This window comes from Rhinopithecus roxellana, chromosome 1 (assembly GCF_007565055.1).
Source record: "Rhinopithecus roxellana isolate Shanxi Qingling chromosome 1, ASM756505v1, whole genome shotgun sequence".
Lineage (NCBI taxonomy): Eukaryota > Metazoa > Chordata > Mammalia > Primates > Cercopithecidae > Rhinopithecus > Rhinopithecus roxellana.
The window spans coordinates 116,354,521-116,409,512 of record NC_044549.1 but is presented as its reverse complement, the minus strand read 5'-3'; the positions used below and the strand labels follow the sequence as shown (position 1 = coordinate 116,409,512).

General features: G+C 39.1%; 1 protein-coding gene across 1 annotated transcript; it reads left to right on the top strand.

Annotated features, from left to right (window-relative positions):
- The first annotated feature begins 2,474 nt into the window (after positions 1-2,474).
- On the top strand, positions 2,475-35,391 carry TMEM212 (transmembrane protein 212). The gene is given in 6 exon segments (XM_010356913.1): positions 2,475-2,535; positions 21,718-21,902; positions 30,622-30,681; positions 32,190-32,208; positions 32,211-32,512; positions 35,350-35,391. Coding segments are annotated over 6 exon segments (669 nt in total).
- The last annotated feature ends 19,601 nt before the right edge of the window (positions 35,392-54,992 follow it).

Sequence of the window (54,992 nt, the reverse complement as noted above, 5' to 3'; positions counted from 1 at the left end):
CTTCAAACACAGATGCTTGATATTCCAGGACACTAAAAATATTGTAGATGCATTTGCAGAACCCATGCTCGGTAATATCTGAGGAGCCATAGAGAAGATGAATCACCAGAAGACTGGAAATCACAATCTGGTTTTCAGGGTTTCAGAAAGAAAGCTTTAGATGTGGCTCTAGATAATATGTACTAATGAACTTTATTCAACCACAATTTATTGAACACCTAACATATGCCAAATGCTGAGCGTGATTTTGGTAACACAATGATAAGAAAATCTAGTCCCTAACCCACAAGTAGCTTGCATTCTAGTGGGGGACCCAGATTAAAACATGAAAAGTTACCTTGCTACATTAGGAGTTAATGCTGCGATGGAAACAGGAAATAGGTGTTGTGGAAGGCAGAAAGGGAGAGCCTATCTGTTCCTGGGGAAGTAGGCAGGGCTTAGGTGCAGATGAAAAGACCTTTACTAGCTGATGGAAATGCTAGGAATGAGAATGGGGAAAAGGCAGACAGAACAACCCTGAGAAGTAGCATGGCACATCAGGGAACTTCAATTGAATCAAAGCAACATTTATAAAGGACATGGAGCTTGCGGGTTGAGGTTGAGGAAAGCTGTAACCAAACGGCCTTGTATACATGCTACAGAATACGAGCTTGATCCTTTAAGAGAGCTGTCTTTAATCTGGGCCTATAAAGTCTCTGAAGTTGCGTGTGTGTATGTGAATGCATCTATCCTAATGTCCTGCAGCTTACTACCCTGGATTTACAAAACATGATCATACCTCATTCCCTAGTTTAAGCTGTCTATCTCTTGCCTTTACCCTTAATCCCCTAGACTTGAGGCTCTGCTGTTTCTCAGACTGCAGCCTCTGGCTTCCTTCACCAACAGTGATTGTCACTCCTTTCTTTTTGCCCTTTTGCAGTGCATCAAATTGCAATTGAACCAGCACAGCTGGCCGCAGAAAAACTTGAGTTATGAGAATGAATGTCTAGAATCAAGTGGGGCTTTAAGCTGGTTGGAGCTGAAGAAATCAAAGAACTATGAGGCTGGGGCATTTAATGGATCATCCACAAGGCCACTGAAGGCACTAAAGGTAATCGTGAGAATTGGCATTGTGAGTCAGACTGTAAACCATGCCCTAAAGCCCATACTCAAAGTGGAATATTAACCTGGATATCAAGAGTTGAAAATGAGAATTGGCAAGATTGTGGTGCAGTCAGGTGGCAAAATCTCAAAGACGCAGGGTTTTTTACATAGGAAAAGAAGGGTAGTCACTGGGAAATAGGAGTGTGAGTTTAGGAGTATTCTCACACTGCCTCCAGACCACATGGTATTGTTCCAGTATCCTCATGATGAAGCAGGAGCTCTCAGAGGGGTCCAGGGAACTCACCCATCCAAGGACTGGAGTAGCACTGCTCCAAGTACTGCAGAGCTGGAAAACCCAGTTTGATCTTTGAGATAGCATCAAAGGCAGAAGCAAAAGCAAAAGACAGGAGAACAATCAAAACAGGCAATTTCATGGGGCTACAGGGAGAGGCAAGATTAAAATATTGGGTCACAGTTTGAAATAACGAATAATGAGCCAGAACAGGCATATAGTGGGGAATAGAAGAGTGAGTGGTTGTGTTGGGTCTGAAATTTAACATTCTATGAAATGTGTATATTGGTTCCTCTTTCACAGCCAGACTCCCTCTCAAAGCGTCTTAGGAACTACAAGCAGAGACACAAGGCCCCACCACTATTTACGCCAAAAACAGAAAAAAGGAGATGGGGAAGTACAAGTAGTTCATTTTGTGTAGTGGCGTTAAGGAACCCTCAAAAAACAGAAAACAACTTGCCCAACTTTGCTAGGTTTACCAACAGATGAGCAGGCAGCAGGAAAACTCAAGGAGCTTCAAAGTGAAGCTTGGGAGGCTTAAGGTTGCTTGCTTAAGGTTTTTAATTCTTTAGTTGCACATAGTCTGACATAGAAAAGGACATATTCAAAGAGTAAGACATAAAAACCTCAGGCAAAAGTGCCTGCTCTCAGAGGCTTACTCATCCTGGAGGTGAAAGGTCTTTGGTCTTCATCCATCAGAGGAACCTCGCATCCCACCTTCTTCACACTCTGGGTCCTGCCTTGGCGCATAAATTACACTTGGTATCATACATCTGGGTCCCACCCCAGCCAACTTATTCTTAACATTTTTGGAGAATGCCCTTCACTGTCCTCATGGGCACTTTACCAGCGTAACTTTCTTTTATATATTGTGTGAATATCCGTAACTTACCCATAAAATAATGTTTCCTTAAATTTAACAAATATTTATTGTGCTGCTTTTTTTTCCTTTATAACTTTTGCATGTAAGCAAGCCCAACTCATAAACAGAAAGGTCGCAACATTTTTCAACTGAAGATGAAATCATCTCAAAGTGTTGTTGGCAAAAAGAGGGGTAAGCTTTGATGGGCTGAAGATGGAGGAACTGTGCTATCTCACGATGGCACGCTTCCGGCAGACTGCAGTGAGTGGAGCAGCATTGCAGGAGCACGAGCCACATAGTATTGTTCTGCAAGAGGTTCAGGATGAGAAGCTTGTTTAGAGGACAAAGAAACACAGGCTCCAGAAGTGTATTGGTCGGGGTTCTCCAGGGGGACAGAACTAAGATGATATACGTATGTATGACAGGGTATTTTTTAGGGAGAATTGGCTCACATGGTAACAAGGCAAAGTCCCACAGTTGACTGTCTGCAAGCTGAGGAAGAAAGAAGCCAGTAGTAGCTCAGTCCAAGTTCGAAAGCCTCAAACCAGGGAAGCCAACAGTGCAGACTTCAGTCTGTGGCTGAAGGCCTGAGAGCCCCTAGCAAATCACTGGTACAAGTCCCAGAGTCCAGAGGCCGAAGAACCTGGAGTTTGATAACCAAGGGCAGGAGGAGCAGAAGGAAGAATCCAGCATGGGAAAAAGAAGGAAGCCAGAAGACCCAGCAAGCAATGTCATCCCACTTTTTCCACCTGCTTTGTTCTAGCCTCGCTGGCAGCCGATGGGATGGTGCCCACCCACATTGAGGGTGGGTCTTCCTTTCCTAGTCCTCTGGCTCAAATGGCAATCTCCTCTGGCAACACCCTCACAGACACACCCAGAAACAGTACTTCACCAGCAACCTAGGCATCCTTCAATTCACTCAAGTTGACGCCTAATATTAACCACCGCGACAGGTAAGGCTCCCACCTAAGTTAGCAATGGGAGCTGATGAGTAAGAGGGGACAAAATACGCAGCACATGCGAGGATGAGTAACTGGTGCATCTGTATTGGGGAGTAAGCTGAGAGTGACCAGGATGTGGGGCAAGGTGGGAGTTAATTGGCAGGAATTGTTAATAGCTCTGAGGTGCTGTGTAGAGTTATTTCCATGCAGAAACAAACTGTGGTTTCTGGTGGTATCAAAGGCCTGTGGGTGCTGGCAGGTTGTAGTGCTCTCTGCTGAGAATGTTCCTCAACTTCCTTGCTTTTGTTTGCTTGTTGTTTTTAATCCAAATTCAGAAGAATGGGGAGGAAGGAACTGGGCAGGAGAGGCAAATATGAAGGTGGAAAGGATTTAGGCAGAGATGCTGAGCTAATCTACATGATAAAGATCTAGGAGAGTGAGGAAAGGAGAGGAAGAAAAATGTACATAAGAATAGGATAGAGGGAAAGTGCTAGAATGTGGGGGCCAAGAGGATCCAGAGTGGCTTCAGGAGAAGGCTTGAGCCCCTTGTTACTTGGAGTCTGAACTGGATCCCACTTTATGGTCATCATGTTATGTAAATATCAAAAATTATCTTTTCAAATGATGCTTGTGGTCATTGCACTGTGACTCTGACTATGATTGTGTAAACTAAGCCACATAGAGCCCCAGGATTTCTTGGATTTCACAATGTTTGTTGTTGGAGAAGTTACTACAGTGGGAATTCCATATGAAGTCCAGGGAAGGCATAAATTAGTCCTGTGTTGTTTCTTTCAGTGTCATGTGGGAATTAGTAAGGCTCTTCAGTGATTTCAGGAAATCTGGCCTCTAAAGAGATTATTTTTCAACTTGTTGAAAAAAAGGCTTGCTTGTAATTTGTAGACACATAAAAGAAAACAAACAAAAATGAGATGCACAAGCAGCCAATTTGCAAAATAAAAAATAAAATGACAAATGAACAAATCAATAAGTAAGTGCCTCACAGGAAGTTTAGAAACAAAAATAGAGCACAATAAAATAACATGTTTTAATGTGTTAAATCTAAACACATTTTTTTTGCTCTTAATGACCTTTTTTTTAATGACTTTTTTTTTAAGACCTTTGTTAGTGAGCGTGGAGTGAGGGAAAGCAGGCAGACGTGTTCGTTGTTGGGAAGAGTTAAATATTTTTCAGGATAATTTGGCAAATACATATCAATACGTTCAAACTTTTTTCTTACCCTTTAGCCTAGAAATCCCATTTGTAGGATTTTTATCCCAAGGTAACAATTATGGATTTATTTTAAAAATTAAGAATATTAATTATAATATAATCTGTAATCACAAAAAATAGATATCACATAAAAATCTTATAATCATGTTTACCTAAATTATTGTACAATGAAATAATAAAATACTATAAACTTATTAAAATATATTTTTGAATGATAGTTACTAATGTGAAAAAAGTAATCACAATTTAAACTTAAATTCTAAAATCAAGATGCAAAACTTATTGGCCTGGGCCTGAGAATTGCTGTGTAAAACTAAGCAAAGCCTTCCCTTTCACTCACCTTTATGGCCACGGAGTTAGATTGACATAAAAAGCCTTCCGAGGAAAAATATTTGCACCACATCCACATTTGGGTTCAGGTACAACAGATATGTCCAGCATACTCATAGGGGACAGGAGGGGGCTTGCAGAGAAGGACTCTGGGGCCCTTGGGTGTCACAGAGTAAATAGGAGACTGGTAAGTTGAGCTGAACTTAGCAACAGTTTTAGGCACAGCAGGAAAAGGATCTCAAAAGTTTCATCCCAAGTCCTTCAGAGGATCCAGGACAGTCAACGCATACCCCAAAGTGGTATTAGAGGTAGACGTGTGTTATTTAAGAATGCGGGGCAATCAAGTTGCTTTCAAGCTTTGTATTTAATCTCCATTTTAAATTCATGTTTTGCATTTTAATCCGCAGTGCTTCATTAATTATTTTAATATAAAACTAAAGTTCCTTCTCCTATCCTTACATTAAATGGATGCTCCAACAGATGCTCTGTGGGTGTCCTGGGGCATTGAGTCCCTCTGGCACATCACTGAGCACTGCCAGGATCACAGGCATCTGATTTAAGAAACACATTCTGGTGGATCTGGAAAAGTGTGTGTGCCTGAGGAATTAAAGCTGTATGGGTATCAAAAGAGCAATCTAACTAAATGCTGTCTGAGCAGGCATAGAGCTGCCTTGCACCAAGTGGGCTGAAGGCATCAAGACAAAGCATTGGGAGAGGTTGATCTTTGGGAGTGCAGCCTTGGCTGGGTGGGTAAGAAGGCATTCAGTAGTCTCCAACTTCTGGGGGTGGTGGCAGTACCTCCTTTTGGCAGAGATAAGGCAGCTAGTTTGGCAGAGCCTCAGATTGACAGAAACATAGAGACTCCCCAAAATACATATGTTGGAGGGGAGATCACAATGATTTTACTTGGGTCTTAAATTCATTTAATGTCGGTAAGGCTTTATAATAAAGTTGAGTTATCTCTTCCATGATATTATTTGGGGCTATTGAAGAAAGGGCTGTATCAAGTAGGGCAAAGCCTTGGCCACAGAAGGTTGTAATGCCAGACAGTTTACTGGCCACTACTGGCTGGTGGCTTCCACTGGACATCAGCAAGACTACCTGGGTACCTGCGTGGCTCCCTGGTGCAGATGACAACTTGCATTGGCTGAGGCTGTGTTCTCTTGATCTTGGTCTGCTCCTGGCTGTGATAACTCCTTGACTTCTTCTGATCTGGTTTCCTTGACTTCCTCTGATCTGGTTTCAAGAATAGTCACTCTTACAAACATGTATGCAAACATTTCTGTTTTAGACTTACTTTTTTTGACCTTAAAGTTCCGAGATTTCTCACCATTTTTTTCTGGTTTTGTTGTATTCGTGTCTTCTCAATGTTTGAGCTGGGGGAAGGGCAGGCATGGAGTGAACAGTTGAGGGGATTTCATAAGATGTGTGTAAGGCACGAGGGTAGGGATGGAGTAGGGAGGAGTGAACATAAAAAACAAGCTGAAAAGAAATGAACCAAAATGCCTACAGTCGTAGGAGGTGAGATTCTGTGTGGCTTTTCTTCTTTATGCATTTGTTTTCAAAACATTTCTACAAATAGACACTTATTACTTTTATAAACGGAAAACTATTCATGAATGTTATTATGTTTCTAAGATGAGAAAGAATCACAATGTTATTATTTTTCTAAGATGAGAAAGAATCACAATGAGCTAGCGAGAATTCTCTAGGAATGAGTTATCATAAACAAACCTGATATGATATTTGGATAGACCTACTGAGCTGGTAAATCAGAAGAATACATATACATGGGATTTCTGATTATTTTATTATGTGAAAGCTAAATTGGTTGAATAAGCATATCCAAAAACTGCTTGCTATAATGTGTGAATATTAACGTGGAGCTGTGTCTTCAGTAAATTGCCACAAGACTCTGTGTACCTTCATCTAATAATGTAGATGGAAATTTTAAAGTTGTGCTTATTAAATTTGCAGATGAAAACTAAGGGAAAATATCAAAATCAAGATTCACAATGATTTCACTTGAATTGGAGAGTGGGTTAAAATTACCAAGAATTTAAACAGTAATAGTGTAAAGTTTGACAAATCAACTTCACATATATGGGATTGGGGAGATGGCTGGTTTAACAAGACTTCATACAATAAAAGACCTGAGAGCTTCAGCTCACTGCAAGCTCAGTGGTATCTAAGAGCATGACAACAATGTTGCTGTGATGATAGGCAGTATTAATGAGACTGTCATACCTGGAACAGAGAAGTGGTATCTCCCCATTCTCTGACTAGATGACAAGTTTTATCACTTGTGTGTATGTGCCCTTATTGGCCCAATTGCATTGGGTGTGTAGGATGGGGAGGCAGGAAAAGAGTGGTGCCTCATCCCGGAGAATTTTGGAGACATTCCCCAGTGCCAGAGGGGCAATGCTATGGCTGATGGTGATTTTGGAGTTCAAACATAACTCTGGACCCACTTAGATCTACTAATGAGTAGATACCTTATGCAATTTCCCTACCTTGTAATTTCCTCCTCTGTGAGAGTATTTGTGAAAAAATATTGCATAAGGACTGTAAAAAAATTGTTAGAGCTAAGTTTTGTTCTGAAGTCTAGGCCAAAACTGGATTTGAGATCAATGGATAGAAGATGTTTTCTACTTTCTTTTTTTTTTTTTTTTTTTGAGACGGAGTCTGGCTCTGTCACCCAGGCTGGAGTGCAGTGGCCGGGTCTCAGCTCACTGCAAGCTCCGCCTCCTGGGTTCCCGCCATTCTCTTGCCTCAGCCTCCTGAGTAGCTGGGACTAAAGGCGCCCGCCATCTTGTCCGGCTAGTTTTTTGTATTTTTTTAGTACAGACGGGGTTTCACCATGTTAGCCAGGATGGTTTCGATCTCCTGACCTCGTGATCCACCAGTCTCGGCCTCCCAAAGTGCTGGGATTACAGGCTTGAGCCACTGCACCCGGCCTCTACTTTCATTTGCTAAAACCATGAACTTGGATTTGATCCTGGAAGGAGAAAATGTTTTTTGCAATGATGTCTATTAGGAGCTTACTGGTTGGACTGACTACTATTGATTGACTGCTTACCAAAAGTTTTTAAGATGACCTCTAGATATGCTCTCTGGTTTAGTCATCTGATTATAAAATTTGAAGAGTATTAGCTATGAGTGATTATAATCAAATAGACAATAAACTTCTTACAGTCAGGAAACATGTGCCTTTTAGGATTTTCATTTGTAGTCCCCCCCTCCCTCCCTCCCTCCCTCCCTCCCTCTGTCCCTTCCTTCCTTCCTTCCTTCCTTCCTTCCTTCCTTCCTTCCTTCCTTCCTTCCTTCCTTCCATCCATCCTTCCATCCTTCCTTCCCTCCTTCCTTATATCTTTCTACAATGTCAAATACTGCTAAGCACAATGTAGTAGATGACTGATTTACAGTGATAGTCCCAATCTTTACATAACTGAGGGCCCCCAGGTCACGCTAAACTATTGCAAATTTAGACAAGACTAAGGAGGTTCTACAGCCAGCTGTATTTGCATGAAGCTGAGAGTCCACTGGGTAAGAAAAATCCTCCCACAGAAGGAAAGTCAAGGCCAGTAGCTGGGTCCAAAGATAATGGGCTAGACCACACTGTGACCATCTGCCAAGGACAAGCAGCAGCAGGAATCACTGCAGCAGCTGCAGAAGGCATGGGGCCCAGGGCCACCTGGAGGCAGCTGGAGGAAATGAGTGTGGGAGCCTGTGCTGCCCAAAGAGCAGGCTCCTGAGGGAGACATCTCCTGGAACATCCGAGCTGGGACAGAGTCCTGCAGTCCTGCAGGCAGGGTGAAGTCAAAGAAAATAGTGTGGACTAGAGAACCAGGGTTCTCATGTGTTTTAAACTATTTTGAAAAACAGAAGAGAAAACTGGTGTACATCCTTCAAGGGCATACTCCTGTATCTTTCCTCATGAGGAAAAGCTGGTAAAGGTAACACCTCCTCTGTGCTTTCAGAATGTCTACTGTTGACAAACACCATGTTTAGATTAGAAAGAGTCTACTGATTTTTCATTCCAAAGTTACACTCATATGTTAAAAATAAAGGCTTTAATTCACTAAAAGTGCACCAAAAATGATGCAAATCTTTCTTCTAAGAAAATAGAGCATAAGGTTTTCCTAACTGAAATAATTATGTTTTTCAAAAACAAACTATAGAAATTGTTCCTCACCACATGTTCTCACTCATATGTGGAAGCTAAAAAAAGTTGATCTCATAGAAGTAGAAAGTAGAACAGAGGATACTAGAGGCTGGGAAGGATGGGGAACAGGGTAGGGGATAGGGAGAGGCTTATTAATGGATACAGTATTATAGCTAGAGAGGAGGAATAAGTTCCAGCGTTCTATACCACTATAGAATAATTCTGGTTAACAATAATAGATTGTATATTTTTAAATAGTTAGAAAGAAGATATTGAATGTTCCCAATATAAAGAAATGATAAGTATTTGAGATGATTATTATGCAAATTAACCTGATATAATCACAATAGATTATACATTTTGAAACACCACTATGTTCCCCATAAATATGTACAATAGTTACATGTCGATTTTTCAAAATGGAATTAAATCTATGTTGTAAATGCTTCTCAGATTTAACCAATGCGTATGTGCTCTTTGAAATGTCTTTAATAAAAAACAACAAAAAAGGGCCGGGCGTGGTGGCTCACACCTGTAATCCCAGCACTTTGGGAGGCCAAGGTGGGCAGATCACAAGGTCAGGAGATCAAGACCATCCTGGCCAACATGGTAAAACCCACCTCTCTACTAAAAATACAAAAAAAAAAAAAAAAAAAAAAAAATTAGCCTGGTGTGGTGGCGTGCGCCTGTAGTCCCAGCTATTCAGGGGGCTGAGGCAGGAGAATTGCTTGAACTCGGGAGGCAGAGGTTGCAGTGAGCCAAGATTGTGCCATGGCACTCCAGCCTGGGCAACAGAGTGAGACTCTGTCAAAAAAAAAAAAAAAAAAAAGGAAGGAAAGAAAGAGGGAAAAAGAAAAGATTGTCTTCTTTAGCCCAGAATTAACAAGAAAAACTTAAAACAGTTTTTTTGAGAATTTTTATTGTTATTAATACATAAAATATTCTTCATAGTGTTTGTGGGCTTCATTGGTCATAAGCAAACATTTATAGTACTTTAATAATGCTAGATTTTAATGTGCTTTTTAGTAGCACCTTGTAATCATATGGTCTACCCTTGTTACTGTATTTTTTTATTTGTGGATATCGCGTCTGTACGTCAGTGAGCAATCCTCAGTTTTCAGCTTAGGCCAGTTCTGACCCTGATGTAGATACTAAAACCCTTTGAGTTATCATTGGCCTTAAAGTGCATATAGTTGAGTTTTATGATTTTTTTCTAGTTGTTTTTTTCCTATATGGAGGAAAGAGGAACAAAGGTAAATTGTTGGTGGCCTGAAGTGGATGTCTTCTGAGGATCACAACTTAATATTAAATGTGCATAGCCTTACCTTTGTTACACAGAACGTGTTCCATTTCCATGTTTACAAAATGTGTTATTAGGAAACATAGTATAATAAAATATGAAATGAGGCAGAAGGGTAGGCATTTGGCTTTTATTTTGCTTCTGGTACGGAGCTTTTGTCTCAATCTTGGAACAAACTGAGAAATAGAAGTTGTTAAACTACGCTGAAAATAATGATTCAACAAGAGCAGGACCCAGATTGATTCCCCTCTTTGGAATTATGTGAATGAAATTCACTTAGAGGATAAAAGGGGATGGAAAAGATTAGTGGATGACACTAGAAAGGTTTTTTTTTTTTTAAATATAATTTTGGTTAATTGAGTATTAAGAAAAGCAAAGGGCAAATATTTGGTAATTTATGTATGCATGTCTGTGTGTGTGTGTCTCTCTGTGTGTGTGTAAATGGTAAGTCTGTGTGTGTGTAAATGGTAAAACATGTCTGTGTGTGTGTGTGTGTAAATGGTAAGTCCATTTTCACAGATCTTACTATTTCTTACCCCCTATGCACATGCCCACAGACTTACCTATAAATGATCTATGTGGGTTTGACCAAAGATGGCAGAAACATCTTTTTCAGTGTTCTTTCTACACTGTTTCTTACCTTCCTGCCTTTCTGTCATTTACTAAACATTTATTTCCAAACTGGGTTCTTTAAAAAATTATTTCCCTCCTCTACTTTGTAGGAAACAGATAATTCACTTGTCCTATAAGCGCCTGTTATACCAAGTTTACAAGAACATGGGTTAGAGTTTGGAGCACTTTTGAAAAGTTTCCCATTTTTGATAGAGAGTATAACAAAAGAAGGGAAAAAGCCGGGCATAGTGGCTCATGCCTGTAATCCCAGCACTTTGGGAGGCCAAGGTGGCCAGATCACCTGAGGCCAGGAATTAGAGACCAGCCTGGCCAACATGGTGAAACTCCATCTCTACTAAAAATACAAACATTAACTGGGTGTGGTGGCACATACCTGTAATCCCAGCTACTTGGGAGGCTGAGGCAGGAGAATCAGTTGAACCTAAGAGGTGGAAGGTTGCAGTGAGCCGAGATCACGTCACTGCACTCCAGCCTGGGAGACTGAGTGAGACTCTGTCTCAAAAAAAAAGAAAGGCCAAAATAGTGGTGGATACTACTTTATATTATCATCGAGCATTATCATTGAGGCTCTGAGTAGCAGGGAAGGGAGGAACTGTATGGAGAAAGAATTGGGAGAAAATGCACAGTTCACTCTGTTTTCAAATATCTTAAATATCCTAAGTGAATATGGTATAAAAACCACAAAGCATAGTTTTATCCTCAAAGGACATAAAGGAAATAAAATCTTCAGAAAAGAAGGGCTGTGTTTGTGCTGGGGAGAGAGCTGGGAAGAACATGTTGTTAAAAAAAAAAAAAAGTAATACTTCAGCCAAGTACTTCGTTCTTTTAGCCTGAGGCCAAAACAATAAAAATTAGAAGAAACCCTCACTTTGGGACTAGAATGAAGAGTTTATATTACAGATCCTGGTAGCTAACTCTGCAGGAACATTACTCTAAGCTCCATAAGGTGATGAAGATGCTGCAAGTCTGGTCTTCAGTCTTCCACTTTTCTTTCCAGTAAAAACTTAGGACTGTTATTAGCATCATTACCTGATCATTATTGTTACAAACAGTTACTGATAAGTAACCAAAACTAAAAAACATGTTTAGTAGCAATACACTAGACATTGTTTTGTTATATATATTTAGAAGATTTTAAACTCAGCACTAGATGATTCTAACAAAAGTGACTTATAGAATTTGAACATTTATGCTGAGCTTATGCCAAATTTATCCAAATTTAAAGAAGCAAGTAATGATATTGAGGACTCACATGTGATAGGAGAATTTTTTATCCTTTAAAACCTGAAGGTGAAATGAAAATTTGCCCTCTTCCTAAACTATTAATTTCTTGGGGCATCACTTATTTCTGCCTTTGGTATTACCACTCAAATTTTGAAAAACTGAACTAATCTAAATCATGACTCATCTGTCACTAGATGGGGTTAAAGCATTTTCATCCTCTGGTACCATAGGGAGAGGAAGGTTCTGGAGGACTATCCTTTCTCCCACTCGCAAGTGTGGGATTATTAAACCCCAAATAGAACAGTGCTAAATGTTTTTTCATATTTTGTTTTTCTATAAACAAACTTTATCTGTGGCCTTGTAGCAGTTAGTTAGTTCCAGGAAACACACAGCTAACATGTCATTCCCCCTGTATTGCGCATAATATAAAAACAGAGTTTAAGTAAATATTTGAATTAGGACAATTTGGAAAATTTAACTTTGGAGTTCCCTAGCATTTATTGACCACTTCTTTTCAGGATAGCTGTTTCAGCTGATTAAATATGTCATACCTGTGCCATTTAAATGAAGTTAGTTCAATGTAACATACTATATACTAGCAGAGTATGATTTTAGAAACTCAGCATTTGCTAAAGGGAACTCAAATTAGAAGGTTAAGCTCCTGTTGGGTACCAAAGAGAAGCTGCTCTATAAATAGCAGTATAGCAACATCTAGTGCTAAACACAGATATAGCAGAAAGATAATCAGTCACAACAGCCTTATTCAATATTAGGTTAATATTGCAACTGGATGACTTTTTTCTTGGTATTTTAACCGGTATTCTTCTGTGAAATGGCAGGCTTGGACTGGCTGGTCTCAAAGGTCCTTGCTGGCTCTGCCTGTGATTCTCCAGTTGGGTTATTACTGTGTGCCTTTCATTGTCATTGCCCTACATTCTTTTTAGTCTATTAGATAAAGGCGCCTTGCAGAGACCTAGCTTTTATCTTTTATGTCAATCTGCTTTGTGTGGATTGTGTGGAAGAAATGGAAGGGCTTACGTACTAGGAAAATGTGATGTGGAAGGTCCCACAAACATCCGTTTCTCGTATCGTGCCACTTTAAGAAAAAAAAAAAAAAAAAAACAAGGGCAGGATATCTGGGTTGTTGAAAAGAGAAAATAAATTGTGAGCCTTTGGATACCCTCAGTCTGCCGTCAGTAGGTGGTGTTTAGAGTGTGTAACCTGGCTTCTTATGTCATACAAATAATGCACTTAGTCGATCGATTTCCTATTTTAGGAAAGACCACGTTATCATCTGCATGAAACTATGATAGAAACGTGAGTTTGCATAGCCAAATTTTTCCAAGTTAAAAATGTTATTATCAGTATTTCACTTTTCTACAGAATTAGGGGAAAATATTATCTATGCAGAGAGGTCTGCTGAAAGAAATAAAAGTTTTTAATATGTAGAGATATTAATACATAAAACCACAGGCCAAGCGAAAGATCTATTAAATTAGACAGGTCATCATGAACAGCAACTACTTTAAAGGTCAGCAGTGGATTTAAAAGGTGTTTGTCAGAGCTTTCTCCCAGAGGCAGAAGTTCTTGCCGGACTTTCAGGCGGTTGGTCTGTGACGTTGCGTCTTCCTCTGTTTAACACAAAGTCATGTGGCAATGTGTCGTGTGCTTACATAGCAAGGCCAAAATAATCTCAGCCATGGGTCACTTCAGTGCACCTCTCCCATGTATCTACATACAATGCATATAAATTCACAATGCAGTTTCCAGGTGAGCTAACCTGGAAGGTCTTCTTTGTATTTCAATGTGGATTTTCATAAACAAGAGGGCTGGAGCAGTTTAAGACCAAAATATTAAATATCGCATGTTTCTGAGAAGGCCTGAGAAGCTAGCTTTCACAGCAAACTGGTCTGTATAAACTAGCAATTGTAGCCTTGGTGCGGTGGCTCATGCCTATAGCCCCAGCACTTTAGGAGGCTGAAACAGTAGGATCACTGGAAGCCAGGAGTTCAAGACCAGCCTGGGCACATGGCAAGATCCCATCTCTACAAAAAATAAAAATTAAAAATAAGTAAACTAACAACTGTGATGATAAGCAGTGGTTTCATTCATTCACTCACTCATCCATCCATTCATTCATTTATTAGTTCATTGACTCAACAATACTTTCTATGCATCTACTATAGACCACAGGCATTGTTCTTGGCTCTGGGATGCAGTGGTGAATAAAACAAAGTCCTTGCCTTCATGGAACTGTTACTTTAATTGGGAAGACACACAGTAAAGACATAAGCCAAGAGCTATGAAGAATAAAGTCAGGTGGTAACGAGGCCATGAAGATCCATAAAGCTAGATAAAGGGATGGAGAGGGGGAGATTGGTAAGGGAAAATCTTCGAGCAGAGATGTGGATGAAGTTGAGAAAGTGAACCAAATTGTACCAACCTTAGCTCACTTTGCTTTTCTATATGTGTTGAAATATACAGAAAATCGAGGCTCACAATATTTTTAACATTGCTTAGAAAACACAGAGCCAGGCACAGTGACTCACGCCTGTAATCTCAGCACTTTGGGAGGCCGAGGCAGGCGGATCACGAGGTCAGGAGTTTGAGACCAGCCTGACCATCATGGTGAAATCCCGTCTCTACTAAAAATATAAAAATTAGCCAGGTGTGGTGGTGCGCACCTGTAATCCCAACTACTCGGGAGGCTGAGGCAGCAGAATCACTTGAACTTGGGAGGTGGAGGTTGCAGTGAACCGAGATTGCAGCAGTGCACTCTAGCCTGAGTGACAGAGCAAGACTCCATCTCAAAAAAAAAAAAAAAAAAAAAAAAAGAAAAGAAAAGAAAAGAAAGAAAGAAAGAAAGAAAGAAAGAAAGAAAGAAAGAAAGAAAGAAAGAAAGAGAAAGAAAGAAAAAGAAAAAGAAAGAAAAGAAAACACAGAAAAAGAACTTTGTTTCCTGATCAATCAGAAACTGGTTTACAGAGATATCTTCTACCTAGTGTTGGCCAGTAGATGGGGATTTGCCTTTGAGCTCTCTGCCACACCAGATCCTTGTTGAATTCTCATTTCTCCATTCCATGTGCACCATAAATTCCATGCCTACAAATGTTACCAGTTTTTTCCCCAGCTTTTCAGCCCTTTCCAAGAAGATGGGAAACAAGAGTGATATGACTTTATGTTCCATTGTTCCTTGGCCATCTTGGCATCTGCTGTATTTTTTGGCCAGTTTTAATTGTTTTATGACATAGACAACAGGAGCTGGACTGAGGTCACCAATTTGTTACCCACAACCTGCTAATTACTTAGCTGGTAGATGCTGGCTCCCACTCATTGCCTTTTTGTGTTCTGCTGGGGCCAAAGTGAGGCCTCCTTAGAGGAATACTGGGTGAAATCTCTTGAGCAAGAATTCAGCTGGCCAAATTACAGTGTGTGCAGTGCTTATTATGTGCCCACGGCTTGTACCAGATAGAGGGGAACACAAGTTGGCATGTCTGCTCTAACAGATAAAGCCTTCTTTGGGACAGGCAATCTGGTCACATAGGTATTTTTGCTCCTTTGGGATTTATTTTCAGTTATGCAATCGTAGAGACAGAAGGAGTCTTGGAAATTATCCAATCCAACCTTCACATTTTGCTGAGAAGGACCGAGATTACGGGAGGGTTAAATTTACTCCAGGTCATACAGCCCTAGTTTCTTTCTATTGCAGCAGGCTGTTCCTTGTCCTACTCAGGAACCTTGCATATGACAACCATTCCAGTCCATCTCCACATCAAAGGCAACAGCCCACTCATACAGCACTGGAAAACCGAAAACTATGCACAGCAACACTCTAGATAGATATTCTGGGACTTTTATATCAATGCACAGAAACAAACCTTTGCCTTTGCTTTTAGCTCCCTCCTTTGGTCTAATTTTTTTTTTAAGAGAAAGTAAAGAATCTCTTTATTCCATTCTTTTTTTGTGTATAACTAGAAGCAGAATCAGCAGTTCTGATCAAGCCTCTTTGGTGTAAGTAAACACAGCATCATCCCATTCCTCTTATGTCCTCGGTTTGAGTACAGCCTTATGGGTTTTTGTATGTTTCATGGTTAATTTCTCAGATGTATGTATATTTTTAAAAAAGACATAGTACACCAAATATGGATCTAGTGGAGAAAAGCAAAAATTACAAAATTTAGAATCAAGCATTTATAGGTTCAAAACCAGGATTCGACACTTAATAATTGTGTCACCTTCATTTAGCTTTGCCTCTTACATGGATATAACTGGGTCAAAAACTGTGCTTAGTTTCTCATGGATCAATTTAGTTCTTTTCTTTTTCAAAAATGTCAAGAGAAGAAACGAAATGAATGTATATTCCTTGTTTAAGAAGACTTAAAAGTTCATCCCTAAAGCTTGTTTTTAAAACAAGCATCATCTAAGAATGTTTTAGAATACTCAGAGTTTCTCTTTTCTCATTCTACTTTTTTGTCTTTTTCCTCTATTTATTTCCCTGTTGTCCTCCCTACAAACAGCTTTTGTAAAATGTACATGAATGGCCCAAGGCTTCCATCGTTCCTCTGTCCCTGAATCAACTCTGTTCAGACCCGAGCTTTGAATCTGTGAGTGACGCAAGAAGCTGTTTTTGGCTTCAGGAATGTTTTCCTCTACATTCTGACTCCTCTCTTGTTGTTCTTCTTTCCTCTCCATCTTTTCTCCACCTCTCTTCCCCAGACACCCCCACTGTTTCTCTCTTCCTGTTTTCTTAGTTTCTTTTCCTCTCCTTGGTGGCCAAAGCACCAATCAATCACAGCTGTGGTCACAATTACAGTTCTATCTGTGACTCCTCTATCTCCATGATAAAACAAGATAGGAGTAGCCTCTCCAAAAGGCAGACAATATCCACAGTAGCCTGTGGGAGGCCGCCTGGCGTGGACAAGTCAGCCAATAAGAGGTTTTCCTTGCAGCTGCAAGGCTTGAGAGAGGGAAACAGCAGCTAGCTGGGCAAGTTTGCCAGTGACACAATTAAGTGTTTCGCTTCAAAAACCATGGGAAAATTCTGATACATTCCAGATAATTTTAAAAACATATTTGCAGGTCAGATATACCAAAGGCAAGCAAAAATCTGAGTTAGGTAAGTACAAGCTGATGTACAAATCTCTATTTAGATCCAAACATTTTGCAGATTGGATGACATTAAATTTGACAATTCCCAGTTAGGGATGATAAAAATTGAACTTTGTTCTCTTTAAACCCCAAGCCATTACAAGAAGAGCGGGTTCACTCAGAGTTGAAGTTGAATAGCTAGTAAAAAGCAAAGGGAAATGTGCATTATGGATGAACACTGAAAAGATTTTAAATCCAGTTAAGAAACTGGACTATTTGGAAAGACACAAAAGTAAATTTTAAAATACCTATATTGTGTCTGCATGGGTGGAGCACCTTCACAGTCTAACCTAACACATCTGTCCCATCTTTCTGATTCTAGGAAGACAGGTTCTGCTTGGTGCTGCACAGGGGCAAAGCAGCTTTTGCCTTGCATTTCCTGCACATACCAGATTCATCAATATCATTGGAGTATTGAGCCAGCATGGCCACATGCCTGAGCAAAACTCAGGCCTTTTATTTCATGCAGTTAATACAACTAAATCTTGTTTTTTCTTGTCTCAACTTTTATCTTGACCTTTCCAACCCTACAGAAAATGGCTAACACCTGTAAGCCCAGCACTTTGGGGGCCTGAGGCTGGAGGATCACTTGAGGCCACGAGTTCAAGGCTAGCCTAAGCAACATAGCAAGATCCTATCTCTACCTTAAAAAAAAAATTTTTTTTAAATATCAGCCAGTTGTGGCATGGCCCTAATGTCCCAGCTATTCAGAAGGATGAGGCAGGAGGATTGCTTGAGCCCAGGAGTTCAAGGTTATAGTGAGCTATGATTGTACCACTACACTCCAGCTTGAGTGACACAGCAAGGCACTGTATCTAAAAAATTTAAATTACAAATTAAAAAAATAAATTAAACCTACAAAAATCCTGAAAAAACTGTAAAGAGCACTGACATCACCCAGTTTCACCAATGAGACATTCTCTTATATAAATACAATGCTAATCATCCTCCCAAGGTACTTAACATTGATACACTAGTATTATCTAAAATAAACTCCATACTTAAACTTCCTCAGTTGTCCCTGTAGCTTTTTAAATGTCTTTTGTGACTTGAATAATTTTGAAGAGTCCAAGCCAGTGTTTTGCAAAATGTCCCTATAATCTGGATTTATCTAATTCTTCTTTATAATTAGATTCAGGTTAAAATATTTTTGCCAAAAATGCTACACAGATGATGGCGTGTGCTTGCATTATATTGTATCAGGAGGCAATGATGTCTGCTTGTCTTGTTTTGGGTGATGTAAAGTTTGATCACTTGGTTAAGGTGGCTGCCATATTTCTACTTTGTAGAGATATCCTTTTGCATTGTAATTTTTTTCTTCATTTATCCGAAGGTTTTTAACATCTATTGATGATCTTTGCTTTATTGCACTGGTATTAGCAGAGTGTTAATTTTTCTAATTTTTTCATTCCTTTGGTATGCATCAGATAGAATATTGAATATCTGGGTCTTTCTGACGCCTAAGCTCATACCCTTTCTAGTACACAAGCTACCTTTCTAATATATAAACAAATTAAGCTGGTCATCTGAAGCTGCTAGGAAAAGAAAACATTTCCATTTCATCTCTAGTTTGGAGCTCCATTGTCTTTTACCTTGGCAAAAATGAACTCCTTCCATAGCTTTGAAACCTACTTTAAAAATCCCAAGACTACAGCACCCACAGAGCTGTTATTTTTAGGGCTCGCATGTGAAGGAATGCATTTTAAAGAGGTAGAGAATGTTCATGTCAGGTTCCCTGTCTCTATATCACTGACATTCTTCCACTTCTTTGTGGGCCCAATTTTGCTTGATTGATTTATTGATTGATGATTTCTTGTGTTTGGTGTGGAGGGGGGAGCATTGGGATAAAAATGTTGATTTGGGCTTTCTGTTTGTTTTCAGTGGCAAAACTGGCTTGAAGAGTTTGGTGAAGCTACCACATTTTTCCCTGAGCCAAGATCCTGGGATCCCCTGGGTTGAGGAGAAGGTGGGGACTGCAAAGCAGCCTACAGAGACGTTGACGCCACCACCTCCAAGGAGAACTTGCAGGTCCAGCTTGTAGTCAGTTAGTGCCACATGGGATGACTAGAGGGAGCAGGGACCCTATAAGCCTTGCTGGCTGCGAGGACATGGGTACATAGACGTGGCTGAACAGAGAGGACGCCCAAGACAGAAGCAGTGATGCTTTCTTTTCTTTCCTAGTAGCTGCTCTCCCTGAAAATGTCCTTGTTTTAATGAAATTAGTGTGACTAGATTCCTGCGGAAAAACACACAGAGAGAAACCCTATTCTACCTGTCTTCCTTCTCTTTGTTATATTAAGTGGCAACAACTCCTCTAATCACTAATAAATTCAGGTTTATAAGTCACAATAGCAGTGTCAGAGTTAGGCTGTGAGTGTTGCAAGCACTTAAAAGGCCCTTCAAATTAAAACAAAAATATTCTCTTTGTTTGCCATCTTTGTACTGTTTAACATGAGTATTTCAACAGTCTTTGTTTTCCAAACATGCAAACAGGAGAGAGTGATCTGACCCGCAGCATATTGACATGCTATCTATCTATAACCTTGAGATTAAAAGTAAAGGAAAAAGTCAAAACAGCTCAAACCAAATACTAATACAAACAAGTCTTTCTTCACTCTCGACCCCTTCCTGCCATATCAATGGAACAAACTAGCATCAACACTCATTGACGGTGGTGGATTCACATGGATCTATACTTATGCAGCTTTAGGGGGACGGGGGAGCCCAAATACAAAGGGGAAAGTTTAATGTATTAATCAACTAATTCAACAAATACTTATTGCCATATGTATCTGCTGTGTTGCAGATAGGGTTGTAGATGTTGGGGATATCTCATATATTTAAGGGATGTAGAAGACTTGCAAGGTCTCTGCCTTTGTGAAATTTATCTAGTGGTGTTAGAAAAAAAAAATCAGAGAATATAGCCGACAGTGTTGAGAGGAGATAGGAAATAGCAGCTGTACCAGAAAGCATGAGCTGGTTTCCTGGATTCTGCATATCCAGGAATGCAACTGCTTCCAAATCTGGGTCAAACTGTGGAATGGCTATTAAAGATAGAAAGGCAGAAAGAAAAAAAGCAGAGAATCAGAGAGAAGCTTCTCTTTCCACCACATATGGGAGAGTCCTTTGGGAGCTTTTGCCAAATTGTTCAGAAAGAGTTCAACATAATGTTTATAAGATGATGAATTTTAAAAAACCAACAGTGACTGCACCTTTGTCCCCTGATGCAAGGACCCCAAAGGTGGAATATCCCAATGTAACAAGAGTCACCCTCTGAACACCTTTGTTGTGCTAAACTCCGGGCTAGGCATTTCTGATTTTGGCTCATTTAATCCTCTCAACCAAATCCCTGGTGAGATAAACACTAATTTTTATTCCCATTTCGCATATGAAGAAAAGTTAAGTAACTTGCCCTTGCTCAAGGACATAAACCTGGTAGAGAGTGGAACCAGAATCAGATCATGGCTCTATCTGACTCAAAATTGATGTCCTAAACCACCATATTTGCATTCAAAACATCATTTTTCATCATTTTATTTCAGTAAAAAGAAAAAATGTATTAATGTTAAATAAGAAAATTATTCACATAGGTTCAGAAACTGACCTGTGTTTTTAAGATATTGTCTTGAAACAGACATCTACATATATCCAATCAGTCAAAATTAAATAACTCCATTTTCTCAAATGCATGAAAAAGTAAGAGATGACTTGTAACTGCCTAAATGTACCTAAATTCAATATCTCCAATCAGAATTATGATTCAAGAAAGAATGGGGATCAGCATTTTATTCAACTGATAAATTACTCCTCAAAGTTTATTTTATTTTATAAATGCATACATTTCCATCAGCACACTTTATTTGAAAATTAGATTAATAATAAAATAAAGTGCAACTGTTTTAGTGAAAACAATGCAAAACTCCATAATAAAGTTCATGCCCATTTGGGAATGAATCCATATCAAAAATCTTTATCAAAAAGAATTGTAGTGGAATTAAACTTTGAAAGGAGGTGAAGATCTTGCTTTTGCTTGAAATCATTTAAATTAAATATAATGAAAAGTGATCAGGGTGCTTATTTTTACTTTGTTTTGTGGGCAATTGTGCTGGGAATGTGGATCTATTGTACACAAAGGATGTTGGCTTTATGCTGGAACCACTAGGCAGGTTGAGATGAGAAACAATTAGCTCAGTCAGCAAGCCTTTGAATCTGATTAAGCCAGGAAGTGGTCACTCCCCAGGACAGGGCAGAATGAAGGGAATCAAGGCAGCAATCCAAAGCAAGGAATAATTTTTTTCTCTCTTTCTCTTAAATAAATTGTTATTAGAACTTATTGTGTCAAATTTATGCCAAGGACTATTTGAGTACATTTCATCTTTGGTAAAACAAATAGAATCTTGTTTCCAAGTAGATCAACGGTTCATATGTGTCGTGGCTACTGTCTCTAAGAAACTTCTATTTACTGAGGCCTGTCATACTCTCATGTTTTGGTAACAAAACATCTTTGAGACCAAGGCCCCCAGCCACCAAGGAAAACGAAGGGCCTCTACCAGGCTGCTGGTTGGATTCTCGTCACTCTGCGGAGCCTCAGTGTCTGCTCTGGAGTTATTGCTTTCTTCCCTGTCTTCTCTTACAAGCCTTGGTTCACGGGATGGAGTGTTCGGATTGCTTGTCCCATCTGGAATGGAGCTTTGGTATGAAAATAGTTTATGAAATGTATTGAGAAAATAAAGTAAGGTGGGAGGGAAAGGGGAAACAGAAGAACATGTCCTTTTAAATTGTTCTAACAATACAAAGAAGTCAAAATTCCACAAAAAATCAGAATCTGCCTTGGAACATTGATTTCTATTAATTGCATTTTTTAGGTATAAAAATTGTCATAATATTTTATCATGTATACATGTACATTATGTATCTTTAATGACATGCTGCTCAAGAAATTCTTTAAAAATTATTTTATTTTAATCCTCTTATCTTGATATGCTAAGAAATTAGAATCTTTTGAAATTTGAACTTTGAATTTTGAAAAACATAAACCTTGAAACGTAATTTTAAAATAGAGAACGAAGTAAAATAACTTTCAAACTAATGCTTTCATTGCAAACACTAGGATGTACATGGCCCCAAAATTTACAAACCCCAAATATTTGTTTTTCCACCTTTCTCTTGCATGCAACTGTTTGAACTGAAAATAGCTCAATAATTTTCAATTATTTGAAAATAACTCAAATAATTCAATAATTCAAGATGGACTTAACAATTCACTAGGAAAGTGCATGTGCCAAGTACAGTGTCTGACACTAAGTAGTAGTACTCCATGTATGCTCATTGAATCGTCGCACACATAAACGATTGGCCTGGTTCCTTAGCTCTCCAACCAAAAAAAAAAAAATGAGTACATCTAGTCTTGGGAGTAACTGGCTTCTGTGCTGGTATGATTTAAGACAAGTTACAGAGACGCACCTGTCCAACAAATCCTTCTCTCATTGATTCCTGTGATGCCTGACACCACTGGAGACTGGAGAATGCAATTTTGAAGCTTTTTGATCTTAAGGAGTCTTCTATTAAAATGTAGCGACTTGGCCAGGCGCGGTGGCTCAAGCCTGTAATCCCAGCACTTTGGGAGGCCGAGGCGGGCGGATCACAAGGTCAGGAGATCGAGACCATCCTGGCTAACACGGTGAAACCCCGTCTCTACTAAAAAATACAAAAAACTAGCCGGGCGAGGTGGCGGGCGTCTGTAGTCCCAGCCTACTCGGGAGGCTGAGGCAGGAGAATGGCGTGAACCCGGGAGGCGGAGCTTGCAGTGAACTGAGATCTGGCCACTGCACTCCAGCTTGGGTGACAGAGCGAGACTCCGTCTCAAAAAAAAAAAAAAAAAAAAATAAAAATAAAAATAAAATAAAATAAAATGTAGCGACTTGGCCAGGCATGGTGGCTCATGCTTGTAATCCCAGTACTTTAGGAAGCCGAGGGGCACAGATCACGAGGTCAGGAGTTCAAGACCAGCCTGACCAACATGGTGAAACCCCCTCTCTACTAAAAAATACAAAAATTAGCTGGGTGTGGTGGCACGCACCTGTAATCCCAGCTACTCAGGAGACTGAGGCAGGAGAATCACGTGAACCTAGGAGGCAGAGGTTGCAGTGAGCCGAGATCATGCCACTACACTCTAGCCTGGGCGACAGAACAAGACTCTGTCTCAAAACAAACAAACAAACAAAATGTAGCCACTCTTGTGTGAAATAGTATCTTAAATCTTTAAAAAGTTAAAACTTTAACTGGGATACCACCTAAAAACTAGTCCTCAGGAAATATAAGTTTTAATCTACTTATTAGATAAATATTTATGGATAGCCCACTATGTCCTTGAGTTACAATGAAGGATCCAACAAGGTCTTCATCTTAAAGGAACTTGGTCTAGTGGGGTTTGATGAATGTGTGCAGATAGATGGAGGCCAGTGGGATGATGGGAGAGTGGATGGAATGAGGAAAGCATAGGGTTATGTTTCTCTTTCTCAGCTTTTTTTTGTCTTTTTCAATACATTCTTTTGTATCTATCATCCCAATCTTGATCTTCCCTTCTTTTCTCCAGCACCTGCCTGAAACCATAATTCATTCAAAGAAATATTTGTTAAAGTTCTACTGGAATGCAGGGATGGCAGTTACATTTATTGAAGCGGCTTCCAAAATTTTTTTTGGTAACTCAGAGTCAGAAAAATATTGTAGGTGAGGACCCAGAATGTACATAAATACATCTACATTCTTCTCTGTAGATAAATAGATATCTACATCTATTATGCATATATATGTATAGTAGATGTTTATATACCTGTAAAACAAAAGTTTCTCAAAATAGTGCTTACCCTCTATGTGAAACATATTCTGATATTTTCTATTTCAAAGTCTAATTTCACAAAGTTTAACAATATCATGATTAGAGTTCAACCCTACATTCTTTTGTTACAGCTCTTTGCCTATCCTTGCAGACTCTAACATAATACATTCAACAAATATTGGTGATTTTGATTAAGATTACAGATGATTGAATGTAATCATGTTCTAGGTCAAACATCTATTTTTACCAGTTAGGCCCAGAGAAATGATATGATATGTCTCCAGCACATAGTTAATTGGTGACTGACTATTTGATTTCAGAGGTGGCAGCCTCAGGAAGTGGAGTCAGAGATAAAGGATTTAGAGAAGCGGACCTGTTTTCAAGTCCTGACTTTGATGTTCTTGGTAGGAGGTCAAAAGCAGGACCCTCTGCCAGCCAGTTCCTCATTCCCTTTATCTGTAAAATGGGGAATTTTACAGATAAAAAGAGCCCACATGTAAAACTGTCTAACCCTAAGATGCACAGTGAGAATGAACACAGTTTAAACAAAGATTGTGTAATAAAGAGCTTTGCAATTTTAAAGCCCTCCTCAAGTGCTAGTTAATACCATGCCTTTCATTTGTGCCTTCTCTGTGCTCAAGCCCTTTGTTCTTAATCCTGTGTCACCCGCCTCACTTTCCTATCCTATTCCCTCATAACCTGCTGAGTTCTCCATCCTGTTAACTTCCTGGACTTCATCTCCCACCACTCTTCCCTTAGCTCACTTCTCTCCCATCACACTGGCTCCTTGCAGTTTTCAAACATGCCATGATGTGTTTCTGCCTCAGGACCTCTGCCTAAAGCCTCTTCCTGAACTTGGCTCACTCTCTAGCCTCCTTCAATTCTTGATTAATTCTTTATCAAATATCACTTTTTTTTACAACTGGTTTGCTCCCGTTACACTGTTTGCAATTGTAATTCCCTGACCCCAATGGGTGTTCCCAATCTCTGATACCCTGCTCTATTTTTTTCCCATAACACTTATTAGTATATAAGATACTATATAATTTTTAAAATTTATTGTTTGTGCATTCTCCTCTCCTCTAACAAATGTATATTGTAGAAGGGCAGGGATTGTTTTTTCTATTACGTTTACTGCCGTATGTGAAGAACTTTGAACAAAGAGAATTACATACTATGCGTTCAATAAATATTGTTCAATAAATATTGTTGAATAAGTGAATGAATCTCATGCCTTCCATTCCGTTGGTACAGAATTTCTTATACAGTTGAATACCAATTAGGTTGCAAGGACTAAAGGTCAGGGTGGTGTTTATATTATACTAGGGCAGGAAAAAATCCTCATGTGAAGGTAAGTAATACAAATGCTCAGTATTTCAATAATGTCTAAATTTGGACCAACGTTATTTTATTTTCCTAGTGAGTTTCCTACTGAATCATGGTTCTGTCTGATCAGGGTGAACTTCAAACGGTCTCTGACTCATTCCACAACCTTCCTTACCAATCACTTCTTAACTTGCCTCCAAAGTATGTCTTCCTCCAGTGACGAGATTTGTATATTTCAACCATATCCACATTTCCTTTTGCAGATGACTCCATATTTCCTTGGAGACTTGTAAGAGAGAGATTTTTGCATATGATATAGTACTTTGAATTTTTTCAAAGCCTTTCATTCAAGACTCTCTAAGTACTTCATATAGATTGGTCCTCCGACTCCCTAGTTCCATTTTGACATTTATATGACAAGCAATTTTCCCAGAATTTTGGAGGTAGGTTATTTAAAAGCATCAGCTGCTAGAAAGTATTCAGTGAGGAGATCATAGTACCTTAAGGAATGAGCTCTATTAATTCTAGAAAACATGGCTTGTAGAACAAGTTCTGATGAAAAGACTGGAGTACAATGAGTTTAAACACAGGCCCTGAGGACTGGAGAGCCCAGTGACTTGGCCAATGGCAAGTGCAGTGCTGCACCCAGAGCCCTGCTTAGAGAAGGGAATTTGGGAGAAAGGTCACGCTAGACTTAGTTTTGTAGTCTTCCTCAACGGAAGTTCTGCCCCTTCCTCGATGGTTAAAGAAGGGGCTTGATTACATGACCATGCACGTCTGTTTCAGCTTCCACAGTTGCATGACTTCCAACTGCCTGATAGTGTCAAAGAAAAACCAGAGCTGGACAGTTAGTTAAAGCAATAAAAGCAAATTTTATTCAGGATTATTGCAATAGGGAAAAAGAGACATCAATATAGAACAAAGTTCAAGTCCAAATACAGCATGAGCAAATGGGAATTTATAGCTGAGAAGCAGGGTGAAAGTCAGTGGATGGAAAATTACTAACAGGAAATATCAGGGACAAGGGGGATTGTGGCTATACCGACCTAACAGTTTTCTTGCTGAAGACAGGCCAGGGTGATCAGACATCACTTTGGGGATCGGGGAGGAGGAGAAATCTAACTAGTTATAGAGGGTGATCAGTTATCAAGGCTGGGGGGGTTCTTGCTAAACTGACTCAGCAGGGTTCTTGTGCTCCAACTGGATTTTACAAGGAAGTACACAGATGGGCCTAGGAGAAGGTTCAGGAACCTGACTAAAGTTTGATCAAGCAAAGAATCTATGTCAATGGTCCATTTTTCCACTTAGATATCCAAAGCTGCTTTAAGGCCAGTTTGTCTAAAACCAAATTAATCATCTTGTCACCAAAACCATTTTTTTTTCTTCTCCAACTTCCCTGTCATTGTCTTGGTAACTCAATTTCAAACACTGGAGTGATTTTGACTCAACCTGTTCCTCTAAACTCGCCCTTCTCAAACTGTAACATGCATACAAATCATTAGGAGATCTTGATGAAACGCAGGTTCTAATTCAGCAGGTCTGGGGTGGGGCCTGAGAGTCTGCATGTCTAACAAGTTACTAGAGGATGCCCATGCTGCTGGTCCTAGGACCACAATGGAGGCAGCAATGCCCTAAAGCAGCGCAACACCAGCCCCACTCCAATCAGTTGCCATGTAACTTAAATTTTTCCTACAAGGCATATCCCTGTGCATTCCTTCCTTTTCCTTCTCACTGTATACCACCCACCCCTCACCACTTCCCATCACTACTCAGATTTTATGCCTAGGTAACTTTGATAGCCAAACTGTGGGAATCTATCCATTAGTAAATTATAAAATAAATCTATTGAGTAGCTAGCAGCATTTACAATAAATGCATAGACTAGACTAGACTAGAATAGAATAGAATGCAGTGGAGTGGAGTGGAGTGGCGTGGCGTGGTGTGGCGTGGAGTGGAGTGGAATGGAATGGAATGGAATAGATAGTATTAGAATGCATCACATTTTTTATATCTGACCAAAATAATATGTAACCCTCATTATGCGTCATAAAAATATTTATAACTATGACGTGAAATGTATTAGTTATTGTGGCTAGAGCTGCAAAAATAAATCTGAAGACCAGGGTTCTACAGAGACTTCTAGGCCTCCCTTTATTCCCATCTTACGTGCACACAACTGGCTCATCTTTCTAAACCCCTTCAGTAGTCAGGATACAGCTCCTTCAAAAAGCTTTCATATTGCTTCATTGTCCCTAAACGACGTTCAGACAGGCTAGCCTGCATTGTGAGGTCCTCCTAACTCTGGTATTACCTGGCTTTCAATCCTCGTTTTCTACTGGTCTCTGCCAAGAACTGACCCTCCTTTCAGTGTGGACTCCTCACTCACTGCTCCCTAAGCATGACAGCCACTACCCCACCTTTGCACACGCTGCTCCCACAGCCTAAGCTGCCCTCCCTCTGTCACCTCCCATTGAAATCACATCCATCCTTAAACAGACTTCAGATCCTATTTCTCCACGGTGCCTTCATCATCGACGTTTCCCTTGTAAGTGATACCTTATCCCTGAGCTCTTCTCATGTAGAAAACATTCATCCTTCTTGCCTAGTGTTGCAGCCATTCTCTTATGTGCATTATTTTTACACCCGAACTGTAAATTCCAATGACAGGCAAAACTACTATTTGTACAATTACTATTTGGGGATCTTGCTCATCTTATTTAGCCTTTCTGTGCCTCATTTTAAAAGTGTGAGGATAGCTACATGATAAGGTCATTGTGAGGATTAAATGAGTTAGCATGTGTGAAGTGTTCAACGTATATTAAACACTCACTCAATAACATGTTAACATTTATTATTACTTTATCAGCATAGTACCTAGCAAATTGCTTGTTTGCAGTAGACTCATAACAGATGCTTGTAAGTGAATAAATTATCCCATATTAATATGATACCTCTAAAAGTTTCTATTTCTATTGTGAGGGCTCCCTGATTCCTTCAATTCATCTGCTTCTGGGAACTTAGGCAATTGCCTCTACTTAGGCAATTTAAAGATTTAGTGGGAGAGTTCATAATTATCATGCAATCAAAGTGTTAGCAGCAATTGTTGCAAAACCCAACTGATATCCCTGGATGTGCCCAGAAAGCAAGGCAGCAGCATGTCAAGGAGAGCTGAGGGAGGCGAGTGCAGGATGGAGGCCCTCTCTTCTTTCCACACTCACTGCCGGGCACAGCCTCCATTCTCCCCTTCCTCACAACCTGGCCTCCTCTTCAGCCAACTATTCCCCCTTCAGACTCTCCCTCTCTCACATTTTCTCTTCCCCTTGACTTGTCCTGCCTACCCTCAAATCTCTTCCTTTTTCATTCTTTTCTCCTCTGTATCTAAAAATGTAATTTTCAAAAAGAAATGGAAGAAAGAAAAGGGGAAGTCTGTGCATCTTGGGGAAAATAGCTCTATTTTATCTCCCATGTCTGGCGGGGAGCACCAATAAAGATGGGTGCGCTAACCTCTTGAGCCACCTTTCCATTTGCAGGGTAGATTTAAGAAGTTACTGAAGGCATTCATACTCAGCCTACTCCATGAAAGATCTTTTTCAAAGTTTTATGTAAACAAAGCAAAATCCAAGCTGGCAGCTACAAAAATAACAGGCAACTGAAATTCTGCAATATTTTTCAACTTTTTGAAAGGAAAGAAACAGCTCATGCCAAAGTAGTTAAGGCAACCTGGAATCTCAGCATCTGATAATGTCAGCTATCTACTCAGAGTTAAACCAGCAGAGGGGCATGAGCTTGTCTCCCTTGCTTATCTGGCTTCAGTGTTTCTCTGTCTTACAGAGGAGTGATGTGTCAATTGAGGGCCATGCCTCCCAAAGCAGAGAAAGCCCCAGGCTTACCCCACAGCACCAGTGTTACAGTTGCTCTTAGTAATTCTTTTGTTTCCTTGTACTATTTATGCCGGCTCACCCTCCAGAGGGTCCCTTGGAAACTTTCCTCTTGCACAATCAAGCCAGGAACCTCTTTTGACTACAGATGGTTCTGTTTTTATCCCTGAGAGTTTTATGGTATGGCAATGCCAAGTCTGGAATTGTAGGCTCAGCTACATGAGAAGTGTGTGTGTGTGTGTGTGTGTGTGTGTTTCCCTGTCTCTCAAATTCTCTAAATCCAACATTCAAAATAAAATATGCCAGGAAAACGAAAAAGCTAAGTCTCAAAACAGTAAATATGCCAGATCCAGCTGCTACAAAAGCAGCATACCACAAAACCATATTGGTAAAAATGCTGATTTTTTTTTCCTCCTTAACTTTGTAGATTGTGCACATATAGTCATGCTTATTTCTCTGTCAAAAGCTAACTTGTACTATATTTGGAGCTGTCCATATTCTATATCTTATTTTAGGCACATCTCTTCCTCTTTCTCTCTCAACCTCAAAAGAGTCATTAACCAAGAACAAATGATACACGGGATTAAGAATAAGTTATTTCCAGTTTCAGTGACCACAAAGGTCTCCTCCATGAGACCTGTTGCTGAATCAAAGAGCCCAGGAATATTTTTTTTCCATTATCTACTGCTAAATTCTGGTGACACTATTCCCTCTTTTGTTTAACTATTTTCATTCCACACTTTGGGCCTTTTTCCTTCAACAGAGACTATAAAGAAAAACTCTCTTTTGAAAGGCTGGACACCACTGTACCCAGAACAATAAATGCCACATCATGCATTCATTCTAATGGTAATCTTTGTTATTTGAGAAAAGGGGATCGTGTATTTGCATCCTACCAGCAGGCTGAGGCTGTGGAATCTTAAAAGAAAGCAAATAGCAAAAGAGCAAGTCGCTTCAGGGTTTTGTGACAAGTTTCCATTCTGGTTCCTTCCATTTACAGTTTCATCAGTTTGTATGAAAGGTGAACAAAAGACAATTAATCAAATAAAACTTATGGCAAGGGTTATAAAGCCAAACCATTATCGTGGTGACACCTTACAGTAGTGGAGGGGTTGATTCTGATGGCAAAGGCAACATAGAGAATCAAAAAATGAGCTTGTATGAATCATGTCTTTATGACACTAAAGGCTTACTTTCCTCATCATCACAGTTTTTTTCCATGGATGTGGAGGATATCAGAGTCATCAATCCACTGAGTCATTTGCTGTTCCTTCAAGTTCATGATGAAGTTGTCAAACTGTGAGACAGATTGAACTCTTTCCAGAGGCACCTTCTATGGTGGATGTTTATTTTTGCATTTTCTTGTCACAGGCCATCACAACTGGTGTGCTTCTACTGTTGGCTTACAGAGAGTGGACCCAGAGGTGCCTGGTAAATATACAGATGCCAAGTAGGATGGAAGATTGGCTTTGAAAGTCAAATCACTATTAAGTTCAGGATGGAACATAAAAAAAATGATATCCAATTAGAATTGAATTTGGTCTAATTGATGCCATACTACAATGGATTTCAGTAATAAACTCTGTTTTAAATGATTTTTTTTTTTTTTTTTTTTTTTTGGAGACGGAGTTTTACTCTGTCGCCTAGGCTGGAGTGCAGTGGCATGATCTTGGCTCACTACAACCTTTGCCTCCCAGGTTCAAGTGATTCTCCTGCCTCAGCCTCCCAAGTAGCTGGGACTACAGGTGCACACCACCATGCCCAGCTAATTTTTGTATGTCTAGTACAGACAGGGTTTCGCCATGTTGGCCAGGCTGGTCTTGAACTCCTGACCTCAGGTGATCCACCCACCTCAGTCTCCCAAAGTGCTGGGATTACAGGCATTAGCCACTGCGCCCAGCCCTGAATAATTTTTATCTGATCCCTGCTCCAAATATTTTCTACAGGTTCCTGTGATGATTATTGTATTTGGGGAGGACAGAGCCAGTGCTACTGCTCCTAAATTTCATTTTGAAGAAATGGATCTATAGGCTTCTCTGCTTTTAGTAATATATTTTTAATTCTCAACTCCTTAATCTGAGATCTCTTTCCAATCTTCTTGGTACCTCTCCTTCTAAAAAAGGATGAAAAGTCTATGCTATCTTGCATTTCAATTGCATAAAACCAGATAATCCCATGATACAGAAAGACTACATTATCTGATTATAGATTTTATTGCCATGACTAATGCAGGGCTTCTCAAACTTAAATGTATATGTAAATCAACTAGAGATCTGGTTAAAATGCAGATTCTGATTCAGTAGATCTGGGTGAGGCCTGAGATTCTGCATGTCTGCCAGGCTCCCAGGGGATATCAGTGCTACTGGATGATGGACCACATCCTGAGTAGCTGAATAGCAAGAACCTTCAGCAGGGATTTTGTTCACTCATCTTTGTTTTTCCCAACCCAGACTAGTTGCCTCCATGTGATGGGAAATACATAAATAAATGTTTGTTGAATTGAACTAATTTAAATTTTGCCCCGGTTGGCTGATATATTATTCTCCTGTGTTGTAGATTGAAAATGAAGGACTGCAGGAGGGAGAGCATCAGGAAGAATAGCTAATGGGTGCTGGGCTTAATACCTACGTGATAGGTTGATCTGTGCAACAAATCTCTGTGGCACACATTAACCTATGTAACACACCTGCACATCCTGCACATGTATCCCAGTACTTAAAATAAAAAGTGAAAAAAAAAGAAAAGAAAATGAAAATACAAGGGACACATTCAAGGGAAAATGAAAACATAAAGAGAAGGTCATGATCGATTTCTCCCTCATTTTCCAATAGGAGAGATTCATAGCCAGCATCTCTTTTTTGTTTGTTTGTTCATATTGCTAAGAAGGTTTTGAAATATTTTGTCTCCACAGTAACAATTTATTTTTGCTTTATTTTCAGTGGGAAGCTAATTTCACCTTTGGATTCTGAGCATTATGGGATGTCCACTCCATTTTGCAGTAGCCTTGGAATCTGCTCTCCTGGGCCCATATTGCTTCTATTCATTTTCAGGGATTGCAGGGACTAATTACCTTGGATAAGCAGTTACCTTTCCTTATCCATATGCAAAATTCTCATTAGCCTATGTGGACCCACCACACTACAAAGAGTACCACCTGACACTTCAAGCCCTCAACCTGTGCCTAAGCTTTACCCTGCTCTGTACATCCTTGACAGTGTTCATCAAACTTTCTGCAAGACTTATCCAGAATGGACACACAAACTTAAGTTTCAACAAAGCGGGAGCAGGTTCTTGTTCCATCCTGTATGCTAAAATGGAAAGTTTGGTATGTGAATAGTTGATATTTCTCTGTTATTTACCACTGTATCCTATATGCTCTTGATATGCAGGTCTAGCACATAATAGGTACTGAACAATTGTTTTTGAATTAATAAATGGAAATATGTTGACATTATAACTGAAGTTACGGCTGTAGGTAGCACCAGCCAATTTTTATGCCAATCCAAAATTTTGAAAATTATTCGTAGGAACAAGACAAGGGTGCCCACTCTCACTACTTCTATTCAACTGGTACCGGAAGTCCTAGCCAGAGCAATTAGGCAAGAAAAAGAAATTTTAAAAATCCAAATCATAAAGAAAGAAGCAAAATTGACTCTGTTTGCAGATGACATGACCTTATATATAGATACCCTAATGATTCCATTAAAAAAATGTTAGAACTGATACATTCAGTAAAGCTGCAGGATGCAAGTTCAACATACAAAAACCAGCTGTGTTTCTATACATTAACAACAAACAATCCTATTTACAGCAGCATCAAAAAGAATAAAATATTTAAGATAAATTTAAGCAAGAATGTGAAAGATCTGTATACTAAAAACTATAATATACTAATGAAAGAAATTGAACACACAACTAAATAAAAAGGTATCCTATAATCATAAATCAGGAGAATTAATGTTGTTAAATGTCCATTCTACCCAAAGTAATCTATAGACTCAGGGCAATTCCTATGAAAAGTTCAATGGCATGTTTCACAGAAATAGAACACATAATCCTAAATGTGCATAGATCTACAAAAGACCACACATAGCCAAAGCAATCTTGAGAAAGAATAAAGCTGGAGACATCAGTTTGATTTTAGACTATATTACAAAGCTGTAGCAATCAAAACAGTATGGTACTAGCATAAAAACACAATAGACCAATGAAACAGGACATAGAGCTCAGAAATAAACCCATATATGAATTTTTGTCCTAAAATAAAATGGCCTTGTTGTTCAAGAAAGAGGGATATTTAGGACAAAACAGAAAGTCTAAGCATGTTGTGAAAGGTCTATGTAAGTCATAATAAATTTAGTAAAAAGAAATTTTTTTTTAAAAAAGGGGTTGTATAATTCAGTTGGCTATGATTAAGAAGAAACTTTCTAGAGATGGGTCTTTAATATTAAAAATACACTAATACAAAATTAATTAGTTAAAACAAGATTTTATTACAAATATTGACTTATTTTTAATGCAAGAAGTTTTTAATTTTTAAATTCTATGATCTATCTCTTTGACATCCTTCAGATTGACATCTCAAAAATTCAACTCTTTCTTTTTGAAAAGGTCTTGGATAATAGCTCTCTCCTTCACCTTTTGTTGGCTCCTGTAACTTCTATTAATTATCTAAAGTAGGAAAGGGAATTGTTTTTTAAACAAGCAAATAAAATATCCTTTGGGGCTGGGCATGGTAGTCCATGCCTATAATCCTACTACTTTGGGAGGCTGATACAGGTGGGTCACTTGAGGTCAGGAGTTCAAAACCAGCCTGGCAAACATGGTGAAACCCCATCTCTACTAAAAACACACAAAAAAATTAGCCAGTCATTTTCGTTTATTAATTTAAAAAAATTACTGAGTACCTATTATGTGCCAGACCTGGATATCAACAGCATATAGGATACAGTAGTAATCAAGTGGCTTTTTAAAAGTTACTTGATTAGAACTCTTTCATGGAGTTTGGTAGTGAAATATCACTTCCCCATGACACATATAAAGATATAGATATAATCGGTATGCAGAATAAAAGTGCCAGTTGGACTGGTTGAAGTTAGCTCAGATGTCATTTAATTCCCATAACCTTGGTAATCTGTGATAAAATTAATCTGGTAAATTTAATCTCAAAACTCTCTCCAGTAATTTAAAATCTTAAAGTCATGTTAGACCCTTGGTTTTTATTTTCACTGGAAATTTGGATTATTAAAAGTTAAAATAATGAGAGCATAAAATATGTTTTTGGTAAAGTTTATAAAACACAAAGATGTTGATTTTGCTTAAAAAAAGGAAAATAGTTTGTTCCTCTAGTTAAAAATCATTTAATGATTGCTTTAAAATGAAGTAAAAATTATACAAATAAAACTTAACAAAAGGAACAATTAGGTCAGGGCAACAAAAGTTAACTCTGAGCCCTGTGATTACCAAAAAAAAAAACAAAAAACAAAAAAAAAAAAAACAAAAAAAAAAAAACAACAGTCATTATGGGGGAAGGGTAAAACCAAGTAACCATTAAAAAGCAGAATGTATAATATAAGGGAATTGTTCCATTTCATAGATTGGTATCATCGACTTCTTAAAAAATCTTTACTATACTGAATTGTAAAAATAACCACTTTAAGGACAAAATTCTTAAATTTAAATGCCACAGAATTTAAGAGCTTGTTTGGGTTCATGCAAGACTCACAGCTCACTACTAATCACTAATAAGTACATGTAATCTAAATGTATAGGAGGTTATTTCTAAGAGAACAATCAGCCTAGTAAACTGGATAAGTGACACTGTAAGGGCTGCTTGCCCTGAGAAGAGGACTGCCCAACTCTCCCTATAAAATACCAAGTGATCCACCCCAGATGAAGCAGTTAATATGCTTCGTATGCAAGCCACATTGGACTGGCTTTATGATGACTGGGATATCCTCCCAGCAAGTACACCCATTAGCCAGGTCATGGTAAATTTGGGGGCTAAGTGGACCCCTTTTACATGGGTGCCCCTCCCACAGAATCACAGGACTGTTGAAGAAGCCTTATCAAATTTGCTGTCCCTCATATGTCTTACAGATGCAACTCCCTGCTGGGAACACAAACCCTTTTTCACCATGAAGGGTAAAATGGTATGGGGGTAGAAAAGGCCTGGGACCAGAACATAAAAGCATATAGATTAATATGATTATAAAATTTAAGATGTTTAAACAAGCTTTATGTAAGGTAGTTGAACTCCTTTACCTAAATGTCTTGTTAAAACGGATACTGCATCTGACTGGGATGTTTCCCCTTTCTAGCACTATGAAGCTGAAGGCATGTAAATCTGCTCTTTTAGGAAATGTTAGTTAAACATGCTAAATGGGAACTAGTAAAATCACCTAAGCCCACAAAGCGTAGGGTAGTAGCTGGAGTGCTAGTCCAGATGAATTACTCACTGCATATCCCTTTGTGTGGAGCACTCATTGGGGCTGATGGCAAAAGACTGTGAGTATTTTTCAATAACAAAAACTGAACTTGAGAATTTCCACTTGATGGGACATTTATTGCCTTGCTATAGAATACTAACTGAAGCTACCCCTATGCTAATGGAAAAGAGTTCCATGCCCAAAAGAGTTCCATGATAAAATAAAAATGTTTTACATAAAACAAAAACTCAGACATATGCAATCAAGTAATATTTGACAAGGGTGTCAGGAATGCACAATGAGGAAATGATAGCCTTTGTAATAAATCGTATTAGGAAAATTGGATATCTACATGCAAAAGAATGAACTTGGACCCCGATCTTAGGCCAGTCACAGAAATTAACTTAAAATGGATTAAAGACTTAAATGTAAGACCTAAAGCTGTAAAACTACTGAAAGAAAACATAGGGATAAAGCTCCATGACATTTGTCTTAGCAATGCTTTTTTTGGATATGACATGAACAGCACACACTACCAAAGCAGAAATAAACAGTGGGACTACATCAAACTACAAAGCTTCTGCACAGCAAATAAAACATTCAACAAAATGAAAAAGCAGCTTACAGAATGGGAGAAAACATTTTCAAACCATATACACAGGGGTTAATATCCAAAATATATAAGGAACTCATACAACTCAATAGCAAGAAATAAATAATCTGATATTAAAATGGGCAAATGACCTGCATACACATTTTTCCAAAGAAGACATACAGGTGGCCAACAGGTACATGAAAAGGTGTTGAGAAGCTCTTTAACATTACCAATTATTAGGGAAATGCAAATCAAAACCACAATGCAATATCACTTCACACCTGTTAAAATGACTATTATCAACAGGGTAGGAGATAACAAGTGTTGGTGAGGATGCAGAGAAAAGGGAATCCTTGTGCACCATTGGTGGGAATATAAATTGGCATAGCCCTTATTGAAAACAGTATGGAGGTACTGCCCAAGGTAATTTATAGATTCAATTCCATCCCCATCAAGCTACCAATGACTTTCTTCACAGAATTGGAAAAAACTAAAGTTCATATGGAACCAAAAAAGAGCCCGCATAGCCAAGACAATCCTAAGCAAAAGGAACAAAGCTGGAGGCATCACGCTACCTGACTTCAAACTATACTCAAGGCTATAGTAACCAAAACATGGTGCTGGTACCAAAACAGATATATAGACCAATGCAACAGAAGAGAGGCCTCAGAAATAACACCACACATCTACAACCATCTGATCTTTGACAAACCTGACAAAAACAAGAAATGCGGAAAGGATTCCCTATTTGATAAATGGTTCTGGGAAAACTGGCTAGCCATATGTAGAAAGCTGAAACTGGATCCCTTCCTTACACCTTATACAAAAATTAACTCAAGATGGATTAAAGACTTAAATGTAAGACATAAAACCATAAAAACCCTAGAAGAAAACCTAGGCAATACCATTCAGGATGTAGGCATGGGCAAAGACTTCATAAGTAAAGCACCAAAAACAATGGCAACAAAAGCCAAAATAGACAAATGGGATCTAATTAAACTAAAGAGCTTCTGCATGGCAAAAGAAACTAACATCAGAGTGAACAGGAAACCTACAGAATGGGAGAAAATTTTTTCAATCTACCCATCTGACAAAGGGCTAATATCCAGAATCTACAAAGAACTTAAACAAATTTACAAGAAAAAACATAAACACCATCAAAAAGTGGGCAAGGGATGTGAATGGACATTTCTCAAAAGAAGACATTTATGCAGCCAACAGACACATGAAAAAATGTTCATCATCACTGGTCATCAGAGAAATGCAAATCAAAACCACAATGAGATACCATCTCACACCAGTTAGAATGGCAATCATTACAAAGTCAGGAAACAACAGGTGTTGGAGAGGATGTGGAGAAATATGAATGCTTTTACACTGTTGGTGGGAGTGTAAATTAGTTCAACCATTGTGAAAGACAGTGTGGTGATTCCTCAAGGATCTAGAACTAGAAATACCATTTGACCCAGTGATCCCACTACTGGGTATATACCCAAAGGATTGTAAATCATGCTACTATAAAGACACGTGCACACGTAGGTTTATTGCAACACTATTCACAATAATAGCAAAGACTTGGAACCAACCCAAATATCCATCAATGATAGACTGGATTAAGAAAATGTGGCACATATACACCATGGAATACTATGCAGCCATTAAAAAGGATGAATTAATGTCCTTTGCAGATACATGGATGAAGCTGGAAACCATCATTCTCAGCAAACTATCACAAGGACAGAAAACCAAACACTGCATGTTCTCACTCATAGGTGGGAATTGAACAATGAAAACACTTGGACACAGGAAGGGAAACATCACACACTGGGGCCTTTCAGTGGGTGAGGGACTGGGGGAGAGATAGCATTGGGAGAAATACCTAATGTAGATGATGAGTTGATGGGTGCAGCAAACCAACATGGTACATATATACCTATGTAACAAATCTGCACGTTGTACACATGTACCCTAGAACTTAAAGTATAATAATAAAAAGAAAACAGTATGGAGGCTCCTCCAAAAATTAAAAATGGAAATACTTCATATCCAGCAATGCTACTTCTGGGTATATAATTGAGGAAAACAAAGACATATCCCAAGGAGATATCTGAACTCTCATGTTCCCTGCAGCATTATCCACAATAGACAAGACATGGAGACAATCCAAGTGTTCATCCACAGATGAACAGATAAATAAAATACACACAATGAAATACTACTCAGCCTTAAAAACCTGAGGAAATCATGCCATCTGCAACAACATGTATGAAACTTGAGGGGATTATGCTAAGTGAAATAAGTGAGACAGAGAAAGATAAATACTGTATTATCTCACTTATACGTGGAATCTTAAACAGTCAAACTCATAGAAACAGAGAGTGGTATGGTTGTTGCCAAGTGCTGAGGGGTGAAGGAAATGGAGAGAAATTGGTCAATGGGTACAAATTTTCTGTTATAAGTTGAGTAAGTTCTAGGGATCTAATGTACAGCATGATGACTATTTAACAACAATGTATTGTACACTTGAAATTTGCTAAGAGAGTAGATCTTAAGTGTTCTCACCATACAACCACAAAAGGTAAATATGTGAGGTCTTGGATGTGTTAACTGACTTGATTGTGATAAATATTTCACATTTCTCATATATACTCTTATAATTTATATAACATTATTTGCCAATTATACCTCAATAAAGCTGGAATAAAATAAAATACATTTTTTAAATAAGTGATAAGAAACACTGAACTTTTTATGAACAATGAATCTGCATCCCTGTATCTGATTCTAAGTTTAAGAGGTCATGAAAATATAGTATTTTTTTCCCCTGGGAAAACGTATGCTAAGATAAGCCAACTTTGAATTTTATTTATTCTTTTTTTTTTTTTTTTTTTTTTTTTGAGACCGGGTCTTGCTCTGTCATCAACTCTGGATGGAGTGTAATGGCACGATCTCGGCTCATTGCAACACTTGCCTCTTGTGCTGAAGTGATCCTCCCACCTCAGCCTCCTGAGTAGCTGAGACCACAGGTGCGAGCCATCATGTCCAGCTAATTTTTTTTATCTTTTGTAGAGACAAGTTTTCACCATGTTGCTCAGGCTGGTCTCAAACTCCTGGGTTCAAGTCATCTGCCTGCTCCAGCCTCCCAGACTGTTGGGATTGCAGGCATGAGCCACCTCATCAGGTCAAACCTTGAATTTTAACCCTAAACATCTGCATGATGCTTTGCAATGTTATTTTGCAGTTTACAATATAGGATTGAATTTGACAATTTGCTTTATTTTATCTAATTAAATTTTACACAATAAAAAGTACTAATAGAGACAAAGACTAAGAACTTTTTGAGGAAATTGATGTAATAATATCCTTAATATTTTAATAGTTGAATACAGATACCTTAATTTGGCTTCTAACCCATAATTCAGATGCGCTGTGGCTTGAAAATGCATAGAAGAAATTCTCCCAGTGTTTTCATTCCTACCCCAACAAAGAGGTTGAGGTACCCCAACATCAAGTCCAGCTTTCTAGCTTTTTCCAGAAGAGCTAATAATACCACTAATGATATGATAATAACAGAGTACTTACTATATGCCAGTGTACTTCCCTACTTTATGGACAGAATACTGAGGCTAAAGAGTTTATATATCTTGCCCAAGGACACACAGCTAGAGTAGATTTAGAACTAGAACCATTTCTCCTAATAGAGCCAGCTTCATCTTGGCCCTCCTCATCACTGGCTTTGCAACCTTTCCCCCTCTGCTTGTTTGTTAAAGTGCATGACCCTGGCCTCCAGGAGGGCTGGAGTAGGGCATCTGGGAGAAGAGCAGAAGTGACCTGATTCTAAACTGCTACAGCTGATGCTGATCCTTCCTGGGTGGAACAGCTTCCCTTTGGAAAGAGATACTTCCCACTGCAAACTCTCATGCTGGCTTTATGATTTAGATTAGTATCATATTAGGGTCAAATGAATTTGGGCAGGGTTAGCCAATCTTTTTTTCAGGTTGATCCTATCCACCCCAACCAGCAAAGCTGGAATACAAGAATTTGGCACTCTTGATGCCTTTTGTGGTTAGTTCTCTCCTCTTCAACTTCTACGCAAGTCTGCAAAGGAAATCCTGTGCGTTCTTAGGAACAGAGTTGATTTTACAAGGAGACTTGCCAAGAGTTGAGGGAAGCAAACCAAAATCACCTCCCCCACTGTACTGCCAAGGCATCTGGAAGTTTAGTATTTGAGATTTCTTCCTTGTGGCAAACATCCACACTTTCTGGAGCCCTTTGCTAAAAGGAATGCATGCCTAGGAGCACCACACACTGAAGTGCTGGCAGTCACAACCACTCAACATGGGCCATTCATCAGACATCTGGCTGTCACCTGAGGCATAACACAGAGGTTTAATGTGGGACGGAGGGCAGGGAGAAAGGGAAAAAATAAATGAGGAACTTGGTAAGTCACCTCCATGAAGATTCAACAGTGAGGCCACCTGAAGTGCCTGGGGAGAGAGAAATGAATTGAAAACAGAAATAAGCTGGGTTCAAAAGCAAGATTCTTCAGCTTTAGAGTTTAGCCTTTCCTATCTTGCTCAGGACACAACTTCTTGGTGTGTGCCTTCTCAGCTGGGTATAGGGCCAACACAACTATAACTCATTTGTTAGAGTAGACCAGTGATGTCAAAATCACACAGGGTTCTTGTGAAGTCAGATTTCTGGGTGCCATCTGACCCTTATTGTGTCAGAAACTCTGGAGTTGGAGGCACAGAATGTTGATTTTTAACACATACCCCAAGAAATCTGATGGCCAGTGAAGTTTAAGAATCATACTGCATTTTATAAAAGACTCTCCTCCTAGCACAAGACTCTCTTAGTGTCACTTCTTGACAGTCCCAGTTTCCCCATCTGCATAAAATGCAACACTAATTTGGGTGAGAATTCTAGATAAATTTAATAAGCAGTATTTCCTTGGTGAGTGTTTTTGGATGACTTGACACCACTTGATATATAATGGCGGCAGATCCTGTTTCATTAGCGAGGATGCGTGGCTGACATGATAGGACACGATGTTCTGTATTATTAAATACACCACTGTGCCAAGCCCATTAGGCGCACACACAGCCTGAGCACTGCTACCACGTAGAAATCTCTGCTATATTAGGCACAATTTCCAGCAGTGAAATAAGTATATTGTTTACTAAAATTTCAGAAAATGCACAACTCTCTTAAAAGGAAAAGCAGATACTTTGTCCAAACACAGAATTCTACATAATGATTGTATATTTCATTTGCCCCCCGTACAGCTCTGTTGTTAGATTCCCCACATGCAGAAAGTGATAAGCAATATTCTAAACATTTCGTTAGAAATTATAATATAAAGTATGTTACTACTGATTCACACTTCTTTTTTCTTATATAAGCAAAACATTGACAACGCTTTAAAAAGCTGCACTTTTAAGTGTCACCCTGAAAATTAACATTTTTAATGTAAATGTGCATATCAGAAAATTCAAGAGTCATGAAAGCTTGTAAACAAAAGTGATGGTTTACAAAAAAGATTTGGAAAAGTGGTCGTTTTATATTTGTATTGTCATGAACTGTGGAACAAAGTCAACCGTTGTTTTTAAGATCCATATGTAACAATCAATATTATAATGAAAAATATTCACTTCTAAGAGGTTTTTTCTATATGTTCAAAAATATGTTTTCAGAAATGAATCAAGCACCCCCTAAGGAACCACCACATCCATTATTTCTTTCCTCCCTGTGTTGCCTTGTTTCGGCAGAATCCAGGTCATCATGTTAAAGTTCACACAGTGAAGGTGTATGAATGTTTCGTCAATTGGTACCCAACCACGACCGCAGTGAGAAATGCTTGAAAGAGGCATGAAAGGTTTAATGACTTTGATAAATACAAAGGGGCATGTGAGTCCTTGCGACTGCCCAGGGCCTCACAGGAAGGGGTGGGGGCTGAGAAAGGAATAACAGCCACCTGCTCAGAAGGCTCCATGCAGAATGTTGAAGTGACTCTGTCGGCTCCAAGACCCAGCATAGGGGTCAAACACGCATAACACAGAGTTTAAGTCGAGGAACGAAAACACAAAACAACCATAGCCGGAATTGTCTACATTCTTGGTCCAATAAGTAATAAAGTGATGGGAAAGGAAAGAATTGGGACGCCAGACACACTGCAGCTGTCCCCTGCGGCTACTCAGCCCCTCCTCCACGGAATGGAATGGCCCTGTTTGTTTTCCTTTCATTATTCGGTGTTGTGTTTTGTGTCTTTTTTAATGAAAGGGGGAAAGAAAATATTTCCTTCTTGTCATGTGATACAGTGGTTTTACTTTTTTCAATGAATTGAGAAATATTTGCTTCACATAAGAGATGTGGTTAAACCTTGAAATGCAATCCCAAAACATACGGAGGCAGAATATTTGTCAATGGAGGACCCTCTGCCATCCGACAGAAGAAAAATGAGCAGCATCATGCTGGCCCCAAATCTTCCCAAGGACTTACACTGGATCATTGCAATATGAATATGCTTTGAAATGAATTCATCTATGATTCTCACCCTAAAGGTCTGGGGCCTCAGGTTCGGCTATAGTAAGATCTTTCTGATGCTCCTGGAACTAATCCCCCTTGTGTAGATCCAATTAGAACTCATGCAGGACCACAGAACAATAATAACTCATTGTATTTCTTCGTCACAAATTGTGTTAGGAAGTCTCCTCACATTGGTCAGTAGAGAAATCAGAACCTGGAAAAAGAATCACAATGTAGGGCATTACTACTTCTGTTTCTCTAGCATAATAACAGTGACATAAAAATGGGTAATAGAGGAAGAATTGTAGGTGTCATTTATTGGGCAGCTACTGTTTGTCAGGTGCTGTACCTCTTTTATTCCTCACATCACTCCAAAGTTCACGATGCCCATTTCACAGATGAGGACACTGAGACAGCCATGTAGAACTAAGAATTCAGTCTCAGGTCTCACAAAGTCTGGGGTGCAGGCTCCCAGCCGCTGCACTGTGTCACCTCCTTTAGGTGGTATATCAGCAGTCCCGTGTGAGTCCCACCTACTGACCTGGCATCGTCATGCTTCTCTTGGAAAATCTTTCTTACATTGCTCACAAACGAAAACTAACATTCATATTTTAGAAATGAAGGCCATTTTTCCAGGATATTTGCATTTCATTTAATCACTGGGACCACACCAAGGGTGATAGCAACTTGCTGAGAGAGGAAATGAGACTGAAGTGTTTATTGTAATGTATTACAGTAAGTTTGATATTTTGTCACAGAGGGAGTGGTAGGTGGGGAGGGGTCAGGATTCTGAGAACTGCTTTTTGTGTTTTTTACTTTATAAATTATCATGAGGCTCAACATATTTTCCTCTTGACATGCAGTCAATTTAATCTTTTAATATAACATATTCTAGTGGGTTTTTTTCTTTGCTTCCCCATCTTAACCTAAAATGTTATTATTAATATATATATTTTTTGAGACAGAGTCTCACTCTGTCACCGAGGCTGGAGTGCAGTGGCACCATCTCAGCTCACTGCAACCTCCGCCTCCTGCGTTCAAGCGATTCTCCTGCCTCAGTCTCCCAAGTAGCTGGAATTACAGGTGCACACCATCATGCCCAACTAATTTTTGCATTTTTAGTAGAGATGGGGTTTCACCATGTTGGCCAGGCTGGTCTCGAACTCCTAACCTCAGGTGATCTGCCCACCTCGCCCTCCCAAAGGGCTGGGATTACAGGCGTGAACCACCAAGCCTGGTCATAAGTTTGTTTTTGAATAGATATTAAATACAACATATTTAAACAAATGAGAAATATGTTTGAAACAAAAAGTATTTGTTTTAGAAGAAGCAGAAACTTGAGTAAAAAGCAGAAGTCTCCATTTTCTATAACTATGACAGAATGCAGAGAAAACGGCATGTATATTGATCAGTATATCTGAATGATTACAATGGTGCTAACATGTGAATACAATACCATTTAGAATGTAACAATGTTGGTTTGATACTGTAAGTTTTACTAATTAAAGAGGAGAAGACTTGAGGCCTATTGCTGGATGCCTGGGTTTTCCCATAGGAAAGAAGAGAGAGAAACAGAGGAAGTAATTAGGGTGAAAACAATGGAGGAGTGTGGGGTGTGAAATGACACAATGACAATTCCCCTCCCAGACTGGCCAGAGAAGCCAGAAGGGACTATGTAGACAAGCTGGCAGCTCACTGCTGCCCAAATCAGGTATCAGGGACTTGAGCTTCCTCATCTCTCAGACCTCAGCCAACCTCCAAGGACCTTTCCAGATCTATCCTAATCTGTGACCTTGAAATGAAACTTCATTCTATTTGAGTAGATTAGCATCAAGGAGGAACTACATAAAGCAAGTGAAAAAGACAATTTTTAAAGAATGGAACAGCTGGCTCTCTACCTGTCCTAAGCCACGCTGATATGTCCCTGGTGTCTACCACATCACTGTATTGCTATGTTAGCTCAAGACACAGTATGTGCTGGGAATGCTACTCATGTGAGATCTATCACAGATTCCCAGATCACTTTAACCACTGTAGGGCAGCATCTTTCTTTGCTCAATATTCAATCTGTCATAACAAGACAATTGCAGTCTTAAAAAAAGAAAACTTTTATATTATTTACAGATAAAATTTCAGTTTATTTACAAAAAAAATCTTTTATTTTTTTGAGATGGAGTAGCCAGTCTGGAGTGCAGTGGTATGATCTTGGCCCACTGCAATCTCTGCCTCCCAGGTTCAAGCAATTCTCCTGCCTCAGCCTCCCAAGGAGCTGGGAATACAGGCGCCCGCCACCACACCCAGCTAATTTTTGTATTTTTAGTAGAGACAGGGTTTCACCATGTTGGCCAGGATGGTCTTGATCTCCTGATCTCCTGATCTGCCCGCTGTGGCCTCCCAAAGTGCTGGGATTACAGGTGTGAGCCACCGCACCCAGTCAAAAAAAATGTTTTTAAGTGTTTCTCCTCACTTACATCATATAACAAACCTAATGTGATAGCTGAAAAGAAAAGCTGATGGAGCAATGAAATTACAAGATGCTGGACTGAAATTAACACCTTTGACAAGAGGAGTATCTTCTGTTCATTACAGCATGACTCTTCTCTTGTCATGTGTCAGATTGTGAACCCACCGCTTAAATACAATACTTATTATTCATAGTTGCTCCTCAACATTTATTGAGTATATATTATGTGCCTGATATCCAGCTAAAGGTTAGAGACAGAAATATGAGCAAGACACATCCTGCCTACCATTGACTTACAGGAATTAAAGGGAAATGAGGCTTAGGTCAAGAGGACCTAGAGAACAGATGAAGAATAACAGGATCTGAATTAGTCAGGAACAGTGGGTATGGAGAGGAGGTGATACCTTTGAGAGATATTTAGAAGGTAGACTCCACAGGACTTTGTAACAGCATGTGGGGCAAGAGAGGAACCTAGAAAGATGTTGAAAGTTTCAGGCTTATGAGAGACCCAGACAAAGTGATTGGATTTAATGTGGGTCACACTCTTGTCACTGAGGGTAAATACTCAGTTTCACATCTCATCATTAATCAAAAGGCATTGTAAGAACTTAATAGAGGAAATGAGAGGCCTCCTTCCTATCACTCTAGGCAAAGAGGTACTGAAGCTTGCCCTGAGTACTCTCTAGTTAATCCTAGTCACTTATCAGATATAAATGATACCTTGCTTTGAATTTATAATAAATCTAGCACTGAAGGGTGTGGATTATAAGACAGTTTTAATCTAGGCCAATTTTATTTACAACTAACTTCTGCTTTTCTTTTACTAAATCTCCCATGGCAAACAGTGTTACCTTCTCTGTGAGGCTTTTCTCTTTTCAACCATCCCTGGACAGAGCAGATCACTTCTTCCTTTGTGCCAGCATTGCAGTCTACAGCACATCCCTAATAGTGCACCCTTATCATTTTCTTGATATATTGTTGCTTCTTGACCCATTTCAAACTTTTTGAGGGCAGAAAGCATGACAGTTCAACTCTGATTTGTAGCCCCCAGCATAAGGCCTGATTTAAAAAGAAAAATAGAATCTGAAAAAAAAAAAAAAAAAAATAGAATCTGATTAACTGTCAAGTGAACTACTCTTTTTTTTTTTTTTGAGACGGAGTCTCATTCTGTTGCCCAGGCTGGAGTGCAGTGGTGCGATCTCGGTTCACTGCAACCTCCGCCTCCTGGGTTCAAACGATTTTCCTGCCTCAGCCTCCCGAGTAGCTGGGACTATAGGCATGCACCACTACACCTGGCTAATTTTTGTATTTTTTTTTTTTTTAAGTAGAGATGGGGTTTCACCATACTGGACAGGCTGGTCTCACACTCCTGACCTTGTGATCCACCCGCTTCCGCCTCCCAAAGTGTTGGAATTACAGGCATGAGCCACCGCGCCCAGCCGCTAATGCTTCTTTATTGCCTTTTCTCATGTGGGACTCAGTTTGGAAAATAGAAATTGAGAACTTAGAGGTCTTGCAAATAATATATTGAAAACTTCAGGAAAATATCTAAGCAAGATTTAACAACAGGGATTTTCACGGATTAAGCATTGAGTAACTAAAAGCCAAGGCCATTGCACTGCACAACTCTGGAGGCCACCGATCTCATTAGTTTATGAAAATGGCACCACAACAGTGTGAACAGCGCCCCCTAGAGTTACGTAATATGAAGCTTTGCTAGTTGGTCAAGAAACCTAGGCTTAATTTTCACGGACTGAGCCATCCATTTCCCTTTCAGGGTCTTGGTTAACTGATCTATAAAACAAAGTGGACTAGACCAGTATTTCCCATCATTCTCTGGTTTAAAGCCCCTTTCATAATGATAATCTCATAAAAACTCTTAGTTAAAAAATTTCATCATTTTATTATGGTATAAAGTTAAAACAACTTAAAAGTTTATATAACACAAAACTATAAAAGATTATAACACAAAATTTAATATAATATTTATAATATTCATAATATAGTTAGGTAAATTTGTACTTTTTCCATTTAACAAGTGCCATTCTACTTAATTAAGATTAAACTGAATGTGTAATAAAAACATGATTTTTCTGGACAAATGTTATAGTTACATTGTATTATGTTTAGGATTTTATATACTTTAGGAGGACAAAATATACTAAAATTTAGAATTACGTTTAACCATGTGTTACACTCAATCAAAAATCAACCAAAATATATTATATGATTTAAGGTTTGTAATTATCACATTTGATTTGTTTTTATCAATAAACAAATAGGGATATGAGAAAAAGTATCAAGTTAGTATTTGTAAGCATTTCTCTGCAAATAGCACATTGCTGATGTTGCTGGACTTCAGTGATAATGAATGAAAAACTAAATCAGGCTGGGCACGGTGACTGACGCCTGTAATCCCAGCACTTTGGGAGGCCTGACTGAGGTCAGGAGTTCAAGACCAGCCTGGCCAACATAGAGAATCAACATTTTTACTAAAAACACAAAAATTAGCCGGACATGGTGGCGAGAACCTGTAATCCCAGCTACTCGGGAGGCTGAGGCAGGAGAATCACTTGAACCGGGGAGGTGGAGTTTGCAGTGAGTTGAGACCATGCCATTGCACTCCAGACTGGGCAACTGAGTGAGACTCCATCTCAAAAAGAAAAAAAAAAAAAGAAAAACTAAATCACATACAATCTTATATAAATATAAATATAAATATATATGCATGTATGTGTGTATATATGCCTATATAAGTATGTGTGTGTATATGTGTGTGTATATATATGTATATGTGTGTGTATAGATGTGTGTGTATATATATACATACATATATTAAAATTTGTGTTTAACTATGAAATACATTCTGATGTACTTTGAATATATATATGCACACATATGTGTGCACACATATGTATATACATATATACACACATATGTATATACATATATACACACATCTGTATATACGTATATACACATGTGTGTGTACACACATATATACACATATATACATACATATATACACACATACACACACATATAGACACATATATGCACACACATATATACACACATACTTGTATAGGCATATATATACACACATACATGCATATATGTATATATTTATACACACATATACACACACATATATATGTATATATATACACATATATATTTGAGATTGGGTCTTGCTGTGTCACCCAGACTGGAATGCAGTGGCATAATCATAGCTCACTGCAAACTCCTGGGCTTAAGCAATGCAGTCCTCAGTCTCCCAAGTAGCTGGGACTACAGGTGTGTACCACCACATCCAGTTTACTTTTTTCTTTTTAACACAGAACTGTGAGATACATTCTGATGTACTTTGAATGCTAAGCAGATGAATGCAACATAAGGGTTTGGTGAAGATAATCTTGAGGAACATTGGGAAAATTATTATCATTTTTATGCTTTCTGTTTCAACATCAATGTTCCTTTTTCAACATCAGTGTTCGACATACCATCTGTCTATTTCCAAAGACCATTATGGGCTCTCGCCTGTAATGCCAGCACTTTGGGAGGCCAAGGCGGGTGGATCACTTGAGGTTAGGAGTTTGAGACCAGCCTGGTCAACATGGTGAAGCCCCATCTCTACTAAAATTACAAAAATTAGCTGGACATGGTGGCGCATGCTTGTATTCCCAGCTATTCAGGAGGTTGAGGCAGAAGAATCACTTGAACTGGGAGGCAGAGGTTGCAGTGAGCCGAGATCACAGCACCGCATTCCAGCCTGGGCCAGAGAGTGAGACTCCATCGCAAAACAAACAAACAAATGCCATGATGATTATACGAATTAGGCAAAGAAGACAGTTAAAAATGGATGATAGTTTAAAACAGTTGTAGTATAAAATAATGTTCAGATGAGAAATAAACCAACACCCACCCTGATGTTCCCAAAGAATTCTTTTTTTTTTTTTGAGATTGAGTCTGGCTCTGTCACCCAGGCTGGAGTCCAGTGGCGCGATCTCGGCTCACTGAAACCTCCGCCTCCTGGGTTCAAGCAATTCTCCTGCCTCAGCCTCCTGAGTAGCTGGGATTACAGCCGCCCACCACCATGCCCGGTGAATTTTTTGTATTTTTAGTAGAGAGGGGGTTTCATCATGTTGGTCAGGCTGGTCTTGAACTCCCGACCTCGTGATCCAACTTCCTCAGCCTCCCAAAGTGCTGGGATTACAGGCATGAGCTACTGTGCCTGGCCCCAAAGGATTCTTAAAAAGCAAACTGATTTATTATTAACGTTTAAATTGAAATTAAAATAGACATTCTAAAGCTTTTAACAATGCAATAACTTTTCTTTGTAGAAGGTCTTCTCTGTGTCCCAGGGGTGTGGCCAACAGCAGTTGGGAAGTGCTGGTTGGATACTCTCATAGGTCTAGTCTAGTGCAAACAGTTTGTGTCTTAGTAAATTCAGTCCTGCTTTGCAGCAGCAGCCATTCCCATAGACCTGGGGTATGCATTGGAGTGCTGCCTGAGCTGGCTATTGTTTCATGGGATGGGGAGCTAGTCTCAGATTCAGGGAGATACTGGGATATAATGTTTATTATTGGAATAACTTTAGTAAATTCTATTTTCTGAGCACATACTATTAATATGTACCAGGTATGATTTTCTAGACTAGGGGTTGCCAAACTATAGCCCAAGGGCCCAAACTTGCCATCCGCCTGTTTTTATATGACCTGCAAGCTAAAAATAGTTTTTATATTTTTAAACAATTGGGAAAGAAAAAACTAAAAATTTTTACGTCACATGAAAATTATATCATACTCAAATGTCAGTGCCTGTAAACAAACTTTTATTAGAACATAGCCATGATCACTTGTTTACACATTGTCTATGGCTGCTTTAACACCACAATGGTAGAGGTAAATAGTTGCAACAGAAGTCGCATAGCCCACAATACCTAAAATATTCATCATGTGGCCCATTACAGAAAAGTTTGCTGATCCCTTTTCTAGAAACTTGATATGCATCTATGAAGAAAACACAAAAAATGTGGAGTCTATTTTCAAGCAGAAGGACACAGAATAAACAATAAACATAAAAAATTAAACAGTGTGTTAGAAGAGGGTAAGTGCAGTGTAAAATAAAAAAGAGACCAGGAAAAGTCAGATGGGGAGTGTGGGGGTCAAAAGAGTAGCAGATTGCAATATTAAATTTCATTTTTATGTCTTCCTAGCCATAGCTTAAATCTTACCTAAACTTACAGCGGGAGTATTTCAAATCTAAAATCAACTTACATGTCATAGGGAATGTACTATGGAATCTAAGAATTCTCCAGGAAAGGGTAGAGAGAAAAAGTGGATTTGCATTTCCATGCCAAAGAGCAGTGGTTTGTTGGAGAAGAATTGTTTTCACCATTATTTATGAGACATAGAGAACCTGGTATGCAGTGGCACGTCTGAAGTCAGACAATTTGAGGTTTTATCATCTCTTCTATTACTAATCATCTGACTAGCCTTGAGCAAACTGATAGCAAACCTCTCTGAGCCTAAGGTTCCCTGTTTATAAAATGGAGATAACCCCTACCTCACATGTTGCAAGAATGAAAAGGATATGATTTCTCATAAGAGTCTGACACAGGGCATACGCTTGACAGGTGCTCAAGAAATATTCCTTCCCCTCACTCCTAATGAAATTTAAATTCTTGGCTCACAATCAAAGATTTTGTACAGTGCCCTTTAACCTTCTGTTAATTTCTGGAAAGCCCCAACCCAATCCAAACCAGACGAAACTAACAGCAAATGACCAACAGAGCATTCAACAGAGAGCTTTCCCACCTCCTTAGGCCTACCAACAAAAGTGATGGTTTTTCCTGTTTTATGATTATGTCAGATTATTTTATTACACATATATTTCTTTTTTATATCTTTCTGCCACCCCCTCTCACCACTACCACCAATTTTGTTCTCTGTTGATTCCTCTTAAATCCTTAAGTGAGACCATGATGCAGTTGCTTGAGTCATCCTTCACTGGGTTCCTATGACATTAAAAAAAGGCTAAATTAAATCAGAAGTGACACTTTCTTTTCTTTGATAAACTATAGAAATAAACACTTCTTTTTTTTTTTTTTCCTAGGGTCGAAAGAACGGACAGTAAATTTGGAGCAGTGTTCCTCCTAAATTTGCCTATATGTGATATTTATTTTGAAATATTTACAAAATAATTTTGATCTGTAAACCCTTTCCCTCTATGTCCTTATAAAATAAAAATTTCAATAGTTTTATATTTTAGCCTTTTAAAATTAACTTTTTTCTGATTTATATGACATAAAAATTGAAATTATATTATTGTTATAGAAATTTTAAAATTCGAAATATAAATGTACAGTGAATGAATGTTGTCTTTAAGTTTCTCTTGTTCGTTGTGTGGTGTTTCATTAAACTGTAATTCTGTATTACCTAAATTGAGGAAACGTTTTTCTCAGGTTTTCTTCATTGCCATTATCAAAGTGACTCAAAATCTTCAAAGCACAGTTAAAACACTGAATTGTGCCGTAATGAGAAGGGTCTTCTGCACAGGGAGTGTGACCCTCCCTCCTAGACTCTCTGTCTCCTGTCTTTGGCACTCATGACGGTTTAATAGTTAGAAGGCACCTTCAAGGCCCATTAGGCCAACTTCTCATCAAATGTCCCAAGATCTATATGCCCCTTACAGTTCAGCCATTCCCAAGAGGCAACCCATTCAGCTATTGAGTAGCTCAAAATGTCCAGGTTCTTTCTTCATTTGGTTAGAGATCTGCTTCTTGCATTCTTTATGTCTTGGTCCTGCAACTGTAGTTCTTTATAGCATAATGCAGTGGCTCTCAGATTGTGGTCCCCAGACCAGCAGCATTGGCATCACCTGGGAACTTGTATGAACTGGAAAGTGGGCTTGGGTCTCATCAGTCTGGTTTAGGAAGTTGTCCTCCAGGTGACAATGATGCACACTAAAGTTTGGGATGCACCGATGTCCTATAGTAGAAAGTGGGTGGGGCTTTGGAATGAGGAATCCCTGGCCCAGAAATCCAGATCCTGACCCTCTGTGATCTTAGGGCACCCCCTCAGTTTTCTCCTAGTCAGATGGAGCTGATGGGGGTAGCTAATTCACAGTTGTGCTGAAAGAATTCAGTGATACCTCATAGGTAAAGCACAGAGCAGAAAGTCCAAAATACCATGAGCACTCAAAAGTGGCGTGTAGTGTTATAGAGTCACGCAACGCATTTATTGGATGCCTTTGAATAACAGTCTACATAGAGTCCATTCATTTGATAATTAACAAGTTGAGAAAAAAATTATGTATAACACACTAGACACGAAACTGTTAAATACCTTCATTTTACAGATGAAAAATCCGATATTCAGAGAGGCTAAGTGACATGTTCAAAGGCACACAGCTGGTCCTACAATTGATGCCATAGCAGCCAGAGCTCCAACTCTTGATAAAATGCCCAGCGGTCACCTTAAATTTCTTCAGAACAGAGTGGGATGTAAATAAGAAAGCAAATGTAAGCAAATAAATAACCAGGGCACCCAATAATGGGAAGGAATGCTCAAATAATATGAGCATGATGCAGTTACTTGAGTCATTCTCCACTGGGTTCCTGTGACATAAAAGGAAGTCCTGTTGCTGGTGTCTGGAAGTCCTGTAAGTGTCTCCCAGCCCCTGGCTCTTCAGTCAACACATGTTTATTTGTCATTTTAATGGAGTAATAAAATATCTAGTCCTGGGTCTGGTGATTACACAAGTAGGGACTTCAAATGTGTCAGTACATTATCTGACACGTTAATATTTTTGTACACAGTTCTGAGGATTCCAAACAGATACAAAACTTTTATGGTACCAAGCATAGTAGTCCAGTACCATGTCTTTTAGGTTAATTGAAATCCCATGTATAACATTAAAAATTATATTCAGATATCACTAAATATGTGGGGGTATTTCTTGCCCTTACAGTTAACAAGAAATGAGGAGTCATTTAGCTATGCCCTTGCCTGGAAGAACTAAAAGATTATTTCTTGCCTTCATATGCCACAAAAGTCTGTTTTACAGACTGGAAGGAATAAGCACCTTTACTTTAAACAACTTGCTTCCAGTTTTGTGTGGCTGTTGATATTATAGAACTAGTGGCAGAGGCCAAGGCAGGAAAATGGGCTGGGTTACTTATAACTCTTTGAATGTGGACACATCAGCTTGCGGGAAGGAAACTATTTAAAATGGGGCTTAGGGAAAGGGGAAAAAAAATCCCCTTTCCCCATATGAGATTCTTCCATGGTGTTGTCATGCAATCTTGAAAACCTCCATAGAACAGTAGATCACTCTCATTGGATATATGCAAATTATCTGAGACCCAGTGGTTTCCTGCCAGGAAAAACTTATAATAACAGAGCAAGAATGCAATCTGAGCCCTTGCTTTCTGAAATCCCTGAAAGAACAGACTCATTCTTGACAGGGCAATTTCAGCCCTTGACATTCCAGGAACTAGCTCCATAATGTCATTTGCGCTGGGTTTGTAACCAGTCCTAAGATGTGGAGACACAAATGCAGTATGTAAGATTTCAAATATTAGTTCAGGGACCATTCTTAATTTTCACATGGAGTTTAACAACAAAAACCACCATCAGAAGAAAAAACATGCAAGCCATCCTAATTAAATTTAACATTGTCACTACTAATTAAACCCAATATAGGAAGAGGAAGGGTTTCTGCCAAGAAATTACAGACACATCCTGAAGCCCATTTCCTTTCCATTTCCTAGGTACTGGGTCCATGCCATATCCAGGATGTGACACCCAAACAAGACTGTATTTTGATCATTAATATATATGCATAAGTTAGCCCCACCCTGGGGCCTCAAAGGCCTCCATGAGACGTGCTGGCCTTCACATTTCAATGTGTTTCATTTTCTCTGGGTTCAGTACAGCTGAAAAAGGTTATGAGACTCAGGTTAAAAGTCAGGAAACGGATCAGGGCCCTATATTATGACATCATTTTCTTGCAATGCAATGAAGCAATGACATTTCCTGGAGGAAAAGTTATTAGAGATGACAGGCAGCCTCTGTTAGGTCCAGTATTTGGAGTGGAAGGTGTCAAGCCTGCAAGCCTCCAGCTCCAGTCTCCTTCCCTTCTCTTCCTTGGCTGGGCCTTCTCAAAGGTGAAGTGAAAGAGAAAGAGAGAGAGAGAGAGAGAGGGAGAGAGAGAGAGAGAGAGACCAAGTCCACTTCCTTTTTTTTTTTTTTTTATAGTCCTGGTATATTTTTAAATGAAGGTATGCTAAAACTTAGTTATAAAAAGGATTTTCCATTATTAAAGCAATTAACACTCCACAACAAAAAATATATGTGATATAACTTTGCAATTTACAAAATAGTTTCCAGATTTATTTTTTTAAAGTGACATATAGGCAGAGTCACCAGGTATGACTGTGCAGGTTGACCAAGGGGAAGAGTGGGGATTAAAATCTGGCTCACGATTGCCAAACCTGGTGCAGGGCTGTATCTGACTTTTTCTGATTCACACAAATGTTACACCACAAGTGATAGGTGGTCTTACAACAGGGCATAGGTTTCAGCGAACAATGAACCAGTCTCCTGCTTTCAATCCTAAGTATATCTTTGATTGTAGGAATAACATATCTTGGGGTTATCTCCAGAAGTATAAGTTTGGGGAGCTGCCTGATTGTGAGTCCTGGGCCAAAATGAGCCTCCTG